General features: G+C 50.1%; 2 pseudogenes; both read left to right on the plus strand.

Moving 5' to 3' along the window:
- The first annotated feature begins 5,486 nt into the window (after positions 1 to 5,486).
- On the plus strand, positions 5,487 to 47,141 carry LOC149325342 (uncharacterized; annotated as a pseudogene).
- A 2,710-nt stretch (positions 47,142 to 49,851) lies between these two features.
- Positions 49,852 to 60,725, plus strand: LOC149325343 (uncharacterized; annotated as a pseudogene).
- The last annotated feature ends 5,130 nt before the right edge of the window (positions 60,726 to 65,855 follow it).

Here is a 65,855-nt window from a genome sequence, read left to right on the forward strand (position 1 = left end):
TTTGTTTCATCGCGCCGGCAAATTTTCATAATGAACAACTTACAACTAGCCAAGATTTCCATTCAGTTGAGACTGGGCGTTGTTTGAACATCCGCCTTAAAGAGCACAGCAATGGCAGTGCCTCAGGGGTGAGGGAACACCTCCAAGAATGTAATAATTGCCGGCCTACCTCTGTGGCAACACAGCTTCTATTCCGTAACCCTGAACAAAGAACCAGGGACGTGATGGAAGCTTTCCACATTGCCTCGCACGGTAATTGCGTTAGTAAGCCGTCAGTATCGCTTACGAAGAAGGAAATAGGTTATTTGCGTAAGTTTTGAGTTTGTTTAGTCATAACATGATATCTTAACTGTTTTTTTCTTTACCTACCTGTGATATCTTTTCATATTTAAGTGTTTGTTGCTTTCCCATTAAACTACATGCGAAAAAGGCGCTTGTCCTGCGGTTTTTTCTTCGTAATTTGTTTCTTCGTGCCCACAAATTTCATCATGCTGTTATAGCTGACAAGCCATACCGCTACCGTCTGAGTGCCCGATTTAAACATGAAGTGATAAAAATATTCATAGCCTGGATGTCTTGGCAAGTTTAGAAAGAAATGAGAAATGTTATAACACTAGGCGTAGAGAAATCTGGAAGGTTACTGTAGAGAGATAGAGAGAGAGACTCTGTAATGAAATAGAGAGAATTTAGCCGGCGTTTATGAATCGCTGGCATGCTACTCTGCATAGGGAGGGCAATTTGCGAGATAAAGACAGAAGAAGAGCAGTGTGGAAGAGGCAAAAAAAAAACGAAGTTAAAATGCGGCCATGGAATGGGTACTAAGGATGCAACGACGAGTATTGATGTAACCTATGGAATGATGGAGTATATAGTCCGACAAATGGGCTGACGAAGTTCACTGCATGAAGAATGCATGAAGGTAACCTGCAAGTGAATTTAAAGCTTATCGAGATGTCCAATGTCCTTTAAATATGTAAATAGAAAGTTCATTGCAAGTTTCTGTTGCCAAAGGCAGGCTAAGGGACCTGAAACTTTGTCCATTGTTAGCGGCACTGGGCAGATATTCTGCATGAAATGTTCACAGTACGCACTGTTGTGCCGGCGCCCACATTTCGCTGGCTGGCCTCTCTGGAAACCAGCGCTGCGCGCTCGCCGTCGTGCAAAGCAAGCACAGACTCTCTCGGTCATGTCGGTGCTTGCAGCGTGAATCATCCCGCTTCGCCGGCGCCGACGCGCACCCTTCCTCCTCCCCCTCCTCTCCGTCGGTTCGAACTCCTACGACGCTTCGCCGGCCGCCCTTTCCAGTCGGCAAGCCTTCAACAGCCGGGCGCCTCTACACCATTCGTCTAATAGACCGATTTCACAAAGCATACTGCGCATGCGCGCGTTTACCGGAAGTAGCCAGCCGCCATCTTGGCTGTAGTCCTTCGTGGCGTCGTCTGCACGACAGCCTACATTACTTTGCGCCTTGACTGGCATTATACCCGGCCGCAGTAGCTTTCCACCGTTTCGTTTATTGTGTTGAGCTCTATAAAGGAAACAGAGGCTCCACGGCGGAGTTTCGAGGGGTGCAATGCTAATCGCGGTAGGAGCAGCGCAGAGAGGGTGGTCAGTTGCCGCATGAGGTGGAGTGGCCGCGGTGGCGACGCTGCGTTTGTTCCTCGAACCTTGCTTTGGAAAATGCCGCAGGTGGCGATAAAAACGCGCTTGACGGCCGTTTTCGTTAATTTTGTCAGCAGAACATTTGAACGCATAGCGATGCACGTGATTTAATTAACGTCTTCAGAAAGATTTTACATATCTTGCCACCTCATTTTGCTGTTTCAGTATTCGCTGTATTCATCTAGGCATTCGCTATAGACGTGTCACACAGCGTTTGTTGCCTTTATTTTTTCATCATAACCCTTGATCAAAACCAGCCATGCGATTGTTTTTTTCTTATTCACGTAAACACATACATGTATTCACGACGTGCTCGGCGGGTCACCAGCAGGAAAGGTGAGCGATTCGAGCGAGCTATGCTGTTTTTCTAAATGGAGATGTGACAAATGCTTGTGTTCAGTACAAAATGAGAAAAGGAGAAGCCAATCGGGGAGCTTTTGAGTACGCCTAATTAGGGTTTAGTGGATTTTAATTTCGTGACGTATAGTTTTATTTTGATTATTGATACACTAATTACTTTTTTATTTAGGTTAATATAATCTTCTGCCAGGGCGTCTCCCGTACGACTCACTTTCGCTATTTTCTTAGTACGAGTCTGAACAGGTTGACTGATTGGTAAACACTAGATGGCCTTTTTTATCCAAAACAACGGACAAAATGTGGGTGATATCCCGGCATAAATGACATGTGGCTGTTACTGGACTACCATGTATACTCAACGACCAGTGAGCAACAAAACGTTGGAAATTATTCCACATTTCGACAGTTTTATAGCCCGCTTTCTCATTCCGTGAAATAGAGAAAGCATTATCGCTAGTATGGGAGCTCGAGACATCAGGAGTGAGTACGTGCATCAAGCTAACATTGTGGATTCCTGAATATAACAATAAATCTTAGCACACTTGTTGCCTTACAACCTTGCACCGGGCAGAAATCGCTGCAAAGAAGGCTTGACGACGCAGCACGAAGACAAATCCGATTAGCTTCTACTTAACAATTTAAGGGACTGCCTTAAAGCTGAGAGCCGCGTAAAGGGCATTTAATACAGTTCAGAACTTGAAAATTTGCTATTTGTCATTGTCCGCTGATCAACAGGGACAGTACGGCTAAATGTGCTGAACAGCACTTCTTCAGCTGTCTCTCGTGAACAGCTTCTATGCAATGTCTTGGCTACTTTTTCTCTTCTAGAAAACGGAAAATCCGGGACGCTCTGCTTCGCACAGTTGTCGGAGCTCACGACACTCCTCAGGTGAACGCACTTGTCCCGCAAATACAGCATTCACGCAGAGAAACACCGCGTGGCGACGCAAACAGGGCTGCTTCTCGCGCGTGCGCCACGCACCGCGCTGACGCGGCCGCCGGCCGGAGTACCACAACTCCCAGAGTGCATCGCGGCGGCGGTGGCGTAGCGCAACTGCTTGTGAAATCGGTCTATTTGAACGGTGGCCAGTGCCGTGTCCTGATCGGGGGATTTGGACGGCTGGCTGCCGCAACGGACACCGGCGGCTTTAAAAACGGAGCCGCGCTGAACCAGAGCAGCAGACAGGCAGCAGAAGAGCCATCACGCCGGAGCTACGCTCGCCGCCGGGGCCGCCCTTCTTCTTTGTGCTAGCCCGTGGTGCTTTTGACCCTTGTATCATGTAAAAGCCCTTGTACACACTGTACATCAAAGTCATTTGTCTCACCTTCGCTTCGGCCGTGTCCTGGCTCGGACTCCCAGTCCCAACAGTGATGGCAGCGGTGGGATGCCCCAGTCCCAACAGTGGATGGCAGCTGCGGGATCGACCGGCGTCAGCTACCTCGGCGCGGTGAGTGCCTGATGTTTTCCCCTCAATTCCCCAGACTGTTCTAGCACACGTGATTGTAGTTTAGAGTAGGGCTGTGTGTTGCACTGGAGAGAGCTTTGCTGTTTCGAGCCAAGTCGGAGCTCTTTGAAACGAAAGCTGGTGCAGAGGGAGTAAACGAGGCGTTGTTGGAAAGAATTACTTGCGCGTGTCGTACTAGTAGCGCTATAGTAGTGAACGGCAAGGGAATTCTAAGACACGGGCAAACTACAAGAGGCCATTGGGCGCGATGGAGAACTTCAAAGTGAAGGAACTCATCGAAATTTGTGAAGAGTTGGGATTGATTTGGGCCCCGCAAAACGAAGGCTTCGATTCTTCAGATCATGCGGGCAGAGGAAGTAACGGCTGAGGAAGCCAATGAGGCCTGGGAAGAGATCACAGAACGCCGTGAGCGCGAAGTGGCAGAAAAACAGAAGCAGCTTGAGCACAAAGAGGCAGAAAAACGGAGGCAGCTTGAGATAAAAAGGCGTGCTCTCGCTAGGAAACTGATGAGCCTGGAGCTTGAAGCGCATGAGATCGGATTCGAGAGATATAGAACATTGTCCGCTCTGCATGAGACCAACGGTCAGCAGCTGAGAGACAGGCCGCAGCGCTTCGTGATCGCCGAAGATATGGCGAAATATTTGGCGGAGTTCGAGCGCATCTGCAAGAGAAAGCGTGTTCAGCGGAATGGTTGGGCACAGAAGTTGGTAGCCCTGCTTTCTAGCGAAGCGTATGACGTTGTAAAGCGCCTGTTGGACGATGGCTTGGCGGTCTGCAATGAGCTGAAGAGCTTCTACTGACGAGATATAACGTGTCACCGCTACCTTCGCCAAAGGTAGCTGCGAGAGAATAGCACCCCGTCGTTTTACGATTTTCCCTGCCAGTTTAAAGCCGACGTTTTAGAGTGGCTCGAAAATGCTGAAGGGTCGGAGCATCGTGACACAGAGGTAGAGTGCGTCGCTGTAGAGCAGCTCTGCCAGTGCGGCACAGAGGAAGGTAGTCCGTACGTGGTGGAAGATGTAACTGTGGCTGTAACAGGGGAAATTGCCCCGCATTCGCCAACCGAGGAAACCTCTAAACCATCGGATAACGTAGTCACAGCATCGGACGATGCACTTACAGAGGTCTCGCCCATTGAGATTGTGGCGGAGTTACCGGAAAGCGGACCTCCTTGATTAACGCGGAAAATTAGGCGTGTTGGTACATGACTTGAATAAATAAATAGCAGCGCAAGGAGACAAGGACAAGACATCAGCGCCGTCCTTGTTGTCTCTTCTTGTCCTTGTCTCCTTGCGCTGCTATTTATTTATTCGGATCTCCTAGCGTGTCAAAAGCAGGAGAAGTTGCACAACATGGCACAGAGGACGTCCGTCTGGGCATTAATGAAAACGCCTGCGCCGACGCAAGCGAAGTAAACGAGGACGGCACACCGTGTTGTGCAGCGCGTTCGGCAGAAATGCAGAAACCAGACACTTACGATCAAAGGAAGCGGGCGCATGTAGAGTTTGCGAACGCTGAGTTGTGCGTCAGTGTTTCTGGCGGGCGATGCGAAACGAGTCCCATGCTTTCGCACTGTTCTGAGCTTTGCGACATTCCAGAAAGCAGCTGCAGGAGCGGGAACATCGCGACTGAGTGCAGAGCCGACCCTCATCCGCAATCGGCTGAAACGCGTCAGGACCATTACGCGTGTCAGCGCTAATGTCAGGAGAAAACGCTGGTTCATCAGCGCCTGAAGAAGCTAAAGCGCTGGACGACAGTGGAGAACAGAACGTTCCGGATGACATAGGAGTGGTAGACGCCAATCCATTCGAGAAAGATGAGGACGAATGCGCACTCAGAGACGCTGAGCAGGAAGAGCACAGCTTTGAGGAACTTAGTAAAGGCGCCAAAGACAGGCCTGATCTAGGTCGCACATATGAATCGGCTGACAATCAGAGTGATATTGTCAGAGAACAGAAACCTAGGCGACGGAAGCAGCATGTGCTTCCACAGGCGATAATGAAAGGAAAGGACAAGAAAGACAGCAGCAACCGGAAGGAAAGTAACAGCCAGTTCCGAAAAGAGAGCTATTACCACAAGGTGATAGGCAAGCAGTGCTGCTGCCGAAAGGACAGTAAAGGCAAGCTCAAGAGAGAGAGCTGTCACCGAAAGACGGTGAAATGCAGGCAAAAGAACGAGTGGTGCCGCCCAACGATGAAAGGCAGGCATGAGAAAGACGGGCGCCGCCGAAAAGAGAGAAAGGGCAAACGCGCAAAAACGGGTTGCGACCATCGGAAGCATCAGCTTCAACGGCACATGGATAGCAGCAAAGTCAGTCACTTCGACAGCCCTGAAGCTAGCATCAGAATCAGAGCTAAAGAAGTGTTCCAGGCGTCGCTATCGCGCAAAGCGAAACACATAAGTGTGCCGAGGCAGATTGATCTGGGCAGTAAGGTAAACTGCAAAAAGAAAGCATACAAGCATTCGCGCGGGAAAGAGTATCTTCGAAGGAAACCGAGATGCAAGAGAGCGCTGCTCAAGTGGCTCAAAATAAAGGAGCGAGGCAAGGGTGTATCTTGCCGCCAGCACAGAGAGAGCAAGAGGCGCAAAGGCACGCGCTCTCATGCAGTCTCTCTCTTTCAGAAACACCTAGAAAGCGACCGTAAAGCCGTTTACGTAGACATTGGGGCTTACCCCACGCCGGGAAAGTTCTCAGTCGCTGCGATTGACCACCAACTAAAACCGGCTGTCCAAGCTTCTATCTATGCAGAAAACCCCTCCTCTGCAGAGGCTCTGGCAATAGCTATCGCCATCAAACATAATGACCAAAGAGGAGAGTCCTCCTACGTTGTAACAGACTCCCAACAAGCCTGCCGAGACTTTCTTAATGGCAGGCTTCCCTCAAGAGCAACACGGCTACTTGGCAATCTCAGCCAAACACACAGACTAACATGGACACCTGGTCACGAAGGACTAGCTGGAAATGAGGTAGCCAACGATCTAGCCCGAGACTTAACCAACCGGGCGGATCCTCATCCCTACCCCACGCCCATGCCTAGCACCTATGGTGACAGATTAGAACATATTCGGCTGGAGCGCAGAAAATACCCACCGCCTCATATAAATCTAGACTCCTCCGCAGCCATAGACTGGAGGAAAATTCAGACCAGCACTTTCCCTAACTTGTTCATCCTACACAAGATTAGCCCCACTCAATATCAGAATACATGCCCTTGGTGTGGAGCTTGCCCTACGCTCTACCACATATCGTGGGAATGCACAACGAAACCAAAACACTTAACTGTATCCAACCCGACAGATGAGCAGTGGGAGGTGGCCCTGACCAGCGAGACCCTGGATCAGCAACTTAAGTTGGTTCAGCAAGTCCGTCAGTCAGCTAAAGCCAGTGGCGCCTTGGACTAGGGGTGCCACCCAAGTTGCTCGAGCAACCTTCCTCATTTTAAATAAAAGTTTTCTCTCTCTCTCTTTCCGCTGCAGTCACAGGAGACACCGCGGTCCCGTATGAAGCGGCACGCACGCGCAATTAAAACGCGTGTACGGCTCAAAAAGCGAAATATTGTTAGTGGCCGCAGTGACAGGGTCAAGAAAATTGGGAAGAAGAAACTGCCTAAGCGCTCGGCCAAGCATAGGTATCGCGATGGAAAGCCGCGTGTCAGGATAATGCTATTCGGTAGGCGTGAAATCAAAAGGCCGTGTAGATGCGAACCTGACATCGAGCGGAGAGGAAAAAGGGTGCGCGATAAATTTAAGACTCGAGTGTCTCACTTGCTGCCACGAACAAAAAGAAAGAAAGAACGGTCCCATCGGAAGCATTGCGCACTCGCTATGGAACGTCGCGACAGGCGCGCGAAGCGCAAAGGGAAGGACAAGTCGCAAGTCAATGAAAGCGCAATCGTTCTCGTTTTGTTTCTCCCGTAGAAACTGGAAAGACAAGTACAAAGAGAAAGAGAAAAGCGCAGCCACAGTGAGGGGCCGAGTCATTAGCTTCCGCTGTAGCGGGTGTCGTTTAACGTCCATTAGAAGCCAGGAAAACAAGAACGTAGGCGTACTAAGCCGTGCGCTCTGAGCAAGGCTGCCTTCGCCTCCTCGTGACATATTTTATCACTTCGCGAACAGTTATTAAGTTCGCTCGTAGATCGGGGAAAAATTTATGTCCTCATTTGTGGCCTCAGCTGAGTCTTTTCCTGGCCGAGTGATCTCAAGAGAGCGAATTTATTTTGCATTCATTTCATTCCGAGTATTTCCTGTGTTTGACTCTTTCTTTGAGTTAATTACTTTAGAGTTCTTGTATCCCACGTGTGCCTCTTGTTAAAGAGGGAGCGAAAAGAGGACAGAAATATTGCTAGCGGAGTTTTTGTGACCTTTAAGTCTGGTGTATTGACGTGACAGAGGGCACTTGCTCGTGTTGGGTGTTGTCAGTTGAAGGTCGGTTCTTGGTAACATGCAGAACGGTCAACGACCGATGCTGAGAAGCAAGCTCTTCCGAAGGACCGAGCTAAGATGATCCAGTCACCTGGGCGACAAAGCTGCGGAGCAGTGATCCTGTCCTGACAAGCGGGACCTCTTCACGGAAAGGAGTCTGGAGCTACCTGCGGCTGGACGCCACACGAGAACTTGTAGGAGCCTGGTTTACGAGCGCGCCCCGCATCCGATCCACGCGGAAGCAGCTCGTCTTCGTGGCGCATTGTCTGGCGTCGGTGGTGCTGTTGTGCCGGCGCCCACATTTCGCTGGCTGGCCTCTCTGGAAAGCAGCGCTGCGCGCTCGCCGCCGCGCAAAGCAAGCCCAGACTCTCTCGGACATGTCGCGGCTTGCAGCGTGAATCATCCCACTTCGACGCGGACCCTTCCTGCTCCCACTCCTCTCCGTCGGTTCGAACACCTGCGACGCTTCGCCGGCCGCCCGTTCCTGTCGGCAAGCCTTCAACGGCCGGGCGCCTCTACACCATTCGTCTAATTTGAACGGTGGCCAGTGCCGTGACCTGATTGGAGGATTTGAATGGCTGGCTGCCGCAAAGGACACCGGCGGCTTTAAACACGGAGCCGCGCTGAACCCAAGCAGCAGACGGGCAGCAGAAGAGCCGTCATGCCGGAGCTACGCTCGCCGCCGGGGCCGCCCTTCTTCTTTGTGCTAGCCCGTGGTGCTCTTGGCCCTTGTATCATGTAAAAGCCCTTGTACATACTGTACATCAAAAGTCATTTGACTCACCGTCGCCTCGACCGTGTCCTGGCTCGGACTCCCAGTCCCAACAGTGGTGGCAGCGGTGGGATGCTCCAGTCCCAACAGCACGCTCGTTAGCATACGCAGGGCACTCAATAAGGATATGTTCCATAGTTTCTATCGAGGCACAGTTGCCACAATGCGGACTGTTCATTTGTCCAAAACGGTATCGCAAGCCATTTGTATATGCAGCATTCAGACGAAGTCGGTGATAAAGTGTTTCCAGATGTCGAGGAATTCTGGGTGAGAGTCTTGATCTAAGATGTGGGTCGATTGATTGAAGAAATTGGTACTGATGTGCCTGCAAACTCAAAGCCGATACGTTTCTTCGGAAGCAAAACTTTCAGCCATTTGGGACGCATAAGATTTCGTGAAAAAAATTCGAATGAATCTCCGATGTTGATGGCTCTTACGGGCCGCTTGATCTGCTTTTTCATTAGCCAGAATTGCACAATGAGCAGGTACCCACTGGAAGGTTATGCAGTGTCCTGCGGCAATAGGTAAATGATGTAGATACCCGACGTCCAGGGAAACTGGCTGGTGATTAGTTTCCTTCAGCAGGTTGACCAGGATCTGCCGAGGTGCTTTTGAATTGGTGAAGATAACCCAACGGCCGGCGGTTCGGCGCTGGATGTAAGAAACACCTTCCTTAATGCCGTGAAGTTCAGCTGTAGTAGAGGGTGTCCTCCGCTGCAGCCGGTAAGAAAGGGCATTGCCTGTTGAGGGCACATAAACGCCACAAGAAGAGGTTCCTTCAGTAGTTGAACCATCGGTGCAGATATCAGTGTGCTGCGTATATTCCTCGGTTAAATAGGCGAGATTAGCTTGCAGAAGCGCTGCCTGTGGCATGCGGCTCTTTGCATTCACAACTGGAACAAACATCTTCACTTTTAGAGGAGAGAGTGTCCATGGAGGAAAGGCCAGAGGTAGTAGTTTCTGTGGCTGATTAATAGTAGGGAAGGGCAGGAGCTGCACTTCCTGGCCGAAGCTAGAGTTGCTGTGAGTTAGGTGGACACGGTGTAGGAAGTGCTTCTTTCCTTGCAGGGCATGGCGGAAATGGGTACGCATAGTTTCCTGGGCGGCAATCTCCTCTAGTGGGAGACATCCTGCCTCCGCTACTGTTCCTGATGCAGAGAAACCCTTTGGAAGGCCAAGGCATATTCGCAGGCAGTTATTCCGTGCGGCAACGAGAGTCTTACTGCGTGATCTAGATAATCTTTGAAGCACTGGTAGACAGTAGCGCAAGGTTCCTTCAACGTAGGCTTTTTCAAACAGAGGCATTGATCGGCGCGATAAACCTGAACACTTGCGATGCTGCAGTAATCCTCTCGGGGAGTTTTTTTATCTGAGGCGACCATGACAGATTATAATCGACTACAACACTCCGGATTCGCTGAGATCGTACATTGAGATCGTACTGAGATCGGGCGGGCGTGGGAACAGCGTCATCATGAGGCTGCTTCACGGCATGCGTTTCTTCATGCAGATAACGGCAATCCTTCAACTCAGCGCCGGACCAATGGAACCGGCTGATGCCATTCCGGCGACGCCTGTGACCGTCGACATTCAAGTTGGCAGCGTGGAAAATGGAGAGCTCTGGAAACCCTACTACACTATGGCTCCATCGTACAAGTCCTGCGCATCGTCCACGACATCACCTTTCCACCTGGATAAAAACGGACTGCAGCGGCCTGCGCCTTTCAGTGGGCGTGGTAACAGCGTCATCATGAGGCTACTTCACGGTATGCGTTTCTTCATGCAGATAACGGCAATCCTTCAACTCAGCGCGGGACCTATGGCACCGGCTGATGCCATTCCGGCGACGCCTGTGACTGTCGACATTCAAGTTGGCAGCGTGGAAAATGGAGAGCTCTGTCAACCCTACTACACTATGGCCCCATCGTACGTCCTGCGCATCGTCCACGACATCACCTTTCCACCTGGATAAAAACGGACTGCAGCGGCCTGCGCCTTTCAGTGGGCGTCGGAACAGCGTCACCATGAGGCTGCTTCACGGCATGCGTTTCTTCATGCAGATAACGGCAATCCTTCAACTCAGCGCGGGACCTATGGCACCGGCTGATGCCATTCCGGCTATGCCAGTGACTGTCGACATTCAAGTTGGCAGCGTGGAAAATAAGAGCTCTGTCAACCCTACTACACTATGGCCCCATCGTACAAGTCCTGCGCATCGTCCACGACATCACCTTTCCACCTGGATAAAAACGGACTGCAGCGGCCTGCGCCTTTCAGTGGGCGTGGGAACAGCGTCATCTTGAGGCTGCTTCACGGCATGCGTTTCTTCATGCTGGTTGGTAATAACTATTCCATGTTTGCTAAGAAATCGAAGAATATGTGCCTGCTCCTGTTCCTTGGTAATGTAAAGGCTTTTAGCACAAAACGACTAAGAAAGGACGGGGATAGAACACAGACACAAAGGAGCACTACTCTCAACTAAATTTATTGCCAGATGAAACAGTCATTTTATACACTGGTTCCAGTACAGAATCTGCTCACATTCCGAAGACTGCGTAGATGCGCACACGCCTGGCGAAGCTGTGGATCACACATCTTGTAAGATAATCCTATCTAATAATTTATACTCGTTAGAGTACAACTTCATCGAGGGGCTGCTGACACACAAAGATTCCTTCTTCCTCATGTGGAACGCCTCTGTCAACACCCGAGAAGCCTCGTCATTGCCACTTCCGATAACCCGTCTATATTTTAGCAATGGCACGCATGTCCATCCCCTATCACAGGATCTACAATCAACAGCCGAGTTTGTTCCGGTCCCCTGCACAAGGCATCTTTCGTGTTCCCGCAAGCGCTTATTCAAACAGCGTCCAGATTGGCCAATATACACTCTTCCACAACTGAGGGGTATCTCAAAGACGATTCCAAATTTGCAACCAACATATCTGAATTGGTGCTTCGTTATGCATCCTTTATTTCTCTTCTCATCATTCACACTAGGGCATAGGCTTTTCAGCTTGCAGGGCGCTGAAAAAACAACTGGAATATCGTATTTTTTGGCCATTTTTTTTAAGTTGTGGGCCACGCGGTGAGAGTATGGTATCACTTGAGGCCTTTTCATTCTTGCCCTTTCGTTCCCTTCCTTATCTGCTACATCAACCGCTGGTTTCCTCTTAGATTTTTGTAACATCGTCTCAGCCGCGGCAGTTAAAAGGGTTAAAGGAAAGCCCGCTGATATCATCCTCGAAATCTGTGAATCGAAACTTTCCTGAAGAACATGACAACATTACTTATTAATAGCTTGTAGTAAGCACATGGTTGCAACCGCCCTTTTTACCGTCTTGGACTGAGCAGAATCATATTGCGTAATTTCTTTTTGCGCACGAGGCTTATAGCACCAGCAAACTAAACCATCTGGAAAAGAGATAAGAAGGTCCAGGAACTGCAACTTGTTATCCATCGGAACCTCATGCGTAAAATTTAACCCTCTTCCAAAGTGTTTGAAGCTGTTTAAAACTTCCGCCACAGTGTCGTGGTAGATCAAGGAGTCACATTTGTTCAAAACCACTAGGAAACCGTCGACATTGTAGGGTCTGCTCGCGGGCAGGTCAAATCTCGCGCCGCTCACCGCGGGTAGCCTCGGACCCCTTCTTCCCGAGTGGTGGGGCGGGGGGACCGAGGCTAGGAGAAAGCCTTCATAAGGCACGACCGGGAAGGCCCGCGCCGCTTCCCTGCGCGGGCCGAAGAGCCCGCGCCGCACCGCGGGCTCTTCGAATTTACTCGACTCCCGTTTGGTTTGTCTAACGCCCCGAGCACGTTCATGCGACTGATGGACATCGTGCTGGGCGATGCAAGGTTCAACTACGCCATGGCGTACTTCGACGACGTTGTGATATTCTCACAGTCGTTCGAGGAGCACCTCATTCACCTGAATTCCGTTCTCGATAGAATGAGACGTGCCGGTCGAACCATTAATCCAAAGAAAGTGCAGTTGGCATCGAAGAGAGTGAACCTCTTGGGCTTTGTCGTGGATGATGGCACACTGAGACCGAATGATGACAAACTGCAGGCAATTCTGAACTACCCCTGCCCCATGGATGTGAAAAGCTTGCAGAGGTTTTTGGGGATGGTTGCGTTCTACAGGCAATTCATCCCGCGCTGTTCGGAGCTTGCAAGGCCGCTGAACCTGCTGTTGCGTTAAAGGCTCGAAGTGGGTCTGGGGCAAGGAACAGAGTGACGTATTTGTTGCCTTGGCTCGCGCGATAGCGAATACCGCTAGTCTGCGCCTCCCCGACCTGAACAAGCAGTTTGTCTTGCAGACAGACGCTAGTGACTACGGTGTTGGAGCTGTTTTGTTACAGGAACACGAGGGCAAACTGCGCCCTGTCGCGTTCGCTAGTCGCACGCTCACATCGGCGGAGCGGAATTACTCCGTGACCGGAAAGGAATGCCTGGCGATCATGTTCGCATTGTCGAAGTTCGACATGTACCTAGACGGAGCGGTCTTCACCGTGCAGACAGATCATCAGGCATTGTCTTGGTTAAAGAGGCTCAAGAACCCCGCAGGCAGACTCGCGAGATGGGCGCTGACGTTGCAACGTTACGCGTACGCCATCGAGTACCACCGGGGCAGCTTGAACAAGGTGGCCGATGCTTTATCGCGCGCACCATGGATGGCTGGCGGAAGCGCTTCAGAGGCGCAGCCCAGCTTTGTAGAAAGCGGCGTCACAGCTGTTGGAGAGGAGGAGAGGGCGGGCGGGAGTGTCGCGCCCGGTTTGGAGAAGGAGGAGGCGAACAAAGGTCCCGCACTGTGCTGCGAGAGAAGGGAAACACAGCAGCTCGTGGCGGCGACCGCTCGCCTGCCTAGGAGCGAGGCAGAAAGAAATCTGTCTTGGGGAGTAGCGGTCAGTAGAGAAGAGCTGATCGAGGCCCAGAAAGCAGACGGTCTTTGCCAGCGGGTGCTGAAGGAGCTTGCGAGCAGCGCAGCTTGCACCGGGGACGCTGAGGGCAAGTACGACGCGTATCTGCTGGGCGATGATGGCTTGCTGCTCCGCTACATCCCCCAACTTGACGAGGAAGAGGCGATAGCATCCCCTTTCCGAGTCGTGGTCCCGAGAAGGCTGCGGAAACGGTTCCTGCAGTACTTCCATGACTCAGCGCTGGCAGGCCATGGCAGCGGCAGTAAGACTTACGACAAGTTATGCCGTGTCGCGACCTGACCAGGCATGAGAAAGGATGTGCTGGGATACGCCCGTACCTGCCCGGTATGCCAGGTAGCCAAGCCTCGGGCGGGCAAGCCCGCTGGCATGATGAAGGCGGTAGTTAGCAACTACCCGTGGCAAGTGGTCGCGTGCGATATCATGGCACCCCTCCCTCGGTCCGCGCGCGGAAACCAATTTATCCTGGTAATAACGGACCACTATTCCAAGTGGGTTGAGGTTTTCCCCCTTAGGAAGCTTGTGTCGGAACGAATTTGGGAAAACCTGTTGGAGACTTTCACTCGTTTCGGTTTCCCTTCCGACTTGATTACGGACAATGCTTCGCATTTCACAACCAAAGTCTTTGTAGACTCTTGTCGGGCGCTTCAAATCCGCCACAGGAGAACGAGTCCCTACCACGCTCAGAGCAACATAACCGAGCGGGTGAATCGAAATCTGAAGAGCATGCTGGTCGCGACGACCGAGCAGCACAGAGATTGGGACGCGCGGCTGTCCGAACTGGCGTTCGCTACAAGGACAACCGTGAACAGGTCAGTGGGTATTACACCCACTTACATGAATTTTGGGAGAGAGATCGCTTTTCCGCTAGAGAATGCCCTACTCGACGCGGCGGGGCCTGCGCCCCCTCCGCTTTCGCAGTACGCGGCAAGGCTCCGGGAGCGCCTGGAGGCAGCGCAGCGAGCAGCCCGCGAAAACCTCGATGTCGCGCGCATGGAGCAGGCGGATCAGTACAACAAAGGTCGCCGTCACGTCGTTTTCAACACGGGCGACTTAGTACTCAAGAGAACGCACCCACTTAGTGACGCAGCGCGCGGTTTCGCCGCGTCGCTAGCGCACAAGTGGGCTGGGCCGTACGAAGTTACGGCACGGACTACGCCGCTCACCTACCAGCTGCGGTTGTTGACAAACGGCGAAACCGCCGGTCGGGTGCATGTCGCTGATTTGAAGGCTTTCCACCTTCGCAAGGACGATGGCTGCGAAGCGGTGGAAAATCAGCGCGATGCGGTGATCTCACCCCCGGGAGGACGAGCAGGTAGCGGTGCGGTTCGCAACCGACGCTACAACCTGAGGACCAGGTAGCACCCGTGTCTCTCGATTAATAATCACTCGCAGTGCTCTCGCCCTCTCAGTATGTCTTCTAGGAAGATCCAGCGGACCGACGCCCGTGGCTCGGACTCCAGAAGGCAAGGCAGACCACCGTCGAACGGTGGCCGCCATCAAGGCGCGCCACCCGGCTGGCAGCAGGAGCCGCGCGAGTGGCGCAGGTTCCACGGCCGCGGTGGCCCCCACCGCCAGCCAAACCACGTGCCTAACCACTGGAGAGCACCTCCCAGTGGTGCAGGCCAACGCAAGGGCGCCAGGGATCATCAAGCGCAGGGCACCCCTCAGCACCCAGCCGGCGCTTCGGCCGCCGAGCAGCCGCAACCCAGGCGGTCCAGGAGCCATCGGCCGCTTGTAAAACGACGAGGAGCGGGCCGGCCTGTGCTCGCTCTCCGGCACACTTGTCGTGCACCGGCTCCGCCATGAGGCCGGTGCGTTGCATACCTGGCATAACGGCGACTGCAGCACCTTTCCCCGCTGTGCCACTGCAGAGGGTCAGCCCGGAGGAGGCGGCCCTCCGCATCCTCCAGTCCAGCCGCCCAGACATGCTGTCCCCGGCGGCCGAGGAGCTTTGGAGGGCGCTGCCGGCAGGGCCCCCAGTGGAGCCAGGCGCCTCGCTCCCCCAGGCGGCTCGTGAGGAGCCCATCCAGCTAGCGGTGAGCGGCCCCCCGGCGAGCACCCCTCTCCCCTGCGACGACTCTATGGACCCGGACCCGGAGGTCATCGAACGCCTACTGGCGGACCCCGGGACGGACATTTGAGGGGGGGGAGATGTAGGGTCTGCTCGCGGGCAGGTCAAATCTCACGCCGCTCACCGCGGGTAGCCTCGGACCCCTTCTTCCCGAGTGGTGGGGCGGGGGGAGCGAGGCTAGGAGAAAGCCTTCATAAGGCACGACCGGGAAGGCCCGCGCCGCTCTCGCTCTTGGACCAGCCCTGCCAAAGGACCACTTGACCCAGCTGCCACGACGACGACCGGCCCCCCTGATGTGAGATTAAACCTTTTCATACAAAGACCTGCCTCGAGTCACTGCCTGTGCGTCCCCGCGCAGAGGAATCACCCACAACATATATAAATACTTTGATTGCTTTGTTCCGGTCGAACGCGTCATCTAAAACTCTGTCAATGGAAGAGAGGAAAATCCGGCACAACACAGCCGCCACACACGATCCGATACATATGCCACTTTTTCGCACATATGATCCGCCTTCAAAGGTAACAATCGTCGAGCTGAGATAAAATTCTAAAAGGGACAGAAAGCTTTCAACAGATATGCCGGTGGCGTTTTGAAAAGTTACCACCCTATTCTCTTCAATGCACTCGAGAGTCGAAGTAAACAGCTCTTGGTGGGGTATAGAATAAAATAAATCTTCCACATCGATCGAAATCATGCTGCCAAAGGAACTTTTTTCCATAAAACATATTACATCACGAGAGTTTCTAGTTTCAAACGGATCTTTAACATGCAGTGTGTACAGGTTCTTTAAGAGATACCTGCTAAGCATTAATTGCCACGTGTCTCGTGCACTCACAATACTGCGGAAAGGAACTTCTAATTTATGAGTTTTTACAGTGAAAAAATTTACAAGCTAGTTTCACTGCAGTCAGCTATACTTTTTGCAAGCTTGCACAGTTCTAATTCGGTACAAAGGGAAACTGCAGCTGCCTTTATCTTGCTGGGTTTCTGTCTCGTGGGAACGAAGTTCTTGTTGACAGCTTGGAAGGCTTTTATGTTGTACATTCCTGAGGTAAGCACCACAAAACCACCCTCTGTATCACTCTCCACTAGGCGTAGGGAATTAGACTTGAAATAGTCCACCACACTGCGCATGGAATCTTTACGGGTGACTGCTTTCTTTGAAACCTTCCTTGAGAGGCTGTCCACACCGTCGAGAAGGCATCTTTCCTGGTATTCCAAGGGCGCTTTGGATGCCATACTTCTGTTCATAGCGGGAAGTTGTGGTCCGCTGGTTCTTTGCTCCAAACTGTACTTTGGTCCTTTCTCTACGAGTCGTCTAACTTCTTCTGAGACGTGAGCTCCAGGAAGCATCTTCAGCCCTCCTTCTTCCTCCAGATTCTTTTGGCCCCTTGGTAGATGGTGTAAAGTGCACCGCCACCAGAACTCCGTCGTCTGGCAAGCAAGCTTTCTGAAAGAAAGCAACTTCGCTTCTGCAATCCTTTGCGGAAAGTTGGAGAAACATGCCACGCGTAGCAGGTCATAGTACAGTCTCACTTGTCGCCACAGCTCAGATCGTAAGATCCGGCACAGCCGCTTTGCATGACGAACAGAAGGCAGCACGTTTCCGCACCACACAGCCGACCACACAGCCTTTGTACCGAATTGGAACTGTGCAAGCTTGCGAAAAGTATAGCTGATTGCAGTGAAACTAGCTTGAAAATTTTTTTCACTGTAAAAACTCATAAATTTTTTCCGCAGTATTGTGAGTGAACGGGACAGGTGGCAATTAATGCTTAGCAGGTATCTCTTAAAGAACCTGAACACACAGCATGTTAAAGATCCGTTTAAAGCTAGAAACTCTCGTGATGTAATATGTTTTATGGAAAAAGTACCTTTGGTAGCATGTTTTCGATCGATGCGGAAGATTTATTTTATTCTGTACCCCACCAAGAGCTGTTAACTTCGGCTCTCGAGTGTATTGAAGAGAATGGGGTGGTAACTTTTCAAAACGCCACCGGCATATCTTTTGAAAGCTTTCTGTCCCTTTTAGAATTTTATCTCAGCTCGACGATTGTTACCTTTGAAGGCGGATCATATGTGCGAAAAAGTGGCATATGTATCGGATCGTGTGTGGCGCCTGTGTTTTGCCGGATTTTCCTCTCTTCCATTGACAGAGTTTTAGATGACGCGTTTTAGATGACGAGTTTTAGATGACGTTTTAGATGACGCGATGACTGGAACAAAGCAATCAAAGTATTTAGATATTCATGATGAAGTTAGCGCCAAAAACGAGGACCAAAGTAGGAGAGAAGACACAACACTAGCGCTTTTTCGCAACTAAAACTTTAATGGCAGAACACATGACACATATACCCATCTCGGGAAGTAAATCAAAAAGAAACATACATGATATCGTCAAGATAAACCTTAGAGGGCGATACATCTGAAGAATGCTGAGGGTGCAAAGGGTACATAAAAGGTGCAAAAACAGGAAACTTCATGGTCACAGTCACGGAGGGCAAACCAAAATACCCAATAAACTAAAAAAAGGAGGGAAAAGGAAATGATATTAATTCCAAGTGTGATCCTGGTATGCCAGCTCCTTGGCTGTTAAATAAATGGACGGTGCGCCTATGCATGAATTTCCGTGTCGCGAAATAAAAAAAGCCTCTGTAATTTCGCGCTGGAGGCGTTCTTTATGATGTGACAGAATTTCAGCCTGCGCATAAAGTGGATTGCATTTTTTCTTGCACACTGGCCCACATTCCGGCACACAATCCGGCTTGCACTCTTTACATCCTTGGCAATGGTCAACCAAATGCGAGGACTTCGATCCAAAGAGCGATTTCTCGTGTTCTTTTAGCCGCACGTTTACACAACGCCGTGTCTGACCTATGTAGGTCTTGCCACAGGAAACGTGCAGTTCATACACCACACCCGTTTTGCACGCGATGAATCCCGAAGTATGGCATGTCTTCTTATTTTTATTTTGTCCTCTCTGGATCCCTATTGTTCTGCTTACTAGGCCGCACACTTTCTTGAGCTTGTTTGGAGCCGAGAAGATTACCTGTACGCCATAGCGCCTGGCCACGTTGGCAAGGTTGTGCGAAAGTTGATGCTTATATGGTTGGTTCGTTGGTAACAACTTTATTCATAGTCCTGCAGAGCTTTCGCCGACGGGGCCTTAGGTCTCCCACGTGGGGACGTCGAGGCGCTGCCTCGCCGTCGCCTCGCGGGCCTGCTGGACGGCCCAGAGTTGGTCCCCGAGGCTGGGGCTGCGCAAGGCAGCGGCCAACCGCGGCGGGAGGGTTCCGGAATTAGCACCGTGAAGGTTTTTGTTGCAGTCCCAGAGCATGTGAGTTAAAGTGGCTACATTGGCGTTGCAGACCTTGCATATATTTGTCGGGTATGTACCGGGGTAAAGCCTGTGGTATAGTTCCGGGTTGGGGTACGTGAGCGTCTGCAGTTGTCTGAGGGTCACCGCGTGCGCCCTGTCCAGCTTGTCGCTGGGCGGAGGGAAGGTTCGGCGGGCCAGGCAGAGGGCCTTGGTAATTTCGTTGTAGCTGGTCAAGCAGTCTTTGGTGCTATTCCACGAACGACGGTCGCCGGCGCGGTTCGCCGGCTTATATGGTATCAACACTGTTTTCTTCTTTATCTTCTCGTCGTTTTCCTTCTTTGGGGCAATACCTTTTACCTAGCGGATAAGTTTTCCACATGCAAAACCAATTGCGCTGTCCGGATAGCCTGATGACTTTATTCTATTTACTTGCTCATGAAAACTTTTAGCCATGTCGTGCGCGCAGGACTTTACCAGGACTGAACGTAGGCATGAGAGTAAAATGCCATTTTTTACTACTTTCGAGTGGCCTGAGGCGCAATGCAGTAGGGGTTTTACTGATCGTGGATGATAGCGCCAACAAACATGAGTCTGTTTGAAAGATAGCAGCACATCAAAAGACTGCAATTTATCTCCGGCTGGTAATTCGAATGTGAAAACGAGACCATGTCCACATTCCCGGAAGACCTTCAAAATATTCACAACGTTGTCGGTGAAGCGTGCACTGTCCACAAATACCAGATAATCATGTATTTAGATATGTCGACGATTTCCTAGTGGTTTTGAACAAAAGTGACTCCTTGACCTACCACGACACTGTGACGGAAGTTTTAAACAGCTTCAAACACTTTGGAAGAGGGTTGAATTTTACGCATGGGGTTCCGAAGGATAACAAGTTGCAGTTCCTGGACCTTCAGATCTCTCTTCGAGAAGGTTCAGTTTGCTGTCGCTATAAGCCTCGTGCCCAAAAAGAAATTATGCCATATGATTCTGCTCAGTCCAAGATGGTAAAAAGGGCTGTTGCAACCATGTACTTACTACAAGCTATTAATAAGTCATGTTGTCATGTTCTTCAGGAAAGTTTCGATTCATACATTTCGAGGCTGATATCAGCGGGCTTTCCTTTAACCCTTTTATCTGCCGTGGCTGAGACGATGTTGCAAACATCTAACAGGAAACCAGCGGTGGATGCAGCAGATAAGGAAGGGAACGAAAGGGCAAGAATGAAAAGGCCTCAAGTGATACCATACTCTCACCGCGTGGCCCATAACTTAAAAAAAGTGGCCAACAAATACGGTATTCCAGTTGTTTTTTCAGCGTCCTGCAAGCTGAAAAGCCTATGCCCTAGAGTGAATGGTGAGAAGAGAAATAAGGGATGCCCAAAGAAGCACCAATTAAGATATGTTGGTTGCAATGTTGGAATCGTCTTTGAGATACCCCTCAGTTGTGGAAGAGTGTATATTGGCCAATCTGGACGCTGTTTGAATAAGCGCTTGTGGGAACACGAAAGATGCCTTGAGCAGGGGACCGGAACAAACTTGGCTGTTCATTGCAGATCCTGTGATAGGGCAGGGACATGCGTGCCATTGCTAAAAGATACACGGGTTATCGGAAGAGGCAATGACGAGGCTTCTCGGGTGTTGACAGAGGCGTTTCACATCAGGAAGAAGGGATCTGTGTGTGTCAGCAGCCCCTCGGTGAAGTTGTACTCTAACGAGTACAAATTATTAGATAGGATTATCTTACAAGATGTGTGATCGACAGCTTCGCCAGGCGTGTGCGCATGTACCCAGTCTTCGGAATGCGAGCAGATTCTGTACTGGAACCAGTATATAAAATGACTGTTTCATCTGGCAATAAATTTAGTTGAGAGTAGCACTCCTTTGTGTCTGTGTTCTAAACCCGTCCTTTCTTAGTCGTTTTGCGCTGAAAGCCTTTACATTACCTAGATGAACCAACTCGCCCAGCAGAAAGTGTTACTGCTCCTGCTCCCACGCCCGGGAGTGTTGTTGATTTTGCTCGCCCAGTGCTTCGATGTTTCTAGTCAGCTGCTTTTGTTGTCGGGGGACGTTGAGCTTAACCCTGGCTCTGGGTCGGGCTCTGGCGCTGCCACACGGTCCAAAGAGAGCGCTGTTGACAATTCCCTGCAGAAACAGCTCAACGACATGTTGACAATGTTAGAAGGTGTTAATTCAAGGACCGCTAAAATGGATTTAGAGCAATCACACCTAATAGCCTCTATTAATGAAATGAAAGTAAATCAGGAATCTATGATTAGGAATATTGCCACGTATCATTGTAGTATTTGTTCGTTCACGCTCAAGGCTGCAGGAAAGGGCTGTTATCATTTTTGTTCGTGACGCGAGAAGCGACCAGTCTAATCTCGATTGATCGCAGCCATGAAAGGCTGCATCTAGGTTTTTCCAGATCACTGTAGATGATCTTGTCCTGCTATCTGGAAGTTTCTTTGCCGGCTTTAAATTGAGCGATGCCGCGAGCGGCGGGCATTCGTAGTTCGATGATTGACGAGCACGCTTGTTGCTTACGCCGCCACCGAGTGAGTCAGTTCTTTTGAGGGCGCAAGTCAGCCCAAATAAAGAGCTTCGTTTGCAAGTATTTCTGGTGTCTTCCTGACCGCTGGACTGCCGTCACTACAACGTGACATCTGGTGGAGGTGCGGGGGAGGTGCGCTTTTTGTCAGCAATCTGCATGGATACCGCTAACAGCGATAACCTGCGGGAGGTTATACGTGAAGTTGTGCGAGAGGAGCTCCGACGATTGCTGCCAACGGGAACGCAGCCGCAGCTTTCATCGCTCACTGACTTCATTCGGGACGAGGTTCAACAGGCCTAGGGTGTGACGCCGACACCCACGCAGCCTCTGCAGCCCCCAGCCATGACTTACGCCGCAGCTGTGCGCCGTCCTGCACCTCGACGGCGGGACCCGAACCACTATCGCCCTCAGCCAGCTGCGTTGGACCGCCACCCACTCGCCCAAACCCGCCCGTCCTACGAGCCACGCGCGCAGCCGAGGAAATGCGACGAGTGGAGAACTCCCGACAAGCGCCGCCCACTATGCTTCCACTGTGGCGAAGCCGGTCACGTTCTCCGGCACTGCGCATACAGAAGACTGGGCATCCGAGGGTTCTCTTACGACGCTCCACGACCCCGACCCTGCCAGCGACCAGCCGAAATCGAAGAGTTTTTACGTCGGGAAGAATACTCATCGCCGAGCAGCCTATCACGTTCCCCGTCGCCATCGTCCCCGCGCTTTGTGTCTCCTAGCCGAGGTTACGCCGTGCGTGGATGCTCCCCCAGCCCCCGAAGGTTAAACTAAATAAAGCAGCCTCTGGAGGTGAGGTTGCTTCTAAGCGCAATGACAAAGATCCTCCATCGACGAGTACTCAAGACCATGCCTCAACTACGACGACGACACCGACGACACCGACAACGACGACGCGGCCAGACTTGAAGCTTTTACCGCTGCCCAGTGAAGTAACGTCGCAGTACACCCACCGCAGCCTCACTACTCGACGAAGCCGAGATCGGACACCGAAGACAACGTACAATACGAGAACGCGAAAAAGTGACCTTGAAGTTACGGTCGACGGTCACGCGGTTACTGCCTTGGTGGACACGGGAGCTGACTACTCTGTCATGAGTGGCCCACTCGCTGTCCGACTCAGGAAGGTAACAACAACCTGGGATGGCCCGCTGATCCGCACCGCAGGTGGCAACCTGATTACGCCGTCAGGACGCTGCACCGCGAGAGCTACTGTAAATGGGAGAACCTATTCGACAACCTTCCTGATCCTACAGCAATGCTCGAGTGACGTTATTTTGGGAATGGACTTCCTGAACGAACATCGGGCGATCATCGACCTTCGATCTAAGTCGATCAAGCTTTCCACGGAAAAAGCCATACCTGTTGCGACGGGCGCGACTCATCACGTTGCCTTAAATGTCCTCGATGAAGCATTGAGCGTGCCGCCCCGATCAAGTGTTCTCGTCGGCATAGGTACTGGAGACATCGAAAATGCCGAAGGCGTTATCGAGGGGAACACCCAGTTACTCCTGGATCGAGAATTGGGTGTCGCGAGGGGAGTCGCCGAAATCCGAAATGGCCAAGCCCAGGTGTTGCTAACCAATTTCACGGAAGAATACCGGCATCTAAACAAAGGTACGACGATCGCTTTCCTCGACGAGCTGGCAGACATCAGAGACGTATTTGCCCTAGCCGACCAACCCGCAGAACCATCTGACCGAGGCCATCAACCCACGTTTGACATCAACCCGGCATTACTCCGGAGCAGACAAGACCAAATACGCAGTCTTCTTCAAAGGTACACCGATTGCTTCTCATCAGCATCAAATGTGCGACGAACCCGGCTTGCCAAGCACCGCATTGTCACAGACGAACACGCGCTACCACTGCGACACAGCCCCTACCGCGTATCGCCGCTAGAACGCCAAGCTATCCGCAAGCAAGTTGAGGAAATGCTTCGTGACGACGTCATACAGCCATCGAGGAGCCCCTGGGCAGCACCGGTCGTCCTAGTGAAAAAGAAAGACGGCACCCTTCGCTTTTGCGTCGATTACCGCCGTCTGAACAACATTACGAAGAAGGATGTCTACCCCCTCCCCCGTATCGACGATACACTGGACCGGCTGTGCAACGCTAAGTACTTCTCATCGATGGACCTGAAGAGCGGCTACTGGCAAATTGAAGTCGATGAAAGAGATCGCGAGAAGACTGCGTTCATCACGCCAGACGGACTCTTCGAGTTCAAGGTGATGCCATTCGGCCTCTGTTCTGCCCCAGCGACGTTCCAGAGAGTAATGGATACGGTGCTCGCAGGTTTGAAGTGGCAGATTTGCCTAGTCTACTTAGATCACGTTGTAGTCTTCTCCTCAAGCTTTGAAGACCACCTCAGAAGGCTTCGGATAGTGCTGGATACGATCAAGTCTTCAGGCCTGACACTGAAACCAGAGAAGTGCCACTTCGCCTACGAGGAGCTGCTGTTCCTTGGTCACGTCGTAAGCAAGGATGGAGTTCGCCCAGACCCCCAGAAGACGGCTGCGGTCACAGAGTTTCCACAGCCTAATGACAAGAAGGCTATACGCAGATTCCTTGGATTGTGCGCTTATTACCGACGATTCGTCAAGAACTTTTCGCGCATCGCTGAACATTTGACTCAACTTACCAAGGCTTACGTGCCTTTTAAATGGGAAAGGCCACAAGAGGAAGCTTTCAACGAGCTGAAGCGCCGCTTACAGTCCCCTCCTGTGCTCGGGCACTTTGATGAAAACGCCGAAACCGAAGTTCATACCGATGCAAGCGGGGTGGGCTTAGGAGCGGTCCTCGTTCAGAAAAATGGCCGACAGGAGAAAGTTATCGCGTACGCTAGCCGTTCACTGTCGAGAGCCGAAGCCAACTATTCGACGACAGAGAAAGAATGTCTCGCCATTATTTGGGCCATGTCCAAATTTCGCCCCTACCTATACGGACGACCATTCAAGGTTGTGAGCGATCACCATGCTCTGTGCTGGCTGGCGAATTTGAAAGATCCCTCCGGCCGCCTTGCTCGTTGGAGCCTGCGTGTTCAAGAATTCGACATAACTGTAGTCTACAAATCTGGCCGGAAGCATTCCGATGCAGACTGCTTGTCACGAGCTCCTGTCGACGCAGCACCCGAAGAGGAAGACGACGACGCTTTCTTAGGACCGGTAAGCGCCAGCAGTTTCGCGCAGCAGCAGCACTCGGATCCTAACTTGCAAAGCCTAGTTGATTATCTGAAAGGCAAGACCGCATCGCCTCCCCGAGGGTTCAAGCGGCAACTGTCGTCCTTCGTCCTTCGCAATAATGTCCTCCTGAAGAAGAACTTCGCGCCGAACAGGTGCATCTTCTTGTCGTGCCCAAATATCTCAGGCAAGACATTATGCAGGCATGTCATGATGAGCCGACTGCAGGACATCTCGGGATTGCTCGCACGTTGCACCGCATCCAGGAGAAGTACTATTGGCCACGGCTAGCTACCGACGTTTCTCATTACGTGAAAACGTGCCGTGAGTGTCAGCGACGCAAAACGCCTCCGACTAGACCAGCCGGACTCCTGAACCCCATACCACCGCCAACTAAGCCCTTTCAGCAAGTAGGGATGGACCTCCTCGGCCCCTTTCCGACCTCTTCATCAGGAAACAAGTGGATCATCGTGGCCACCGACTACATGACCCGCTACGCCGAAGCAAAAGCGTTGCCTAGTGGTACCGCAACAGAAGTCGCAAAATTTTTTGTCGAACAAATTCTCCTGCGACACGGTGCCCCGGAAGTGCTCATCACAGACAGAGGAACGGCGTTTACAGCTGAGCTGACGCAAGCCATTTTCAACTACAGCCAGACAAGCCATCGGAGGACCACTGCCTATCATCCACAAACCAACGGACTCACAGAGCGTCTGAACAAGACCATCGCAGACATGCTCTCCATGTACATCGACGCCGAACACAAGACGTGGGGACTCCATTCTGCCCTACTTGATCTTCACTTATAATACTGCCGTCCAGGAGACAACCAGGTTTACCCCATTCCAGCTGGTATACGGCAGGAAGCCCACGACAACACTCGACGCAATGCTCCCGCACGTTTCCGACGAAGACAACCTCGACGTCGCCGCCTACCTTCATCGCGCCGAGGAAGCCCGAAGACTTGCGCGGCTTCGCATTCAAGACCAGCAGCACACCGACGCCCGGCGCTACAATCTGCGCCGACGAGACACGCATTACAAGCCAGGTGATCGGGTTTGGATATGGACGCCAGTTCGCCGCCGTGGATTGAGCGAAAAGTTGCTGCGACGCTACTTTGGCCCCTACAGGGTTCTCCGTCGCATCGGTGACCTCGACTATGAAGTCATCCCCGACGCCACGACAGGATCTCAGCGACGCCGCCCACGCCCGGAAGTCGTACATGTCGTACGCCTGAAGCCATATTATGAACGCTAAAGGACGCGAAGTTTCATTTTCCGTGTTTATTTTCATTTTAAAGTATCGAGACGATGCTTCTTTGGAAGGGGGGTAATGCCACGTATCATTGTAGTGTTTGTTCGTTCACGCTCAAGGCTGCAGGAAAGGGCTGTTATCATTTTTGTTCGTGACGATAGAAGCGACCAGTCTAATCTCGATTGATCGCAGCCATGAAAGGCTGCATCTAGGTTTTTCCAGATCACTGTAGATGATCTTGTCCTGCTATCTGGAAGTTTCTTTGCCGGCTTTAAATTGAGCGATGCCACTAGCGGCGGGCATTCGTAGCTCGACGACCGACGAGCACGCTTGTTGCTGCCCGAGCTCGTCCAGAACCAGCGAAGTTTTTTCGGCGCTGGCTTGCTGAGAAGTTTTGAAAAGTGCAGGCGGGCCTCGGATCCACTGCGACCCCGAGGATCCGCAACCAGCCTCCCAGCCCAGGCGCCGTGCCTTTGCCGGTGCTCGGGCAACTTCCCGGCCTTCAAGCAGCAGCCCAGTCGGCCGCCCGTGACGTCATGGGAGGCCCGGGACCTGCTGCCCCTCCGGTGTTGCGTGCGCCGCCCCCAAAGGCGCACTGTTTTTCGTTCACAGTTACATCCGACGCGACAGCTGACGACATCGTCGACGGCATCGAGTTGGTTGTCGGCCCGAAAGGGCTAGAGAGCCTCCAGCACCATGGATACATGAAGTTCTGCGTCGCCATGGCCTCGGCTGCGGCGGCGGAAAAGATGCTCGTGGAAGGCGCCTTCAACGTGAACGGCACTTCCGTCCCAGTAGCCTGCGTGGGTCCTGCCGTGGTCCACGTGACGGCTTTTCGTGTGCCGCTGTTCGTGGGAGACGCGGCGCTGGCGGCGGCACTGAGCTCTTTCGGCAAGGTGCTGGACATCACCCACCCCGTTCTCAAGGGCCGTCGTCACGTCGGCAACGGGACGCGCGTGGTCCGGATTGAGATGAAGCAGGCGGTGCCGAACTTCTTGACCGTCCAGGGCCACCGCGTCATGTTTGACTACCGAGGCGTCCGGAAGGTGTGTTCCCGCTGCGGGCAGGACGGCCACATCGGCGCGGCGTGTCGAACGCCGCGGTGCGCTCGCTGCGAGGTGTTCGGCCACGACACGGCCGGATGCGGAGCGGCTTGCAGGCGCTGCGGTGGAAGCCACGCCACAGCGGACTGCCTGCGACCACGGTCCTATGCGGCGGCCGCCACCTCGAGAAAGGAACCGAGCAAGGACAACGTGGCCGCAGAAACGCGGAGCCCACCAACCGTCCGGACGCCTGTTGCCGACGAGCACCCAACGACCAGCCGCCCGAGGGAGCCCGAACCCGCCCCCGCGACGGAGGTACCCGTGAAGGAGCAGCTCGAGGGGACGCCTTCAAACGAGGTGGAGCCGTTCGGTGCTGTTTTCGCGGAACCCTTGCCGCCGCTACCCCGCACAGCTTCCTTCAACACCGAGAGCAGCAGCGGCGATGAGTCGAGCGTGGCGTCGGGCGACCTGGTGGACGTACCGGACAAAGTCACGCCGCTTCGCCTGACAGGCGACTTGACGTGCGGCCAGGTGTCAGGAACGACGACTCCTGGAGGTGCGGACGACGCGCGCTTCCCGTCACCAGCCAGCCACACCCTCCCATCGGCGACCCTGGCGTCGGCATCGGCTTCAGCTGCGAGCGTCGCCAAGACCACGCAGCAACCGGTGAGCGAGGCCACAAGCGCCGACGGCCCCGAAAACATGGACTTTTCCCGACCAGACTTCAAACGTGCCCACCTCCAATCATCTTAATCCGAAGGGACTGTTAACGAACGTTCTAGCAAAAAAGTGCCGCGCGCGCCAAGCGCCGCCCATGGCAGCGCTCTTTAGGTTGTATGCTATGCCGTCGGTGCTCTTGGCAGTCATGGCGGTTGTACATCTCCTCTCCCTGAATGTTCGGGGATTTCAATCCGTAGACAGACAGAGAGAGGTGATGCACTTTGCCAGGGCTAGGGGCGTCGACATCCTGCTTTTACAGGAATGCAACTTCCGTACTTCACTTGATGTGCTGAATTTCACCACCCGGTTTTCTGTTTTTGCTTATTTTTCGTTGACTGATTTTCATATGTGCGGTGTTGGTGTCGTTTTTGTAAACTCCTGCCTGCGCGCGGGTGCTCATTGCACTTTCGGGCTGGACGGCCGCACTCTTGCGGTCGACTTCACACTAAACCAGCGGCGGGTACGTGCGTTGGTTGTATATGCGCCAGCACGGCGGACTAGTAGTTCTGATTTTTTTGAGCGCCTCGACTCATTCCTCCTTGATCCCTACCCCACTTTCATCGTCGGTGACTTCAATTGTGTACTTAACATCGACCGTGACGTCCGCGGACAGGGTCACGGTCGCCGTTATTGCGGTGCCCCCGCGCTCCGCGATCTCGTGACTCAGTTCCGCTTGTCTGACGCGTGGGTGCAGCTTCACGGGGATGCCTTTGGAGCGACGTTTGAGAGAGCACAGTCAGCGAGTCGGATAGACAAATTCTATTTTCCACCAGAGCTCGCTTCTTTTGTCGTTAGCTGCGAAGTTCTCGCGTTCCCTGCAGGCACGCCGGTGATTTCCGATCACCACCCCTTGTCAGTCAGGCTCGACTTTGGTGAGGACACCCCACGTACTGTTACGTGGCGCATGGACACGAGCCTACTGGCGGACCCGGAAAGCGTGGCGTCGCTGCGTACGGCGTTGGCAGCATCGTGCAAGAGCTTCGTTGCGACTGATTCATGGGACACACTCAAGGCTCGTTGGCAGGCAACTCTGGTGGCGGCCGGTCAAGACCGCAGACGCCGGGTAACTCATGCACTGAATGACACCCTCAAGCGCATCCGTATAGTGCAAAGGGGAGCACCCTTAACCTTTGCCATGAACGATTACCTGAGTCTACTTAAAGCACGTTACCACGTGTTGCTCTGCCAGTCATCACGGGCAGCTAGTCGTGCACACCAGCTCGGGCGGCCGATATCAGATCCGGCTGTGCTACGACACGTACGCGCAGGCACGGTAGAGGAATTCACTCCCGCTACTGTGCCTTTCGTGACACTCCCAGACGGCACCCAAAGCAAAACCACGGCCGATATCTGCACGATCTTCGCAAGCCACTTTTCGAACCTGTTCTCTACGGACAGTTGGCTACATCTTCAAGATGGTTATGACGGGCTTCTACAAAGTTTTTTTGGAAACTTGCCACGAGTAGCTGAAGAGTTGCATGAAAACCTTTGCGCACCAGCCACAAGCCAAGAGCTGCACGCCATCCTGCAGAGTATGAATGCAGCCTCTGCCCCCGGTCCAGACGGCATTCCAACAAGTTTTTATTCAAACTTTTTTTTACGAGATCCAAGGAGCGCTCCTGAAGATGGTCAACGGCTTCCTCGCGGATGGGTTACGTCCAAACTCTTTCCGCGAATGTCGCATCATACTCATTCCGAAAGCGGGCGGTGACCCCTCCGACCCGCAAGCATGGCGACCCATAAGCCTCTTAAACGCAGATTACAAAATAGTAACATCTTTACTGAACACAAGAATGCGGACGATCCTACCTCACCTAATCCACCGGGCTCAAACCAGCAGCGTCCCTGACCGCTCTGTGTTTGATGCATTGGCACTCACTAGAGACCTGTTCACATTTGCCAGCAGGACAGGCTTCAGCGGGTGCTTTGTTTCACTAGACCAGGCGAAAGCATTCGATCGGGTGGAACATTCGTATCTGTTCGGAGTCCTTGAAGCCTTCGGATTCCCTCCGCAAATTGTCAGCAGGCTGCGCTTACTTTACGCAGACCTGAATGCTCGTCTCTCCGTAAACGGCCACCAGAGCGCTCCCTTCTCAGTCACCAGGGGCATAAGGCAAGGATGCCCTCTCTCCCCAACATTCTTCGTGTTGTGCCTGGATCCACTCATCCGGCGCATTAACGACAGCCCATCCATACGCGGCTTCCCTCTGCCTGGCCAGGGCCAAATCAAGGTATCGGCCTACGCCGATGACGTGTCGCTTTTCCTCAAGGACGAGGATAGCTACGCCGCTTTTTCGCGGCTGTTTCTCGAGTACAGCGAGATATCTGGGGCCCTATTGAACAGGGAAAAAAGCAAGGCACTACGGTTTGGCACCTTCACACCGAACCTTGCGGGCGAGGTGGAGTGGGTGCAGGGAGTGAAAGTCCTGGGAGTAGTATTCCTCGCCAGCGGAGAAGTAGCCCGCGAAACCTGGACTAACCTCCGCACGAACGCTGAGAAACGCCTCTCGGTGGCGTCAACTTTCCGCCTTTCAATGGCAGCGCGCTGCTATATAGTTAATTCCACAATCCTAGCCGCATGTTTTTTTGTCGCCCGCGTCGCAAACCCACCGCGCACGTTTGCGCGCAGGCTAACCTCGGCCTGTGGCTCTTTCGTTTGGGCGGGCAAAACCGAACTTGTGTCACGAATGTTCATGCGCCTTCCATCGTACATGGGTGGGTTTGGTATACCTTGTATACGCACCATGTGCAATGTGCTCGCCTTGCGAGGAGTACGAGATCTTGTACGCAACCCAGACTATCCCGGGAGAACGCTCCTCACATATTTTCTGGGTACAGCGCGTAACGTGTTTTTTTCACAACACGTGGTTGGCCCTACAGCCGAGCAGCCGCCGGCATTTTTCGTTAATGTGCGTCGCACACTGACGTCGTTGACTGCCAGCGTTCCCGATCTGGATGTTGATGAAACCCCGCCCTCCAGAATGTGTGAAGCACTAACGGTCGCTGCGCTGACCCGCGAACAACTCCAGAAAACGAGACGGGCACGCTGGCGCCAACTGACCTCAGCTACGCTTCCTGCAGATGTCAGGGACTTCGGCTGGCTGCGAGGCTGGCGGGTCCTGCCCACAAGAGACCGCCTTGCGGCGTGGGGCGTGGCGCCCTCCGCCCGATGCCCGCAGTGCGGTCTGCTTGAAACTTTGCAGCACGCAATGTTTGAGTGTGTAGTTGCGCGCACCTTTTGGACATTAGTGTCACGCATGTTTTTAACCCGCCTGGAAGCGCGCACTAGTTCTCTCGAAGTGTTTCAAAATATGCTCTTGTGTGTCGGCATGTTTGTTTTGTGGCGGCAGCGTGGAGTGGCATCCTTAAATGGGCGTCCGCAAAGAACAATGTTCCCAATGTTTCAGCGCCTGCGCACGCGCCTCTTTGAACAAGCATGCATGGACGCTCTGTCAATGAGCGAGGCTGAGTTCTTGCGCAAATGGTCGACATACTTTATCGTCCTGCGCGGCGGTCGAGTATCGGCATTTTTACTGCATTACTGACGTGCTCAGTGCTGCGTCACTGCGCATGTGCTTGACTGATCAGAGAATTAAGTTCATCTGTTTTGTTTGGTATTTTCTATGTTAAAACAGAAAAAAATAAACTTCTCTTTCTACGCCGCCACCGAGTGAGTCAGTTCTTTTGCGGGCGCTAGTCAGCCCAAATAAAGAGCTTCGTTTGCAAGTATTTCTGGTGTCTTCCTGACCGCTGGACTGCCGTCACTACAACGTGACAATATTGCCGATCTTGACGCGAGACTGTCGGCAGTGGAATCTAAATCATCCGCCAGTGATGCGGCTCACGGAGAATTGCGGATTTTTCGTGAGCTAGCCGATCAGCTGTCAATGAAAATAGCAAGTTATGTCTTGGACAGGCAGAGCTGGAAGACCGGCAGCGCAGGGAAAATCTTCTTTTGTTCGGCGTACCCGACAGTTTGTCCGAAACGTGGGATGAAATGGAAGAAAAGTTATTGAACCTTGTTTCAGGCTGCTTTGATCCTGTTCTTACGAATGACATGTTTGAACGAGCACACAGGATTGGTGTGTTCTCAGACGAAAAGAATCGTCCGATTGTTGTGAAGCTCCGGTCTTTCAAAACAAAACAACAAATCCTAGTGCAGTCTGCTAAACATAAGTAAAAAAATTACCGACGATTACGTTACTTCCTAATGCGAAATTTGAGCGCAGCAAATAAGCTGTTTCACCTTTTCGATAGATTGAGGCAAAGAAATCGAGCAACACATGTATGCGCTATCACAGAATTTTTTTTTAGCAGACGGAGGACTTCCATCGGTCGTCTCGCTCATGGCTCAGAAAGAACTGGCAGATTATTTCGCAGTGGCGAACGGCAGTGGCAATTTCGGCTCGGGCGGTGCACATATACAGATCCGCCGCCACCGATCTGGCTCTCTGATTGCCACCGCACAGGGGTTGCATTGGAGGAGGAGCGAAGAAAGGAATTAAGTTCGAGCCGGCGCTTTGACAACCGGAGACTCGCAGGAAGAGGGGGGAGGGGGGCGGCGTGTGCACCCAGCGGCAAACGATGGGGGCAGAAGCGCGCAGCAAGCGGACAACACGATAAAGGGAGGAGGGAAGAGATAGCAGCGACTGACTGATGCCGCTGACGCCGATAGTGAGTCAACCCCAGCTTCGGATGAAAGGGGGGCGGAGCTGGTTACGAGGCCGACGCCGACGACAACGCCGACGACGACGACGACGCGAAACCCAGGAACGGACGCCAAAGAGCTGCGCTCTAAAAAGGTCACTGTAAGTGAAGATTATTCTTTGCAGACGCGTGTCGCTAGAAAGAAGCTTGTGCAGTTCGCGAAGGATGTTGACTTTAAGTATAAGCTGAGGTATGACAAACTGTATTGTAACAACAAATGCTACGGCTATGACCCTATTCACGATAGCGTTTTCGAGCCAGCTGGCCCACCGGGATCTTTAGTGGCCCCTTGTCGCGCTGCTTCTGGCTCGCCACACGCTTCGCCATAGAGACGCGGGAGGGGCAGTGGACGGGCGACTGGAGATAAGACAGCGATATCAATTCTTTTCACAAACATAACCCTATTGGAAAAAAAAGGCAATGATGTAAATATTGGAAACCAACACTGGAAACCTTGGTGGATTATGGTAATGGAAAATGCGTTGGAATGACTGGGCATGTTGGAATGACTGGGCATGTTGGAATGACTGGGCACGTTGGAATGACTGGGCATGTTGGAATGACTGGGAGATGTTGGGGTAGGGGCCATGCAGCAATGTTATGTCTGTCGCAATGAGACAGCAAATTTCAAAATAGATGAAGCTCCTACAGCTAGTTTTATTTTGTGTTCATGCTCCTCTTGCTCTTCTTTAGCCACTTGTCAATGCAGCTGGGCCCCATGAAACAGCCTTGTTGATGTACCACCGGTGCATGAGGGCTTGGGAAAACTGGGTGATGCACTCTGCAGAAAAGATTGAAATGAAAGAATTAGGATCCACAAGTTTTTATTCTTGCCAGTATTAGAGTGCTAAAAAAGTAAACTCCGTATTGTGGCCACAGGAATAAAGTGAGCCTAAATCAAGAACCACTGAAGCTATTCGCACTCAAAAAGAAAAATAATTTGAGGTTCTTATTCAATATATCATATGCTCGTCATTAAGTACCATCATCAGCAGCATAACTAGCACCACTGCAAGACAAAGGCCTCTCCTATATCCCTAAACATAAGCCTGACGTGTGCCATAATGAGCAAAATAAAAAAGCCATCGTTTTTTGTCCTCTGAAGGCTTTTAGTGGGGTATTAATAAGAGGGACAATATAAAGGTAAGATCAGAAGGGTGACAGCAGTAGCACAGCTGAGATGTCGCAGACGATACACTACGAAAAGAGGCATACAATCCATTGATACATCAGTTGCAAAAAATAAAAACATCAGCAAAGAAAAGGCAAAACAAACCAGTGTCAATGCTCCAAGCGATATCACTTATTTCCATAATTTTGAGGGACCACATGCAATGAAAATGTGGTGAGGTAGAGTCACAAGCGAAGGCCATTCTGTTCTCGATTTAATTATTACTAACTCTATGCAGCTGAATGCTTTTTCTGGTGTTTTATCTTGTTGTGTTAGTGACCATCTTCCTGTGTTTGCTTGCATTGAGAACGCTAGTACAATAGGAAGTAAGTCCACATCAATCACATACCAAGCTATTACAGAATCATCATTGAAATCCTTTAGGGATGCGCTCATGAAAGTATATTGGAGTAAGATAGCTGAACTTCATGATGCAAATGTTGCCTATAATACGTTTGTCGATTGCTTTAAACAAATATATCACGACTGCTTTCCTCTTGTAACACGTGTGAAAAGTCGCAGAATCCGCAAGCCATGGGTAACGCCAGAGCTTCGCGGAGAAATACAAATGAAAGACAAGCTGTACAGAAAATTTTTGAGCAGCCGGAAGGTTGAGGACCTTGCGGTATTTAAGAAATATAGGAACAAATTGACTAAAAAACTGCGGTCTGCACGAACAGCCTATCACGTGTCACTTCTAGATGTTAAGAATGCTCGAAATGGTGTACTATGGTCGAGATTAAATACACTTCTGCAGCGGGACAGTTCACGCACTGCATTAACAAAATTAAATATTGATGGAAAGGAAGTTTCTGGCGTCGAACTGGCTAATGTATTCAATACTTTTTTAACGAGCTTGGCTACCCGTGCTATAACACGTGCTGCCGGATCTCACGCTTGCAAATATGTTCGAATTCAGAATGATGAAACAATTTGTCTGCACCCAGTCACGGTAGATGAAGTAGTGTCGGTGATAACAAATCTTAACAATAGCAGTAGCTGTGACATTGATGATATCCAAATACGGCCAGTCAAGCATGTAGTTGACATAATTGCTCCCATACTTGCTCACATCTTTAACATCTGTTTAGAAACTGCAGTTTTTACGGGAAAAATGGAATTAGCAAAAGTTGTTGTTCTTTACAAAAAAGGAGATCGCAACGCCCTCGCCAACTACAGACCAATCTCTATTTTGCCAGTGTTTTCGAAAGCATTTGAGAAAATGCTGCATCTAAGAATGTCAAATTTCATCCATAAATTTAACTTGGTAACACCATTTCAGTTTGGCTTCTCCAAAAGCAAATCCACTGAACTTGCATTACTCCAACAAAAGGAATATATAATAAAGCAACTTGAAAACAAATCTATTGTCATTGGTGTATTTGTGGACTTCTCAAAGGCTTTTGACCTGGTAAATCATAAAATCTTACTAAATAAATTACACTGCTATGGTATCCGAGGAAAAGCGCTCTCATTGTAAAGTTCTTATTTGTCGTTTAGACAGCCAGTGGTGTACATAAATGGTATACAGTCTGAACCGAAGCCGCTCTTCTACGGTGTCCCCCAAGGCAGTACGCTAGGGCCTCTACTCTTCAATATTTACCTAAACGATATTGTCAACATTAGCGATAATACAAAGTTTTTCATCTATGCAGACGATACGAGCGTATTTTTTTCGGGTGAAAATGTTCATGAACTTATCAAACAATGTAATTCCACAATGAAAGCTCTTGAGGTCTGGTCTGCAGTTAACCTGATGCAAATAAATGAGAGTAAGACCAAAGCTGTCATATTTAGGCCGAAAAATAAAGTTATCCCACTCCACGATAATATTATATTAAACTCGCGGGCTGTAGAAATTGTTGAGCAGTTTAAATGCCTTGGGGTCATATTTTCTGCCAGTATGTCATGGGATTATCATGTCAATTATATCTTGAAAAAAATAGCTCAAATCACTGGTGTTATAGGCAGTCTAAAATACATACTTCCCACAAAAACTAAGATGCTGGTATACAATTCAATATTCAACTCACATTTAAACTATTGCCAGTTGGTGTGGGGCACTACAACATTCACTAACCTTGAACGTATTCATTTAATGCAAAAAAGATATCTCCGAAATGCATATAATTTACCGTTCCGACATCCCAGTGCAGCTTTCTTTTGTCATTCCAGAGTTATTAAAGCACATAATCTTTATAAATATCGCCTCAGTGTTACTTTTAAAACAGAAATCAAGAAGAATGTAACAAATCTTAAAAATTTTGCAGAACTAAGGAAAAAAGAATCAGTCTATCCAACAAGACGTGGCGAAGAATGGACAGTGCCAACACCTCGACTAAATCTTGGTAGGGAATGCCTTCAGTACACACTTCCATCTCTTCTAAATAGGTATATCCACATTAACCTCGATTTGTTTTCTTTTTCACGTCATGAACTACATAATTTGTTTTTGCATAACATTGTTTAAGTTTCATTATGTATACATATTGCTGTTTCGTGTATTCTCCGGTGCTTCCTTGATGTGCTTGTTTTTTTAAAATTGTATAAACTCTTGTGTTGCCTCCGTGTCAATAATTAGGATTGTAGACTCGTCAAGCTGCCCAAGGGCAGCTTTTTTCTACGATTACTCCATCTGTAGTGCTAGATGGGAAATAAACTTTGATTTCATTTATTCTTCAATGGGAACAGGAAAAATTTCTTGATTTAGTTGTGATGGCATCCTGGTCTGAAGCGGGGCAGCAACATTTAACATTAAGTTGTGGAAAAGTATTGTAGAGTATATGGAACACACCTAAACGAGCAATTTCCCCTTTTATGCAGTGATGTCTGGTGGTCAAATGAGATGACTGATTACACATATGCTGTACCAAGTGTCGCTGTTGGATTAAAGGGAGTTGGTGGCGTAGCATCAAACAGTTTGGTGCAAAATTGAAAGAGCTAGGGAATACTTCAGTTTGGAATCAATAAAATTTTTATGCATAAACTGCGCAGCATGGCAAGAGCACACAGATCATGACATCTCCTGATAAACCCGAGTGCCCTTGTGGTGCCAGCAGCATATATCGTGACATGCTCCAAGTATGTGGGGCTGCATCTGGTTAAGGTTTCTCCATACCATTAACCCTAGAGGTGGGAAAGGAGGTCTATACGTTGTGACAAAACAATGCAGACAAGACAAGGACAACGAAGGAATAAATATGATGGCATGAGTGCTGACTATCGCCAATGTGTATTGGAAACCACGTCAAAATATATACACTGTGGCCTAAAAAACCAACCAACAAAGGGCACCTTGTGTCAACCACATTGCATGAGTGTAAAACAAAACAAAAACTGACAAAGAAGCATTTAAGAGCATGAACTCTTCCTTAGGAAGCGATAAAGAAGGTGTGCTAACACAGTGATTGCGGTTTTTTTTTAAATTTCAGTGGCCTTGATTATCTCATGCACAAACTTTTCTGTGTCTGTCAGGCAAAATGCAGAACATGAATTCCGGTTCACAGCGTTTAGGATCTGGCAAACAATTGCAATTGCGACAGTGAATCATCAAAGTTCTCCCGCAAGCTTTGTTCACATCGTCGTGGTGGTCTTTTAAACCTCTCAGTGACACACTTGCCTGTTTTCCCAATGTAAACATAGCCGCATTTCAAGGCGTTCGAACACACTATGTCTTCTGTGCAGTGCACGAAGAGACTCTGATGGATAATCTCGGTTGACTACAGGTACTGAAACTTCATAGGGTTAGAAAAACAATATCGACGCCAACTCGACTGCCTATTTAACCGGTGCGACCAATTGTGGATGTAGGGAAAGGTACGTACAAACTTCCTTTTGGGAGTTACAGTCTCGACGGGGGCACAAAAGGAATGTTTCAACTTCTGCTTAAAGCAATCGGCTAAAGACACTGACAAAGGTTCTGAATATCCAGTAAAGGACAAACGGCATATGAGCTGGGCAAAACTGGATGTCATGGCAATCAAACAGGATTTCATTAAGGAATTTTTGAAGCAAAGGATAGTGACACCTCTTGACCAGCTTAGACTGAACCGAAGAAAATGGTAAAAGTAGCTTGTTTTCCCTTGGCTCGTAAGCCCAACAAGTGTAACCACCCAAGATTGAGATCCAATAAATGTGATGACATATTATCCTCTATAATTTCAGTGGTGATTCAAAGTGGACTGAGGCTTTGACTGAACTCCTCTCTCACCTTAGACAATGCTTCGTCAGGATTGGAGATCCTGCAATAAGCCACGTAACAGCGGCGCTAATAGTTTTTTTTGCAAAAACAAGCTATTCTGAAATGTAATAAAGGTGGACTGAAGGTATGAGCTTAAAAGTGCGACAAAATTATTCACCAAAATGCCTGAGACGTTTGGAATGCCACTGCTCCATTTAGGTTAATGAATTCTTCAACACATTATTGATCCTGATTGAGGGATGGCGTAATATAAATCCTTGATGTCAACATAGCACCCCATGAAACTGGTGCGAGAGTTATTGTGTAGAAACTGCGTTACTTTCTCTGCAGATCTTACACGAGAGGAGTCATCAATGCTCAGCAACTTAATTTTATGTCGCAAAGAGAAGGCGATTTGTTTCTGACTGGTTCCATTCTCTTAAACTACAACCCTCAAGGAGCAGTCACCTTTATGGGTCTTTGCGGTAAAGAAGATAGCTGGACAATTTTTCTTACTGAAGTTGATGGCATTAGCCTGATGGTTAAACTCTAGATTGTTAATGTTTCTTGGCACTGGACTTTGCTTTTAACAAATCAGATAGTAAGTGGCACTCAAATTCAGAATACACTGCATCTGTGGCCTTGGACTGAAAGGCGCCTTTCGATACGACCACAAAACCACCGTTTATCAGCAGTTGAAAGCAAGAGGGCCCACCCTCTTAAATACGACACAGTTCGGCCTGTGGGCAAGTTCCTAAAGAGGGTTCAAACCGTGACACTGCATCAAAACATCCCGAAACACACCTGTCACACTCAGGTCTGTGCGTGGAAAAGGCAACTCGTCAAACCATGGCAAGCATCTCCACAATAGTTCTCTTCGGAGGAACGGAAAATTTTGGTCCATAAGCACTTCAAGGACCAGACGAGGCAGCGACTCCAAGCTGAAGGTGTGCACCTTGTTGTCAAACTCTTGTGCCTGAAAACAAGCCAGGGAGTGGCTGGTTGACGGTGTCACGCACCGTTGACCAGGTGAAAGCCACCTGGAATGCCACTTTGCAGCCACTTTGCGCTCACTAGCCCGGAGCAGAGAAGCCAAGGCACGAGTGTCTGAAAACAAGGTGCACAATGTCGACACTGAGTTGCTGCCTCGTCTGCTGCTTGAAGCATATACGGGCCAAAATTTGCCATTGTTCCTTCGAAGAGGACTATTCTGGAGCTGTTTGCCATACTTTGACGTCTTGCCTTCCTGTGCCTGGACCTGAGCGTGACAGGTGTGTTTCAGGGGGCGTTGGTTGATGGGGTGTCGTGGTTTGAACCATGCCAGGAACTTGCCCGCAGGCTGAACTGTAACGGGTTTAAGACGGTGGGCCCTATCGCATTCAACTGCTGATAAAGAAGGTGGTTTTGTGGTCATGTCTAAAGGCGTCTTTCTGTCCAAGGCAACGGAGGCAGTTAATTCTGAGTTCAAGTGTCACACAACAGCTGATTTGTTAATAGCAATGTCCAGAGCCAAGAAACTGTGTAATAATCTAAAGTTGAACCATCTGGCTAATGTATCAACTTCAGCAAGAAACTAGCAGAGGTGCCAATGAGAGGTCAAAAGACCACCGTTACGATGTGAACAAAGCTAGCAGGGGGAATCTGATGTTTCACTGTCGCGACTGCGATCGTTTGCCACATCCTTTATGCTGTGAGGCGTAATTTCTTGTGCTGCATTGTGCTAGACAGACACAGAAAAGTTTGTGCATGAGATGATCGAGGCCACTGAAATTGTAGAAAAAACGCAATCAATGTGTTAACACACCTTCTTTATCGCTCCCTAAGAAAGAGTTCATGCTCTTAAATGCTTCATATTCAACTTTCGTTTTGTTTTTGACAGATCCAAAGTGAATGTTACAAGGCGCCCTTTCTTCATTCTTTTTTTAGGCCACAGTGTATATATTTTGATGTGCTTTCCAATAAACCTTCTTGAAAGTCAGCACTCGCACCGTCGCATTCCTTCCTCATCTTTCTCTTCTTTGCGCTGTTTTGACACGATGAATTACAAACAAGACCATTCATCCGTCTTGCAAAAGTCAATACAGTCAGAGTAGCTGAGATAGTTGGGGCATCCTTCTGAATAATGCAGTCATAAAGACAAGGTTGGGACATAAAGACAAAGACTGTTATTGAATGGCTAATATTAATGCACTTTAGTAATGTGCTTGGTTTAGTTTATGGGGGTTTAACATCCCAAAGTGACTCAGAATGAGGGACGCCTTATGATTTTGCATATTGATATGCTGGGCTTCATAAGAGAAGAAGTACAATAGTTTTTTAAGGCCAGCCGTAGAACAGGAAGCAATGAATCTACACTAATATCAAAGAATGAAGGCTCAAGCATGAGAGTGTAGCTAAAAGGTTATAATGACAAACATGAAAAGCTTTGGAGAAATTCAAGTCGATGACACTTGCCTAAAATAAAGAATCTAAATTTGGGTGAAAATCTGTTGTGAATTCAAAAAGTTGGATTGCACATTAGTAAAGAGAATGGCAGCCGTGATGACTGGTATAGAAATATTAGTTTGAATTATGGTGGCAAGTAATATGCGGACTCATTTCGTGCTCTAACAGTTCATGCAAAATGCACATCAATAAAATAGGAGAACAGTTTGGGGATCAGAACGGTTTCCAGCCTTAATTATTGACAGGTCAGCTTCAGGTTGTCAGGGATAGAACCAAAAGGTTTGGATTGGCTAACAATTATTGGTAAAATCTGTCTTCAGATATCCTCAGTAGTTTAAAGTATGTCAGAAGGCTTCTCACACAGCCCTCAGGTACTCGGAAGCTTGTGCTTATCAATGACTTTCGAGACATGATGAGAAGCAATGGTTAATGCAGTGAAATGGGTAACAAATAACTGATTTTTCTCAAGAAAGTGCCCATGGAATATGCTGTCAAACAAATTCCCAAGGATCCTTCAATTAAGCCCAAAATGACAGTTTATGGGTAGCCACTTTGTTATAACCATCACATACAAAAAAAGAGACACCAGAAGCCCTCCTTATTCACTGAAAACAAGGGAGAATTATGAGACATCATTCCGGCACACAAAATCACACGGATGAAGAGAGTAGACTCCATGGACACCATATTTCAACTGAGGTTTATTCCACAACACAGGCTTTTTATGTGCAAAGGGGTATCCCTGGGGCTGAAAAGTATTTCCGCCACCAGATAACAATTATTCAGGACGGCAAAAACCAAAACACAAAAAAACATAGGGGTAAAGGTATCTTGCCACTCACATTAAACACATCGGCACGCCTATGCATCACCTGCCTGGCTGACCCAACAAACATATTTGCCTCCAGATAATCTATTTCTTTTTCTGGAGCGCTGCAGAAGGGCTGCTGACGTAATTCTCTTTTTCAGCAGAGATACAAAAGGCTTAAAAAATTTCCCAGCCCTTTCAAGTGCTAAACTTGCACAAGGCATGTGTTTCTTTCAAAAACGCCTTGCATGCTCGCTTGTGCGAGCAAAGGCGAATGTGCTCAGCTAAATGACCTCTGCCACTTAATGAATCAGCTGTCCTGCAATGTTCAAGCAAGCGTTCATTGATGCAAGCCTCGTCTGTCTAATGTAATGTTTGCCACAGGCAAGGAGGATGCTGTACACCATGTCAACCTCATGTTTAACGAGGGGTTTGGTGTGCTTAGTTTTGTAGGCAGGCTTTTTCGTAACGTCATTTATCAGGTGGCACATGCATCCCAGCTTTCCCAAGCTGAAAATACGACATGTACATCGTGTTTGTCACTGGCCTTCTTGAGGCGGTGTGACACCTGATGGCAATAGGGCTCAATGACAGGTCACTGTTGCGAATGAGCGTTGTCTTCCGGCTTGCGCTGCCCAGCACACTTCATCTCTCGAACCTGGCTTTTTACCACTAAGGCTACAATTTCTCCTGTGAAAACTGCCTGCTCCAGTCTCCTTACTTGCGCATTGATGCTGTCACAGAGTCGTGACAGCGTCAATGCCGAAGTAAGGCGACTGGAGCAGGCAGGCAGAAAAAGAAATAGATTATCTCAACGCAAATGTGTGTTGGGTCAGCCAGGTAGGCAATGTTTAGTCACGCCAATGCATTCAACTTGAGTGACAAGCTAACCTTACGCCTATGTTTTTGTTTTTGCAACCTTGAATAATTGTTACCTGGTCGAGGAAACACTTTTCAGCTACAGGGGTCACTAGTACCACTTTGCATGTAAAAAGCTCATGTTGTGGAATCAACCTCAGTTGAAGTATGGGGTCTATGGAGTCTACTCTCTTCGTTCGTGTGTTTTTGTACACTGGAATGATGTCTCATAATTCTACCCAGAACCAATTAGCTCAGCTCTCCATGCTTAGCAAAAACAAGGCAGCAGTAACGAAACCAGTTCTCATGTGTGCACTTTTTCTTTTACATCTGTGACCTGCGATGAGTGGCATAAAAACACATATTTAAGTTAACACACATGCATCATAATGTTAATATTCGTAGTCAAATAGTATCACATAATGCAGCCAAAAACATGCAGACATTTCGCACTTCATGCATAGAATGCAACGGTTAAAAGACGAGCAATATTGAATGTAAAACTTCAAATGGCCTGCAACCGGCCCATTCTGACAGTCAACTAATATTACTAATATAAACATGTAAACATATCAGGCCAGAGCTATCCAAACTGCTCCAAGCAGTAGCATTAAGGAAAAGAGCAATGAAAGTAAGAGAACATTTCATGGCAACCACAAGAACAAAGCACAATGCAGTAACAACTTACAACACAGCTTTTGACTTCATCTGGTGGCCACAAAATCCATGCCATTGACTCGGACTGGAAGACATGTGACACCTGCGGATACCAATTTCCCATTATGACTATGACAGGAGTACAAAAACAAGCATGCGAACTCGGTCCAACAGTGAATATCACATGAATGTAAAAAGATCAGGAAAAATATACTTGCCCAAGTATACGCCTCAATACAAAGGAAAACTACCCTGTTTAAAAGGCATCAGTTCCCCTAGCACTAGTAAAGGAATCTTGCTATGAGCAAAACAAATCTGCGTTCGAAAGCGTAGATAAACATCGTAATAACTGAGACAATTATTGCGTCACTTGTTTTCCTCAGAAACCAATTTTCAAACAGCAGAGTGATCGAAATGCAAGATCCTATACTCTGGGTAGCCAGAAACGCTATCGGTATCATAAAAAAAAAATCTTCACATACTCATTTAAAAATTAGATCCTGACGGCCGGAAATTAACTTTCGTTGGTAACTGCAACCTGAGACAGTGCTTTCTTTATAGTGGGGTTTGAATTCAGATGCGGAAAATGGGCACTGATCGTATTGGAGGGTTCCGGATTAATTTAGACCACCTAGAATTTCTTAACGTGAGCTGACATCGCACAGCACAGGGGCATTCTTTTTTTCATTTCACCTAAATCGAAATGCGGCTACTGCCATCAGGATCGACCCCACGACCTAAGGTTCAACAGTCTAGGGCCAAGCAAAAACCGCGGGGAATAAAAATTGTTTCAATCCCCCTCAAAGTGCTAACGCTATCTTGAAAGACAATCATACATTTTACGCACAGCCAAAGTGCCGGTCCTTGAAACGTGCGCGGTGGTGTGAACAAGCATGGGCAGAAACGCGTAGAACGAGGCATATACGAGGACAAATCTGTGCTCAACAAGAAACAAAACGCGCAAACATGCGCATACCAAAATCATGCAAAGCTAGCGCACGCACGGTCGCATCCCCTTTGCCAAAACAAGTACCGACAGCGACAATTCTTGGCAGAGCAACTCACCGCGGCGACAACAAAAGCGCCTTAAACGCTTTTTATAGCATTGAACACGAATACTGCAGCAGTACGACAGGTCACCGTTCCAGCATTATATGCTTCGGGTAATGCACGAGTACTGCTTACCTTTTCAGATGATTGCGTAGTCGTGCAGAACGCTGTTTGCCTTCGTGTCACGGGCACTACACCAACCAGTGAGAGTTCAGCACGGGTGCTACGTAGCCGGCACTCTCTACCACGTAGTCACACAGAAGAAAATATTCTGGGCCTTATTTGGAACATTTCCACCGCGACACTGCCCGCGCGTCTTTGTGCCTGGACACCCATCCTGGACTACACAAAGAAGCGCACAGACTGAAAAGTTAGAGAGACCAGAAAAATGACACTTTGCCTCGAATAGGCTACGTCGACAGCACTGCGCGATTGTGCACCCTTGAGCAAGAAGAAACGCACGCAAACCACAACACAGTTCACGACGGCTCACAATCCAAGTAGCGAATTGTAGCAAGCGCCGAGGCGCGATGCACGCGACGCAGCGCCCGAACCGCCATGAGGGTTAGACAGAAAAACAGCTACCGGCAGCCACCTGGCGGTGACAACCAGTTTTTGTTTCGGTTTCGTTGTGAAAAAGCTTGTATCCTACTTTTTATTTTATTTTTGGTATTTTTATTGGGTATTCAGCCGTATCGGCATCCACAGAAATTGCAGCGATTGCGAGCAATTACCACTTTTAGAAACGCGCGAATTAACGACCTGTTGCTTGCGCTGCGGTTGAAAAATGCCTGAGTTCTCACGGCAGTATGGCTTGCTGCTTTGCTCATTCACGAAATTACATGCCGATTTCTGTTTGTATGGGGAAGTTTTTTTTTATATTGATGGGAGATCAGCAAGGCTAACAAAATACCCAACGTAGCAGTCGTAGAGAGTAGGTTGTCGTAAAAACATGGTGACTCTGTTTGATCGGCAGCACGACGTGAGAGGCGGCAGCGTTGAAACGCGCGTCGAGAGAACAACCTCCATGGTATATGCTTTCTTGAGACTACAGTGAAGGTGTGCATTTTTTATAGTGGAGTTCTCTCATCCAACGTGAAAACCAAATCAATTCTTAGTATGAAATATGCTGTGTAATTTATATCCTCATATTGTATTTATATATATATCTGCATTTCTATTTTGAAAAACAGTGTTGTACTGGTAATTGTGTACCAAGGTGCATGTATAAGAGTGCAGCCTTGTCGAAATATTCTGTGTATATATTTGTATTCGTAACCCTTCTACAAAGAAGCTGTGTGGCCAGCTATGTGGTTAACAATATGTTAATTGAATTAGTATGTCTTGAAATGCACGCTCAATAAAATTTTCTGAATGAAATTGAGTGTTCGGATTCAGGCATGCAGGGCTCTGCAAACCTGCAATTGATTATTTTGTGAACAATGAAGTTAAACTTTTTCTCAAATATTTTGCTAATGATAATCTAAGCCCAAGTATATAAGTCGTTACTTTTTAAAAAAATTTTCTGAAACTGTCAAGTCAACAAATGCACGTGTAAAAAAGAGAAATTTGTCTTGCAGTTTTTATTCTAACAGCATAAAGTGCCAAGTGTACAGTCTTTGTCAAAAGTAACCAGGCTGCATGGTTTGCTTCTAGCTTGTATAGTGGAGCCCTTGTGTTATTCCTAAGGATCAAAACGTGTTGGAAGGTAATAAGACCCTCAGTCCTTACCTCTAGCTACCATTCCAGCTTTAGGGAAGCTGTGAGGGATCCACTGTACGAGCTAGAAGCAAACCATGCAGCCTGGTTACTTTTGACAAAGACTGTACGTTTGATGGATTTGACCCACTGAGATTGTTAGTGCATTGATGAGTTTCATTTTGTCAACCATATAGGCACATGCATGCAGTATCTGCTGCCCAGCATCGGCCATTCAAATACAGCCATGGTTTGTGCCATGCCAAACAAGTATAGGTACAGTCGTGGGTAAAAAAGATTAGCACACATGACGGAACACCAGAGCGCCGGAATGACAACGCCTGGCACTGCGGGTGGCGGAGAGGCTGATAACGGGAGTGCCGGGCCGTTCCCATTCTACAGTATTAAGGGGGTCTGCCACGGACAGTAAAATTACTGCGGACTGCCACGGACAGCAAAACTGCTGACTAAAAGCAGCGCTATCATCTATTGTTCCCGCGAGTTCCTTTTGACAAACCATCGCGGACATAAAAAAACAGTAATAAAAAGAAGCCATCTGTGCTCATGATAACCGAGCCAAAATAAATCCCGCAAGCACAGTCACGTAGGGTCGGCACTTCAACGCTCGGGCGGTGCACGCTTGATAAAGCTTACTTCCTCCCGCACCCCACCCCCCCCCCCCCCCTAGGCTGCAAACATGGAAACGGCCCGTTAGGCAGTTCTGCCTACCGCAGCGCCGCGTGGTGAGATATACGAATTCTGATCGCCAGTGATCTCTGCTAATATTTTTTGCTCGCGACTGTACACATCCATAGGCTCCCACCGTGGTTTCCACATAGTCCAGTGTTGCCTGCCAGGCCCACCGAGATAATCACGATGGATACCACCAAGCCCATCCCGTCCCATCGTGTTCACTGAAGTGTCCAGCGTGGTTTCCATTCAGCCCAATATTGTTTACTGAAAGTGCCAGTGCAGCCACCACAATTTCCACTCAATCCAGGGTGGCCCAAAGTCGCCATTAGTGCATCCAGCATCTCTCCCATTCGCTCCACCAGCACCCAGGGTGGAAACCAACACTTCCAATCAGCCCACCGTTTTCTCCAACATGGAAACCAACACTTCCATTCGGCCCACCGTTTTCTCCAACGTGATTTTTGCTGGAATTTTCAACAGGGAAGAAGCATAATACCAAAGCGGGAAGATCTAAACTCTGTCATCGACTCATGTGATGCCGATGTTGTACTGCTGACAGAAACGTGGCTCTCGGCAAAGATAGAGAGCAAGGAACTGTTTGATTGCAAGAAGCGCTACAATGTTTATCGTTCTGATGGAGGTGACAGAAGTGGAGCAGGTGTTTTAATAGCCATCGCCGATAATATTGTGTCTTCACCTATTTGTCTTTCTAGCATTTTAGAGTTGGTTTGGGTTGAACTTCGTGTTCATTTCAGGAAACTTATTCTGGGCATATACTACCGTCCCCCGTCTTCGTGCGCAACTTTCGTTGAAGATTTGCATGATGCTCTTAACATGATCTCAGTACGTTATCCGGGTGCGGCAATCCTTCTTGCTGGTGACTTCAATTATCCCAGTATCGTGTGGGCTAATACATCGCCGTATCCTCGCCCCTTTTCTACCGAATGCAATAACTTTTTCCGAACCTGTTTGGACTTCAACCTTTCGCAGCTAGTTACTAAGCCAACTCTAGTCACGCCATCATGTTCCAATGTATTATACCTTGTGCTAACCAACGCGCCGGATCTTATCCCTTCAATCTCGTACTTAGCTGGTCTTAGTGATCACACGTTGCTTCATTACGATGTAAAAATTAATATTCCTAATCGCCGGAGCATCTTCAAGTCCATTAGAGATTATAAACGGGCGGACTATGATTCCATTAATCGTGAATTACCTCTTTTTTTAAACAATTATTTACCAGATTTTCCACAGTGTTCTGTCCACACTAACTGGGAAATGTTTAGGGACACTGTTGAACGTCTCACTAATACATTTGCGCTGTTTAGAATTTTGCGGTGTAATAGCCAATCACCGTGGTTTAATAACGTTTTCAAAAGCCTATCCAATAAGAAAAAGCGTTTGTTTCGCTCGGCGAAATCGTCAAATTCGCAACAACGATGGGACGGTTACCTTTGTGCGGCCGCTGAGTACAAATTAGCTCTGAAAAATGCTAAGGACTCCTTCTTTAACAGTGCTTTGCCTGCATTGCTGATTAATAACCCTAGACAGTTTTGGAACACTGTGAACAAAAAAGATAGTTCGTAAGTACTACTTACATCTTCTGACGGCGTTGCATTTTCACCTAATGAATGCGCTAGTGTTCTTAACAGTGTTTTTGTTGCTGCTTTTTTTGGCAATGTTTCCCTTACCAATCAGGGGTGTCCGGTCTTGGATGCTTTTCCCACGGATCCAATTCTTTTTGGCACAACTGGCATCCTGAGAATAATTGAAAACCTTAAGATTTCTTCCTCCTGTGGCGTCGATAACATTAATTCGAAATTTCTGGTTAACACAAATATGTACAGTTCAATTCTGCTCACCAAACTGTTTGACCAGTCTCTGGAAGCAGGCTGTATTCCAAATGACTGGAAGATTGGGAGGGTGATTCCGCTGCATAAATCTGGTGATAAACATTGCCCTGATAACTTTCGCCCTGTGTCGCTCACCAGCATTCCATGTAAAATCATGGAATATGTCATCTACTCTCATCTTGCTAACTTTTTAGAATCCAATTGCTTTTTCACTAATGCCCAATACGGCTTCCGTAAATCGTTTTCATGCGAAACGCAACTCATATGTTTAACAAATTACTTGCATCGTATGGATTCCCACCAACTAGCCCGCCAGATTGTGTAATTGCATTCTAGATCGCGGCTCCCATGCTGATTCTTTATTTATGGATTTTTCTAAAGCTTTTGCAAAGGTTTCACATGAGTTTCTTTTTCTTAAACTAAACAGCCTTAACATTGATTCCACAGTGCTTGCATGGTTGCATTGTTTTCTTTCAAACCGAAGTCAGTTCGTACCAGCAAATAACGTCAATTCAGATTCCTCTCCTGTTTGCTCTGGCGTGCCTCAGGGGTCCGTTCTTGGGCCCCTCCTCTTTCTCATTTATATAAACGACTTACCAACTAATATATCGTCTACCATTTGTCTTTTTGCCGATGACTGTGTTATTTACAGCGAAATTAATGATGATAATGATGTATGTGTTCTTCAGTCAGATATTAACAAGGTACTGGATTGGTGTAACCTGTGGAATATGAAGCTAAACATTACTAAATGCAAGCATTTGCCCATTTCTCGTCTATCTAATACACCCTCTACCTGCTGCATTAATGGCATCGCTCTTGAAACTGTGTCGTCTTATAAATATCTGGGTGTTCACGTCTCTTCTAACCTGTCTTGGAAAACTGATGTTGACTACATTGCAAATAACGCCAACCGCATGTTTGGCCACCTTCGCAGAAATTTTTCATGCGCACCGAGTTCATTAAAACTATTACTTTACAAAATATTGGTCCGCTCTAAATTGGAATATGCGTCATCGTTGTGGAACCCTGGGGTCGAATCTCTCATTTCTGACTTAGAATCAATTCAAAACCGCGGTTGTCGCTTCATTCTTTCCAACTATCATCGTACTAGTAGTGTAACTGCCATGAAAGCTCACCTTTCCCTACAGCTTCTTTCCCATCGCAGGTCAATAGCTTCATTATGTACTTTTCACAAAATTTATCATAATCCTCATCTTAAAGAGAAGTTATTAAAAAGACCACCTTATATTTCAGCACGCATTGATAACCTCCACAAAGTTTGGATCCCTCCGTGTCGCACAAGATGTTTTCATGATTCATTCAACCCAGAACTTGTGTCAGCTGGAATCACCTTCCCCACAATATTGCTGTAATTACTGATACTGCTGAATTTCGTAACACTGTTATTAATTTTATATAAGTATGTGTCCATAACTTTGTTAATTTATTAGCTGCTGTTTTCGTTTCTATTTTGTTTTGTGAAATGCTGCCTTTTGTTAATTCTGTTATTGATTTTATACCAGTGTTTGCTGTAACTATATTCAATTTTTCTAGCTGCTGTTCTGTTTTTGGTACTTGCATGTATTCCCACTCTCCTCTTTAACGCCTAACGGCCCTGAGGGTAAATAAATAAATAAATGTGGTAGCGATCGTCCGCCAAGGAGCAGTGGATATCGGGTTATCGTTTTTCTTGTAAACGCCATTGCAACACTCTTTTCTGGCGAGAGACGAAGACCTCTGGAAGCCAGGTACTATCAGCGTCAATTGAAACGCGAACAGCACAACTCGCATATTGGCGCGTGCTCATGGGAGCGCGCCGACGATGAAGACGAAGTGTGTGTGTGTGGCTCGGACAGCCATCTTGTGAGTTCTCTGCTGTGAGCTGAACTTCGCTGAAACTGTGGTCTGTGCCGGTCCTGTCCTCGTTACATTTTTGCTGGAGGTGCTGGGTACTTCCCAACATCTACGTGCCCCGAAGGCTGTCTATGAACACGGATTTGACTCCGGTTCATCGCAGTGCGAGCCGCCGACTCCAAGGTCAGTCACCAGAGTTCGACCCGTTATCCCCTAAGACCAGGGCTCCAGCCGCGACGCGCAGGACTGACGCGGCACCTATGGCTAACAACGGAGACGCGGCAGCTATGGCTGACAACGGAAATTCAGCTGCTCATTTCCTGGTCCTCCAGCCGCGAACGCCGCCGACATTCCATGGCGAAGTGTTTGAGGACGCGGAGGACTGGCTTGACCAGTTCGAGCGCGTTGCCAGGTACAACGGCTGGGATGCGGAGCGGAAGCTGCACAATGTTTACTTCGCTCTTAACGACTCGGCGCGGACGTGGTACGAGAACCACGAGACAACGTTTCCTTCTTGGGAACGGTTCCGTAGCCAGTTGCTGGCGACCTACGTCAACACCGACCGTCGGGAACGAGCTGAGTCGGCACTGCAGTAAAGGAACCAGCGACCCAATGAGAGCGTCGCAATGTATTATGAGGACATGACACGATTGTTCAGAAGGGCGGATCCCAACATGGCCGAGGACAAGAAAGTGCGCCACCTGATGCGCGGCATAAAAGAAGAACTGTTCGCTGGGCTTGTGCGAAGCCCACCTAACACCACTTCGGAGTTTCTATCGGAGGCCACTACCGTCGAAAAGACCCTGCAACAACGCGCCCGCTACTACAATCGCGCCGTGAACACCGTATCTACTGCCGACTTTGCGCCAGCCACCAGCGACTCTGCTGACACCCTGCGGGAGCTGGTTCGATCTATCGTCAAAGAAGAGCTGCACAAAATGCACCTCTCTGCCCAGTCGCAGCCGCAGTGTCCGCCGTTAGCACAAATTATCCGAGAGGAAGTGCAGCAGGCGGTCCCTGAACCTGTTGCCCCTGCTGTCCTTACACCGACGCCCCCGCGCCAGACGTACGCGTCGATACTCCGGCAGAACTGCGACCGCACCCCTTGGAGCGTAAGCCCACCTGCTTTCCAGCCGCGGTCCCCGCCTGTCACTGTGTTGGCCGAAGCGAGGCGCGGAAGACGGACGTGTGGCGGGCACCTGACCAGCGGCCCCTTTGTTACCACTGCGGTGAGGCTGGCCATATCTTGCGGTGGTGCCCTTATCGCCGAGCTGGAATTCGTGGATTTCATCCGCGAGTCCCCTCTCCGCTCAATGGCGAACGGCCCCGCGAAATTGAGGAGCACCTGTCAACGCGCCGGGAACACACTGATTTCTCTCGCCCTGACTACCGCCCACCAACCTCTACCCGCTATCGCTCGCCGAGTCCCCGTCCTTCGACAAGCCGTTTCAGCCGCTCACCGAGTCCTCACCGGGGAAACTAGACCCAGCGACCTGCGGAGGTAAGGCCGGGGACGAGCGAACAGCCGAACATCCTCCATCGCGTTCCCGACCAGACGACGACTATCAAACGAGGACACGTGACGATCACAAAGGATGTGCAGCTTCGGACTTACCGGTCGATATCGACGATTCAGCAGTTACGGCATTGGTTGATACGGGAGCGGACTATTCGGTCATGAGCAACGAGCTAGCAAAGGAACTGAGGAAAGTTTTAACCGCGTGGACTGGGCCTCAGATTCGCACAGCTGGTGGGCACCTAATCACCCCTGTTGGCCGGCGTACGGGGAGAGTTACAATCGACGGATTTGTTTACGTTTGTGACTTTGTTGTTCTACCTCACTGTTCGCGCGATATCATTCTCCGCCTGGACTTTTTACAGGCTAACGGCGCCATTATGAATTTAAAAGAGCCGCGCGTGACGTTTTCGCCGACGCAAGTAATTGAAAGAGGCGACCCCGACGACTCCAGGATGCCCGCCCCGCGTATTGCTCCTGATGACGTGACGGTGCCTCCGCGGTGCAGCATGATGGTCCCCATGCACAGTGACTCGCCCGGTGATCGAGACGCTATGGCAGTGAGAAACGGCAGCCTTCTACTCGAGAAAGGAATCTGCGCTGCAAGAGGGCTTGTTCGCTTACGGGATCGCTCTGCGACACTCTTGATCACCAACTTCGGAACCGAGTTCCAGCCTATTGCGAAAGGAACGGCCGTCGTATACGTTACCGACTTCATTGAGCACGCAGAATTATGTGCTCTGGAGTTACCGTCGCCGGACGGACGCGATGCAGCTGCCGTTCTGTCTACCATGGACATTAATCCCGGCTTGTCGGTGGGTCAGAAGCAGCGCTTGTTAGAGCTCCTTCACGATTTCGCAGAGTGCTTCGCCACGACATCAAAGGTAGGCGCACAACGGTAGCCAAACACCGCATCATCGTCAACGAGGAGACTAGCCCAATATCCCAACACCCGTACAGAGTGTCACCGATGGAACGGGAGGCTATACGATCCGAAGTGCGAGAAATGCTTGCAGACGACGTAGTCCAGCCGTCCACGAGCCCCTGGGCTTCGCCTGTGGTATTGGTGAAGAAAAAAGATAACACCTTGCGATTCTGCGTCGATTATCGGAAGTTGAATCGTGTCACGCAACGTGACGTTTACCCCCTTCCACGCATCGACGACGCCTTGGATCGACTGCGTGACGCTAAATATTTTTCTTCACTCGACCTCAAGAATGGCTACTGGCAGATCGAAGTGAACGAAAGGGACAGAGAGAAGACAGCGTTCGTGACACCTGACGGCCTTTATGAATTCAAAGTGCTACCCTTTGGACTCTGTTCTGCGCCAACAACCTTCCAACGCATGATGGACACCGTTCTTTCTGGGCTGAAATGGCAGTCATGCCTAGTGTACCTTGATGATGTCATTTTTGCTTCTAGCTTCGAGGAACATCTCAACCGGGTGCGAATGGTGTTACAGGCGCTCCGTTCGGCACAGTTGACGATAAAGCCACAAAAGTGTCACTTAGGTTTCGAAGAACTCAGTTTTCTTGGTCACGTGATAAGCGCTGACGGAGTCCGTCCTGACCAGGAGAAGACTGCCGCTGTGGCACAGTTCCCGCGCCCAACCGACAAAAAGTCCGTTCATAGGTTTCTGGGCCTCTGTACCTATTACAGACGTTTCGTTGAAAACTTTTCCACAATTGCCGAGCCCCTTACAATGCTTACTAGAGACAATGTATCTTTTGTGTGGAATGATGATCAGGAAGCTGCCTTCAACGAGCTACGCAGCCGCCTACAAACTGTCCCAATACTCGCCCATTTTGATGAACTAGCTGCCACTGAACTTCATACTGACGCCAGCAATGTTGGCCTCGGCGCTATTCTCGTTCAGTGGCAGGACGGCAACGAGAAAGTCATAGCGTACGCCAGCCGCTCTCTTTCGAAAGCAGAGGCAAACTACTCTACCACAGAGAAGGAATGCCTTGCGGTAGTGTGGGCGATTAGCAAGTTCCCACCATATCTCTATGGTCGCCCGTTTCGAGCTGTAAGTGACCATCATTCGTTATGCTGGCTAGCCAACCTCAAAGACCCTTCGGGACGGCTTGCGAGATGGAGCCTTCGGCTCCAGGAATACGACATCACGGTAGTGTACAAGTCCGGGCGTAAGCACAATGACGCCGATTGTTTGTCACGTGCACCTGCCGACGTTGCTCCAGCCGAAACGGAGGACGACTTCCCGTTTTTTGCTCTCGTCACGTCCTCCGATATGGCCCGGCGCCAACGGGCTGACTCAGAGTTGCGTCCGCTCATCGAGCATCTGCAGGGCCTTAACGTCGATGTTCCGCGGCTTTTCGTTCGAGGTTTGGGTTCCTACAGTCTCCGAGATGGCGTCCTTTACAAGAGGAACTTCGCGCATAACACTGAAACCTTTCTTCTGGTTGTGCCATCCGAACTCCGTCCAGAAATCTTGCACGCCTGCCACGACGAGCCATCGGCTGGTCATTTGGGTGTTACGCGGGCGTTTGCCCGCATTCGTGCAAAGTATTACTGGCCAAAGTTGCTCTCATCAGTGCAGCAATATGTGAGGACCTGCCGTGACTGCCAGCGACGAAAGGCACCACCAGTTAAACCCGCAGGGCTTTTCCAGCCCATCCCACAGCCTACAACACCTTTCCAACAAGTGGGCATGGACTTGCTGCGCCCATTCCCATTGTCTTCCTCTGGGAACAAATAGATTGTTGTGGTGACGGACTACTTAACGCGGTACGCCGAGACACAGGCGCTCCCCCACGCTAGTGCTGCAGAAGTGGCTCAGTTTTTTATGACATCCATCGTCTTGCGTCACGGTGCGCCATCAGTCGTCATCACGGACTGTGGAACCGCCTTTACGGCGGCATTAATGCAATCTCTCTTCGAACTTACCCACACCAGTCACCGGAAGACAACAGCCTATCATCCCCAAACAAACGGCTTGACTGAACGCCTCAACCGGACGCTTGCAGATATGCTTGCTATGTATGTCGACGTTGAGCATCGCACGTGGGACGAAGTTCTTCCTTATGCAACCTTCGCCTACAATACGGCAGAACAGGAGACTACCCGTCTTACACCTTTCCAGCTGGTCTACGGACGGTGTGTCACTACCATGCTGGATGCTATGCTACCCGCTGCTCACAACGACGGAGACATCGGCCCCTACGCTGACGTTGACACATTCGTCCAGCGGGCTGAAGAAGCCCGCCAACTCGCCGATTCGACATCAGCAACAACTCAACGCTGGTCGCTACAACCTCCGACACCGATACGTTCGGTACGAGCCCGGCGATTCTGTGTGGGTATGGACATCTGTGCGCCGCCGCGGACTCTCCGAAAAGCTCCTCCGACGCTACTTCGGTCCGTACGAGTTCGTCGTGTAAGTGATGTCACTTACGAAGTTGTTCCGCGGGACACAACCTCCTTACCACGTCGGCGCCATCCGACCGAGACTGTCCACGTGGTGCGCATGAAGCCCTACCATGACAGGCTGCAACCCGCCGCTTTACCAGCTTAACAGCTCTCTGTGTTCTCTGCCCTCCTCCATCTATACCAAACATTACCTTTGCCGTCCGTGTTCGTTTCCGGCGTCGGGCCGCCGCTTTGATGGAGGGGGTAATGGCCCGTGCTCATGGGAGCGCGCCGACGATGAAGACGAAGTGTGCGTGTGTCGGTGGACGAAGACGAAGTGTGCGTGTGTGGTTCGGACAGCCATCTTGTGAGTTCTCTGCTGTGAGCTGAACTTCGCTGAAACTGTGGTCTGTGCCGGTCCTGTCCTCGTTACAATATATTATACTAGGGATGCAAAATACATGAGCAGTGGATTTTCCCATCGAAGCCGAAAAGACCGCTCTTCTAAAATGTTAATAGCCCACGCCTGTATTTCACCTCCAGCCTCTAATATACTTGATTTTTTGTCCTCGCGTTTCAGGTGTTTTGTTCGCATTTCATTTGACGCTGATAGTACATCGAAATGCGCAATTGCGCTCTCTGAAGACGTTGCTGCGTAATATACCGCGAACGTGGTGCGGTCCAGGTGCAGATATCATCAGCATAAATTGTTATGCGGACCCCTCGCGGGAGGTTTCTTCTTATGTGTATGAGGACAATATTGAACAGGAGAGGGCTGAGCATCGCTCCCTGTGGTATGCCCCTCCCCACTGCGTGACAACGTGTTGGACCGTTTGGAGTGGTCATAAAAATTTGCCGTTCTTTTAAATAATGCCCACTGCACTTGTATAGCTTTCCTCCAAGGACAAGACTGACAAAGACTGCGAGAATTGCATGGTGAAAGACAGAGAAAGGCGGCCTAGATGTCAGGAAAATGGTTGTCGGGATGTGCCTAGCATGAAGATACTCCTCAAGTGATTGAGACGAGGGCGATGATATAGTCAGTCGCAGACCTGTTTTGATGGAACCCGTTCATTTCTTGGGGGAACTCATTTCGCTCTCTAGGAACCAAGTTAGGCGTTTGCAGATCATGCGCTTCATGAGCTTACCTGTGCAACTGAGTAGGGCAATGGGCCGGATCGATGCGTAGCTTGTTAGCTGCTTACAGGGTTTCAAAATGAGCACAATTTTCGCCAGCTTCCATTCCGTGGGGACCCCACCAGCATCGAGGAAGAATTGTAATACTCCAGGAGTCGAAGACGGGAGGTGTGGGGTAGGTTTGCAATGGCGTCATAGGTCACCTCATCATGACCCGGAGACGTGTGTCTGTTTGTCTCCGCGATAGCTGTGGTAGTTCTTCCATTGTGAAAGGCAGGTCTAACGCTGGCACTGCCGCCTTTGGGATGCCTGTTTCACCATCTGCGGAGGGTGTCGAATGCCGTGACCCTGCCGACAGTAGCCTGCAGTATTCTTCTGAGACTTCTTTTATAGATTTTTGTTGACGAAGGGAGAGTGCAGCGAAGGGGTGGAGTTGTTGAAGTGGCGTGCGTATACCTCTAACTATCCCCCAAATATTGGTTTCTTGTAATAAAACAGCGCAAGGACACAGGACGAGAACGGAGAGAAGACACAGACGGCGCTGAACTTGCAACTTCGTTTATTGGAAAAACACGCTGCTTTTCAAGGCAGGGCATCAAGAAAGCGCGCGCATGCGCTTTGTCAAAAATACACTTGTCGGGTAATAAAACCTGTCGTAATCGCACGTGTGATTATCGGTGCTAACCACTGTTTAGCAACTTCATTTTCTTAGAGGACAATGCTACTGAAGGCTGGCTGACACATGTTTCCTTTTCTCAAGATATGAAATGCCTCTGCTACTTCCCTCGTACTACGATCGTTATGTATGAACAAGACTTCGGTGTCAACGAAAAATGGGGTGCACTTACACTCGAGACAATGCTTGGCCAAGTTTGTTGAGCACTTTCCCAAAGAATTTTGGTGCTCCAAAAGCCGTACATTAATGGAACGACCTGTCTGGCCAATATAAGTACGGCCACAGGACAGAGGAATCTGGTAGACCACAGCAACCTTACACGAGACGAACTTGTTTGCATGGTTAATTTTATACCCTGTTTTCTTTCCCATTCCACCTCTCTTCCTTTGAACAGCTGCACCCACTTTGCCTACCTTGTTAGGAGCTGAGAACACAACGTGGACACCATACTTGGCCCCAACTTTCTTAAATCTCTGTGAAAGGGAATGTACGTACGGCATTACAGCTGTATTCTTCGTTCATTCGTCCACACTGGAGCGCTGCTCAGAGTCACGTTCGGAGGTTTTCAATTTTTGCAGGATCTTTTCCGCACACGACACAAGAACTGAGTCCGTGAAACCGGCCTGCTTACAGCGGTGAAACAAGTGAAGGCGGGCTAGTTGGTGGTTGACAATGGAGAGAGAGAGAGAGAAAAACTTTATCATGGCAAGTGTGTTTAGACCCCCCTTGGGTCCCTGGACCACCGCACGGTCCCACTCTACGTCGTAACGTACATGCGGTGTTTGACAATGGAGTGCATATTGCAACCGCGCAAAACGACGCAGGACGAAGAGAGGAATGCACAGGACAAGACGCGGAACTTCAACTAAAGTTTACTACGGGAAAACCACATTTATACGGGAACCGTAATCACACTTGATAAACAGCCGAAACCATCAAACAGCACAGGCACGAGGGTGCGGGTGGCACAAGTTGGCATCTAGATAGTTTAACTCTTTCTTAGATAAAGATACTGAAGTGGTGCTGATGCAACGGTCATTTTCTTTTTTTATGCAGTAGGCTTCGAAGATTTCCCTGCTAAGCTGGGTCGCCAATTTTTTAAAGACAATTGTGTCGCGGAACCTGGGTGTGCAATTACTACAGTGGCGACAATGTTTTGCCAGTTCCCCGCCTCCCGCCAATGATTCAACAGCGGCGCGATGCTCCTGAAGTCTGACATTCAGGCGTCGTCTAGTTTGTCCTATGTAGCAATTCCCACATGTGAGGGGTATTTTGTACACCACCCCCCTTTTGCAGGGAATGAACCTGACTAAGTGCTTAGTGCGGCACTCGTTCTTTTTTCCCCTTCCCTGCACCATATTGCACATGCCCGAAAGCTTTTTGGGCGCCTTGAAGACCACCATCACATTTCATGGCCACTTTTTTGAGGCGATGGGAGATCTGGTGGAAGTATGGCATTGCCACGGGTCTCCGGCGTTGCGGTTCTTCACTTGGGCTGTGCTTCGGTGGGCAACGAGCTTCCTCGGCAATGGCTTCTATCACCGAGGTGACCATCTGTTACGCTCGACTCCTTCCGCTAAAACGCCGAAGCATCGGGACGGCTCCTTGGGGCTGTTGCTACTATGTGTTAAAGACGGGAAGCGCCAGCCTACAAGGAATGTACAGACATGTGGAAACTGTCAATAGACAGGACTTCGGAGAGGCGTCGGCGTGGCGGCCCCGGCACCCCGAAAGCAGGGAGCGGCGTCAACAAGGGGACCCCCTGGTGGTTTATGGGGGGACATCCGCTGCACGGGAACGGTCTTCGGCTCACTCCCATTAGCGGTGCCAAACCCAAACGAAACGCAGCGGCATGGTGTGTCGGCGGCTGTTCTGTGTTGTTTGTGGCCAGCGCGGGTGCTGGCGTGCTCGCGCTTCGGTAACGGCTTCCGGCATTCCTGGAACCTTTCGGCGCAAGTGCGACGCCGGCCCTCCGTCCCCGCGGCTCGCTGTGAAGTGCAGGTGTCAGACTTCTGTTTCGGCTGACGAATGGCTCGACCTTAACGGCTTGTCATCGTTGCTACGAGGGATCGGCCGGACAGCATCTTCGAGGAAGTGGCGAAGGTGAACTGGGGGACGTCCTTGTGGGCGGAACACTACAAATGGACACGTGGCCCAATTCGCAGTGATTGGACGCATTTTTGATTAACCAAATTCCCCAACTAGGGACCTGGGGACAGGACACCCTATTTAAGCCGCTGTTCGGCGTGGAAAGAGGCTTTTTCTTCAACCTTGTAACCTTGTCTCCCTACTTTACCTTCTTGTCTTACTTTCTTCATGTAATTAAACCTTTATATTTTACCCGACGCTTGTCAGGGAAGTTCCTCTATGTGCCGGCAGTCCGAGGCAATTTATGGTAGGGAACACAACTGGCGCAGTCGGCAGGACCTGCTTAGGCTGAGCGGAAGAACTTCACAGGGGACAAGCGACAACGACGACGAGAGTGGCGGAGGGAGCGACCGGGCTACCAAGAAGACCCACCAGACCTCCAGGCTCATCTGACCCAGCCGGGGCACCGACAGCGAAGCTACGGTAGCTAAGCGAGTACCCGTTTGGTTTCTTGTGTTTGCGTGTAATGTCAAAGCCTTGGGTTTTGAGGAGTGACATTGCTAAGGAAACAGTAATGGCGAACCTGGGTGTAGATGGGGAAGGGGGAGAGGTGCCGGCACTAACAAGTGAGATGGTAGACGGCCGTAGTAACGCCTCGCCACAGACGTCGCCGGAGCAGCAAGAAAGGCTGCTGGAGTTACAATTAAAAATTGCTGAAAGGGTCCTAGAAACAGTACGTTTGCAATCACAAAGTGGAGTCGCGTCCGTCGAGGGGAGCAGCTGCTCAGGTGCGGATACGCGGTCGGAGGAGGACCGGAAACTAAAATTTGCTAGCCTCTTGAAGGAGGTACTCGCGACAATGCCTACTCAAGAAGCACTAGTGCCGGGTTGGTTTGAAGACATCGAGGCAAACTTGGAATCTTACGATGTACCAACAGGGTGGTGGGCCGGACTTGTGTTGCCGCGACTCAGTGAGAGGGCGCGGGGACTCCTTACACGTTTGTATTCAGGTGAAAGGCGAGAGTACGCCATTCTAAAAAGCAAAATTCTGCAGGGACTCAGATAATCAACTGCAGAGTACAAACGCCTTTTTCAATCATCCAGCAGGAGACCGGAAGAGTCGTGAGAGCAATTCGCGGTCAGATTAGAGAATTATTGGGAGTACTATGTCGAAAGCAGTGAAGCAAACTCGTTGGAGAAAATTAAACAGCTGGTAGTCTCAGACCGTCTGAAGGATTGTCTCAGCGCAGCCGCAAGAGCACACATTGCGTTAAATCAAAGCCAAAAGCGAGGATTCCTTAAGCCCGAAGATGTTGCTACGATAGCACAGGCATTCGAGGAGAGTGTCAGGTGCAGAGTAACAGTGGAAAGGACATCAAGTGCGAACGAAAAGCAGAAAGCTGAAGGGACACCGACAGCGCGGCCTTCAGAAAACACTAGCCCACATTCGCGGCGCAGGAAACTTTGTTTCCATTGCCACAGCTACGGGCACGTAGCAAAGGAATGCCCGCAGGGTGCATTATCGGCGAGGGAGGCGACAAAGAAAAATCGTAGCGAGAACAGAGAGGTCGTTGCTCGAGTAGCCGCACCACCTGAGGCGGGGGACGCGCCAGTGCGAGTAACAAAAGTCGGCGGGGCCAGCACGATTACGCTTAAGAGTGCAGCTCAAACATTCGACGCGCGAGTAGACTCTGGGGCGGACGTGACCGTCATTCGCAAATCACTGTGCCCAAGGTACGACAGCGCAGGGTCGACTATCAAACTGACAGGTGCGTTTGGGGAGCAAGTAGTTGCCGAGCTGGCATACGTGCCGATGTCGACTACGGAGGGCGCTCCATGTGTCTCATTTTACCCCGCGGAGAAGGGCATACTGTGTGCGATCACCGACAAGTTGGCAAGGGGCATAGACGTGCTGAAAACCCCTAATGACTACGAGCAGCTCTTGGAGGACAGAGTGGCAGCACCACCTATCGGCGAGCCTGAAGGCGAAGATGAGAACTTAGACCCAGGGCAGGAATCGTGCGAGAACGAGGGCGAGGAAGTAGTGCGCGCATGCGAAGTGTCCGTCGAGAGCACCCCGCAAGAGGCAGCGCAAACATTCCGCGAGGCGCAACGGATGGACGAAACGCTGAGAGAAGCATGGGCACAGGCGAAGGAGGACACGGACGGCATGCTCGTGCGCGACTAGCTGCTTTATCACCGAGAGCACGTCGCCGGGCACGAGTGCTGCCAGCTCGTTCTGCCATCAGAACGCTGCAAGGAAATCCCAGAAATGGCCCATGATTCCGCATGGCCAGGACACCTTGGCGAGCGGAAAACTCTACAGCGCATTAAGGCGTCATTCTACTGGCCAGGGGTAGCCCGCGATGTGAAGCAGCCCTGCCTTACGTGCCATGATTGTCAGATGAGAGCCCCTATGCGAACACAGGCCCGCGTGCCGATCTCACCTTTAGCTAGACCGGGCGTCGCATTCCAAGTGGTAAACATGGACTGTGTAGGCCCGCTCGAGCCGCCTTCCGCTAGAGGACACCGTTATGCTTTATGTGTAGTGGACGTCCATTCAAGGTGGCCAGAAGTAATATGTTTGAAGACCTTCACTGCGAGGGCTACTTGCGACGGGTTACTGCAGATATTTGCGCGACTAGGTGTCCCAGAGACGATCTGCTGCGATCAGGGCACAAATTTCACAGCTAAGTTGACTCACGAGCTCCTTGCAAAACTAGGCGCATGTCCTCGTTTCTCTACGCCGGACCACCCGCAGAGCAACGAATTAGTCGAAAGGCGGAACGGGACATTCAAGTCCATGCTGCACCACACCACGAACGAACACGGGAGAGAGTGGGACAAATTCGTTCCGTTCCTCCTGTGGGCCTACCGCGAGGTGCCCAACGCTAGCACAGGGAGGTCGCCGTTCGAGCTGATGTACGGGAGGCTGCCGGTGGGGCCACTCACCATCCTACAAAAATCTTGGACGGGGTAATGGGCAGTTCCAGACTCATTGGGAGTCCCCGCGGCGCAGTACATGCAAAGGCTACGGGAAACGATGGCTGAGGCCAGTGCAGCAGCCGACGAAAACTTAGAAGCAGCTCAGCGCACTTATACCAGCCGCTACAATCTCAGAGCAACAGACAAGGGGTTCATGGAGGACGAACAGGTACTCTGGCTCGAGAAGCAAGGCGGGAACAAGTTAACGGAGAAGTGGGTGGGGCCGATCAGGGTCGTTAGGCAGCTGCGGCCCTACACTTACGTCATTGAGCTAGAAGACGGGTCGCACCGTTCGGTGCACGCAAATAAGCTGCGGCCGTATCACGCGCGCGTAAGTGCGGTCGGGTTAATATTTGAGGGCGATGAGGAGTTCGGCCACGTGCCGACGTTTCCTACCCCTGCGGACCCAATCAATGAGCTGCCGCCCGACGCATTAAGTCATCTGAACACGTCACAACGCTCGGAGGTCGACGCGTTGGTGGCCCGAAACAGTCACGTTTTCGGAGACAGGCCAGCTACTTGCAACGTAGGAGTGCACCGAATCAAGCTCAATGCAGGCGTGGAGAGGCAACCGGTCTATCCGTACAAGGTGCCGATGGCCTTTAGAAAGGAGGTGGAGAGACAAGTTTCCGAGCTTAGGGAATGGGGCCTCGTTTATCCCGTGGAAAGCCAATACGCCCGTCCGGTGGTCTGCTTGGCAAAGCAGGACGGAGGAGTGAGACTATGCTGCGACTACCGCAAACTCAATAGCATCACCGAGCCGGACGCTTACCCCATGAGTATACCTGACGAGCTTCTGCTGAGAGTGGCGAAGGCGGAGTACATCCCCTTGATAGATATGCTGAAGGGATACTGGCAGATACGGCTGGACGTGGAGGCGCAGGCTCTCACCGCGTTCGTGACGCCGCACGGCCAGTACGCGTGGCGGGTTATACTGTTCGGTCTCAGAAACTCCGGCTCAACTTTTCAGCGCATAATTAACGAAGTACTGGCTCCCCACCGCGAGTATGCCTGTGCATACATTGACGACCTCGCAATATTTTCCGAAACGTGGGAAGATCATCTCGAGCACTTAGAAGAGGTATTGGCTGCGATCGGAGCAGCGGGGTTCACCGTCAATGCGAGTAAGTGCCGCTTCGCAAAGAAGGAGGTGCGGTTCTTGGGGCACATTGTGGGATCGAATAGCCACCGCGTCGACCCGGACAAGGTGAAGGCAATCGATGAAATTCCGTGCCCCACACGAAGAGGCAATTCAGAAGTTTCTTAGGGCTTGCCAACTACTACCGCCAGCATGTGCCTCACTACGCGCAGGTGGTGCTTGCACTGACAAACCTCACTACGAGGCGGACGCCGCAACAACTCCCCTGGGGAGACGAGGCCCAAAAGGCATTCGACGAGGTCAAGGCTAGGCTAAAGTCTGCGACAGCGCTACGCGCACCGGACCCACGCGTGAATATGTCCTCGCCACAGAAGCGTCCGACTTCGCCGTCGGCGCGTGTCTAGCGCAACTCGACGAGGAGGGTAGGGAGTGCCCCGTAGCCTTCCTGAGCAGGAAACTGAGTCCGGCCCAGGCTGGTTGGGCCACCATTGAGAAGGAGGCTTATGCCATCATTTGGGCTCTACAGAAACTCGAGGAGTGGGTGTTCGGCACTAAGGTGCGAGTGATCACCGACCATAATCCTCTTCGCTACCTCACCCTTTGCAGTCCACATAGTGCTAAGCTCACTCGATGGTCCTTGGCTCTGCAAAAGTACAACCTCACAATAGAACACAAAAAAGGGGTCCAAAATGCCAACGCCGACGTTATGTCGAGACTTGTTTGTGCCGGCTAATCTCCAGCGAGATACCTGTGTGTGCGGGGGAGGGGTCGATGGGGGTTTTCTTTTTTCCTTTCTCTCTCTCTCTCTCTTTTTTTGTGGTATTGGGAGATAAGAGGGAGATGGCTTTGACTTTCCACGCGGCGCGGGAGGCCATCGGGAACTCCCGGCCGCCGGGGCTCGGGCTTGTCGAGCTATTCTGGTGTGTTGTGTTGCACGCTAGGAAAACCATGCAACACAGTTGGTGCGGAGGTGTTACGCTCGACTCCTTCCGCTAAAACGCCGAAGCATCGGGACGGCTCCTTGGGGCTGTTGCTACTATGTGTTAAAGACGGGAAGCGCCAGCCTACAAGGAATCTACAGACATCTGGAAACTGTCAATAGACAGGACTTCGGAGAGGCGTCGGCGTGGCGGCCCCGGCACCCCGAAAGCAGGGTGCGGCGTCAACAAGGGGAACCCCTGGTGGTTTATGGGGGGACATCCGCTGCACGGGAACGGTCTTCGGCTGAACTGGTGCCAAGCCCAAACGAAACGCAACGGCATGGTGTATCGGCGGCTGTTCTGTGTTGTTTGTGGCCAGTGCGGGTGATGGCGTGCTCGCTCTTCGGTAACGGCTTCCGGTCTTCCTGGAACCTTTCGGCGCAAGTGCGACGCCGGCCCTCCGTCCCCGCGGCTCGCTGTGAATTGCAGGTGTCAGACTTGTGTTTCGGCTGACGAATGGCTCGACCTTAACGACTTGTCATCGTTGCTGCGAGGGATCGGCCGGACAGCATCCTCGAGGAAGTGGCGAGGGTGAACTGGCGGACGTCCTTCTGGGCGGAACACTACAAATGGACACGTGACCCAATTGGCAGTGGTTGGACGCATTTTTGATTAACCAAATTCCCCAACTAGGGACCTGGGGACCGGACACCCTATTTAAGCCGCTGTTCGGCGTGGAAAGAGGCTTTTTCTTCAACCTTGTAACCTTGTCTCCCTACTTTACCTTCTTGTCTTACTTTCTTCTTGTAATTAAACCTTTATATTTTACCCGACGCTTGTCGGGGAAGTTCCTTCTATGTGCCGGCAGTCCGAGGGAATTTATGGTAGGGAACACAACACCATCTCTTGAGGAAAACCAGCACTACTCAGACGTTGTAACTGAAATTGCACGCTTTCCTGGATTTCATGTGGGCAAGACTTATCAAGAACAGCGCGCAGGCAGTTTTTTTCTATTCCCTTTTTAATAAGCTTTGAATGAGCTGACTGGTGGTTTAAAATACCTTTTTTTGAGCTAGGCTGGTACCTCCAACACACCTGGGTTCCACTAGCACTCGTGACAATACATATGTCCAAAAACTGCAAGCATCCCTGCGATGGCAACTCATGGGTGAATTTCAACCCAAAGGCACACCCACTGAAGATTTTAAGGATTCCGTTCACTACTGTAATGGCCCCTTCTGGAGATACCCCTTTTATGAAAATGGCATAATCGTCAACATATCTAAAAATCTTAGCCGAGTGGGCTAAGGAAGGAAAGGAAATCTCTCTGCTTCGTCCCTGTTTGCGCTGTTTTTTAGCCTCAGATCTCGCGATCAACCATTAACTGCCACCTGCCAGGGTGGGTGCGCTGCCTATCCAGTGTCCGGAACGCACTCAACGTTACAGAAGCCAAGCCGCGTGCTGTTGCCGGATACGCCATAGCTTTCGTTCTCTAACCAGGTTCAGCAGTGGTTCACTTCACTTCACTTCACTTTAATACCTTAAAGACCCTCGTTAGAGGGTATTACATAAGGGGTGGGGCACACAGAAATGAAAAACAGAATGACTAACAGATAAGTTGAAAGTTATACAAACATAAGATTATCACTGAGCAAGTACACGCGTGACTTCTTCGATGAACAATGAACAAGTTCACGAAGAACTTTAGCGCACTCACGACGAACCGCAAGGTAGACAACACAGGCGCTTACTCGCAACTGGGCGTTTATTAAATAAACGCAGAATATATAGAGAAAGAAAAACACCAACAAAAAACAAGCATTCACGCTGGCATATTAAAGGTAATCTAGAAGGTGCATCTAGACATAAAAAAATGTACTCTAAATGCACAGGCTGAAATACTTTGCTTGGTAAAACCACCATCATTTTTCGCCATCCAGACCAGTTGACTGGAGAAACTGCTGAGGCATATCATTACCACGAGAATAAGCAATCGTATGTGGCTGATCCTATGGTGGTCCTGCATGAGCGAGAGTTTTTATATCTAGATGCACCTTCTTAAATACCTTTCTATGCGCCTGTGTGAATGCTTGTTTTGTTGTTGATGTTGTTCTTTCTCTTCATGTTCTGCGTTTTTGTAATAATCGCCCAGTTGCGAGTAAGCGCCTGTGTTGTCTTCTCTACGTCGTCGTTCGTCGTCAGTGCGCAAAACTTTTTCGTGATGCATTACCAAGCTCAGATGTCGATCCTTCTTCAGCAGTAGCTTTTTTTTCAATTCAATGTTTATTTTCCAACTCTAGGTTGGGGGGCACCT

The sequence above is a fragment of the Amblyomma mixtum genome, chromosome 10 (assembly GCF_055824585.1).
Source record: "Amblyomma mixtum isolate Tamu chromosome 10, ASM5582458v1, whole genome shotgun sequence".
Classification (NCBI taxonomy): domain Eukaryota; kingdom Metazoa; phylum Arthropoda; class Arachnida; order Ixodida; family Ixodidae; genus Amblyomma; species Amblyomma mixtum.